General features: G+C 42.1%; 2 protein-coding genes across 5 annotated transcripts; both read right to left on the bottom strand.

The window, feature by feature from the left end:
• Nucleotides 1-24,848: 24,848 nt before the first annotated feature.
• Nucleotides 24,849-39,417, bottom strand: BCL9 (BCL9 transcription coactivator). 3 transcript variants are annotated; one of them, XM_074188610.1, is made up of 7 exons: nt 39,273-39,417; nt 38,222-38,538; nt 37,066-37,255; nt 36,566-36,665; nt 31,323-33,564; nt 29,868-30,128; nt 24,849-27,319 (listed from the first exon to the last, which is right to left on the bottom strand). In XM_074188610.1, exons 1-7 carry the CDS (start codon nt 39,323-39,325, stop codon nt 26,202-26,204), a joined length of 4,281 nt encoding a protein of 1,426 aa, XP_074044711.1. In that variant the 5' UTR covers nt 39,326-39,417; the 3' UTR covers nt 24,849-26,201. The 3 variants fall into 3 exon arrangements, with proteins under 3 accessions (XP_074044711.1, XP_074044713.1, XP_074044712.1); XM_074188612.1 differs by having other exon boundaries at nt 38,444-38,538; XM_074188611.1 differs by having other exon boundaries at nt 38,222-38,535.
• Nucleotides 39,418-39,428: 11 nt separating this feature from the next.
• Nucleotides 39,429-54,029, bottom strand: LOC141488504 (uncharacterized). Of its 2 annotated transcripts, none has more exons than XM_074188613.1 (4): nt 53,988-54,029; nt 51,083-51,224; nt 45,300-45,379; nt 39,429-39,568 (listed from the first exon to the last, which is right to left on the bottom strand). In XM_074188613.1, the coding sequence occupies exon 4, from the start codon at nt 39,554-39,556 to the stop codon at nt 39,446-39,448; it is 111 nt and encodes a 36-aa protein (XP_074044714.1). In that variant the 5' UTR covers nt 39,557-39,568; nt 45,300-45,379; nt 51,083-51,224; nt 53,988-54,029; the 3' UTR covers nt 39,429-39,445. The 2 variants fall into 2 exon arrangements, with proteins under 2 accessions (XP_074044714.1, XP_074044715.1); XM_074188614.1 differs by lacking the exon at nt 53,988-54,029 and adding an exon at nt 53,475-53,569.
• Between the last annotated feature and the right edge of the window lie 18,060 nt (nt 54,030-72,089).

Raw genomic sequence — 72,089 nt, 5'->3', positions numbered from 1 at the left:
CTAGGTAATTATTAAGTGTCTGAGGCCAAATTTGAACTCACGTACTCCTGACTCCACTGCGCCTACTAGCCACCCCTGGACACTGCTTTGTTAAGATGATATGGGAACTCTTGTTTTGTTTTGTTTATTAGATTTTTTCAAGGTAATGGGGTTAAGTGGCTTGCCCAAGGCCACACAGCTAGGTAATTATTAAGTGTCTGAGATCCAGATTTGAACTCAGGTACTCCTGACTCCAGGGCGGGTGCTCTATCCATTGCACCACCTAGCTGCCCCTGATATGGGAACTCTTGATTGGTCACCAGGGATGAAGGTTGTGTCAAAGATGATGGACCACAGACTTCTAGTGAAGAAGGGAGGGGATCTCTCCCTTCTTTCATCCTTCGCCATGGTGATGGCTGCTACAAGTACATTGCAGTGAGAAAACAAACTTGCCCAGACAAATCTGAATCCTTAGTCATTCTTTGTTTTCTTTCCTGAGCACAAGCCAGTAATCAGTGGTCCTGAAAAGTGGACAGCCTTGGTGGTGAACTTCCTGAGTGTGAGAGGTCAAGAGACAGTAACTGATCACAGATCAAACTCCCCCCTGGCATGCCTCACAATCATTATACCCAAGTTTGTCACCATTCTTCCCACAGAATCTATTTGTGCCACAGTGTACACCACGTTTATGGGGCAAAAATGTTTTGAACCTGTCATTCTAAGGCATTTTAGTGAATGCCTTTATTTTGAGCTAGCTGTGGCTACCAACTATTGATGAGAAGCACATTATGAACTATTGCTTTAGAAGGGTGCCCTCCCAAAGGGTACCCCCCCTTTGAACCTCGAGGTGGTTGGCATCTTCTTGAGAACTCAGACAGCTCCACAGCTCAGAGGATAGAGCACGGAAACAGGAGTCAGAAAGACTCAAGTTCAACTTTGACTAATACCCTCTGACATTTACCCACTATGAAATCCTGGGAAAGTCTCAATCTCTAACTGCCTCAGTTTCCTGTAAAATAGAAAATACAAGAGCATCTAACTCAGAGTTGTGGTGAGGATCAGATGAAATCATTGTAAAGTGCCTGCCACCTAGTAAACACTGGAGCCATGATTGTTCTTATTAGGAAAAGAAAATGAGATTTGCAAACATAAAGCACTCTATAAAGGTTAGGGATTGTTCTTCGGGTCCAACCTGTGGGTAAACACAAATTGAAAGAGCAGCACAGTGAGCGCTACAAAGATAATTGGATTTTTGTCATTATGCTCAATTATCATTGCCTAACCCTGAAATGAGAGTCCAGCCTCTGCCGCGATCTTTCTACCTCCTTTAATTCCCATACATTCCATTGAAACGGACTTCTAATGCCCTCCCTGCCTAACCCCATTGGAGTAATGTTTGCACTTATTTCTGACTTAATTTATGTCAAGAAAGTAAGTTCTTGAGAACATTCTTCCTTCTTTCCTTCCTTCTTCCCTCCCTCCCTCCCTCCCTCCCTCCCTCCCTCCCTCCCTCCCTTCCTTCCTTCCTTCCTTCCTTCCTTCCTTCCTTCCTTCCTTCCTTCCTTCCTTCCTTCCTTCCTTCCTTCCTTCTTTTCATCCTTCCTCCCTCCCTCTCTCCCTTTCTTCCTTCCTTCTTCCCTCCCTCCCTCCTTTCCTTTCTCCCTTCCTCCCTCCCTCTCTCCCTCCCTCTCTCCCTCCCTCCCTCCCTCCCTTTTTTCCTTCTACCATCCTTCCTCCCTCCCTCCCTCCCTGTTTTCCTTCCTTCCTGCCTCCCTCCCTCCTTACTTACTTACTTCCTCCCTCACTTCCCTCCTTCCTTCCTTCCTTCCTTCCTTCCTTCTTTCCTTCCTCCCTCCCTCCCTCCTTTCTCCCTCCCTCCCTCCCTCCCTCCTTCCTTCCTTCCTCCCTCTCTCCCTTTCTTCCTTCCTTCTTCCCTCCCTCCCTCCTTTCCTTTCTCCCTTCCTCCCTCCCTCCCTCCCTCCCTCCCTTTTTACCTTCTACCATCCTTCCTCCCTCCCTCCCTGTTTTCCTTCCTTCCTGCCTCCCTCCCTCCTTACTTACTTACTTCCTCCCTCACTTCCCTCCTTCCTTCCTTCCTTCCTTCCTTCCTTCTTTCCTTCCTCCCTCCCTCCCTCCCTCCCTCCCTCCTTCCTTCCTTCCTTCCTTCCTCCCTCCCTCCCTCCCTTCCCTCCTTCCTTCCTTCCTTCTTTCCTTCCTTCCTTCCTTCCTTCCTTCCTTCCTTCCTTCCTTCCTTCCTTCCTCCCTCCCTTCCTCCCTCCCTCCCTTCCCTCCATCCTCCCTCCCTGCCTTCCATCATTGTATCCTGGCATAGTGTCTTGCCCATGATAGGAACTTAATCAATTCGTGTTGACTTGACTGAAAGCTCAGACTGGCTATTAAAGCTCCCGAATTGAACTTGTCGGCTAAGGACTCTGAAGTGTGTTAGTGTTCCAAAGAGTGTTGGTCTCGGCAGTTGAGATGACTGGGATCTAACCTCAGATGTGGGACATGGGGCGCATTTCTTTCCTCTGAATCTCAGATTCACCATAAGGTCCATATTCTCTACCATGTCACCTTCTAGCTCTCGCCGCTGCTGTTGTTCAGTCGTGTCTGACTCCATCACCCCTGGGTTATTCTTGTCAAAGATCCTGGCATTCATTTACCATTTCCTTCTCCAGCTCCTTTTACAGATAAGGAAACTAAGGCTGTTTTCAGTCATGTCCAACTCTTCATGATCCCCATCTGGGGTTTCCCTGGCAAAGATATTGGAGTGGTTTATCATTTCCTTCTTCCAGCTCATTTTACAGATGAGGAAATAGTGTGAAGTCACCTGCCTACAGTCACACGACCTGTAAGTGTCTGAGGCTGGATTTGAATTCAAGACCTTCCTGACTTCAGGTCTGATTCTCTCTGCACTATGCCACCTACCTGCCCCCTCTAGCCCTGGTATTCGATAGTAAAATTAACTGACTATTTCTAACATTCACATGTACCCATCTTGCTTTTGCTCTGCGTCGTGCCCCTCCCTTTGCTTATTTAGACCTGTCGCTGGCTTATTAAGATTCCAGGACCACTTGAGCAGAAGAACTGGTGCTCGGCAACTTACTCTCCACATTCAAGTGGCAGCTTAATGAGTGAATGAACGAATGAGTAACTTGTTTGGTTAGCCCTGTGGATACTCAAAGAAAACTTGGACCCCTCTTGCTTGGACTGGGCTTTCCCCAGAGGTCAGCCTAGTTTCAAAAGAGATGTGAAGTCTTAAAGGTGAGGGAATAATGTGTGAAATCAATCTGCAGTGAATCACTGCCACAGGACAAGATTCATCAGAGGATTCATTTGGAAGGAAATAGAGTATGAAATAGCAGCGGGCCTATGCAATCTAGCCTGAAAATCCCAGCAAGGGCTTCTGTGGGCCACGGCAAAGACTTGGAGTCTCCCCCTGGCAGAGGAGCCCAGGGGGAGCTGGGAACTACAAATTGCTGAGCTTAGGAGGAACTGATTGAGTGTGTAATTAAAGGGAGGGTTGTATAACAGTTGGGTAAGTATAACTTGATGGGGTCAAACTAGCAGGGCTTCTGTGAAGAAACTGTGGTCCCGGGGGCTTTGAGTGACTGAAATGAATAGAAATCAGGAGCCAGGTGGACTCCACTCACCCATCCTTGGTGGAGACATGGAGAGAAGAGCTCGAAAAGGCTCAGATTGAGATTCAGACAGGTTGTTTCATGTCATAGTGCTGCCATCACTGGGGAAGCAGTATGGCGTCAATGGAAAAAGCATCGGGAAGGAAACTAAGTCAAACTGGAATCTGATCTCTGGGTGACTTTGACTAATTCATTTCCCTTCTTTGGATCTCTGTTTCTTCATATGTAGACCTGGAGTTACTTGGAACATTTCATTTCCCTTCTTTGGATCTATTTCTTGACATGTAGACCTTCTGCTTTTCCTCTGGGTGACTTTGACTAATTCATTTCCCTTCTTTGGATCTCTATTGCGTGGCCTGTAGACCTGGAGTGACTTGGAACAATTCATTTCTCTTCTTTGAATCCTTAATTCTTGACATGCAGATCAAGGAGGCTGGAGTGACTGAGCTCTGAGGTTTCTTCTAGTTCTGATGTGCTATGATAAATTTAAACATTCCTTAAATACCTACTGTGTGCTAGGCACAGTGGGGCTACAAAAGCAGCAGATATGCTCCTTGCTTCTGAGGATTTTGCCTTCACATTGAAGGGAGAAAATAAAAAATAGTTGGGGAATATAAGCAATTTCCACTCAGACACTGGCTATGTGAACCATAAGGAGCAGGGGCTCTTACTCGTTTCTATATCATGGATAGCTTTGGCAGCCTGGTGAAGTCTATAGACCCCTTCTCAGAATAATGTTTTTAAATGTATACAACAAAATACACAGGATTAAAAGGAAACCAAGTACTGATGAAAATAAAGCTATAATTCCTTCCCCGACCTCCAATATTTTCATCCTTTTTTGTTGTAATTCAACTAGAAACAGTCTCATTATTCTGCTATTTTTTTTAAATCAGTGATCTGTGTCCTTTTGTGGGTTAGATAAAAATAGCCACTTTTTATAGTTTATCAAAAGAATTAGGATGCAGACTTAGCCTCTGCAGACTCAGGGAAAGCACTGGCTACAACTCCAAACAGACAGGTCAACAGGGAATGGTCTGCACCTCCTCTTTTTCCCATATGATTCTGATTGCCCTGGCTAAGTTTAGTGTTTTGAGAGTTCCTCATTACATGTATTTTGGAGATTATAAGCCTCTGTAATGGAGACAACTGTTAAAAACATGGTTTTTATGTTTTTATGCTCCAATGACATGTCCCAAACACTGAGGCATCTCTAGTTAGGTCTGTGAGAATGACTTGGTACTAGGACAGTTTATTTGTGGAGTTCCCCAGAAGACTGACATTGTCTGAGGAGTCATTGTAACATGGATGGCATTCTATGAATGCATCAATATTATGGTGCTTTGGGCTAACTTGTTCAATAATTACCAAATTGATATGAAATTGCTTTTCATATTTCTGGGAATTTGTGGCACATATTTTTTGCTTCTTAGCCAATATATGTTTTCTTGTAGTGTGAATAGATTTCTTTTATTGAGACAAGCTATGAATGCTGTATAAAATAACTAATTGCTTAATTTGTAATTGGCCAATTCATAGGAATTTTATCACCCTGGCTAGCATTCTAACCTAATCAGTATTAACTTCAGAACCCATTGTCCAGGATTTGAGAGTTACTATAGTAGCACTGGCTCGAAAAGGAAATTGTGTAGTGTTCTCTCCTCATCCATAGAGAACAATGCCCCACACCTGCATGAAGGGCAAGTTGGAGTATGAGAAAGGCCAGAGCTATGGGATCTTTTAGCTTCAGAGACAGAGAGACAGGAAGAAGAGAGATACAGAGATACAGGTTCTTTTAGCTTTTGGAAAGGCAGGAGAGGAGAGGAGAGAGAGAGAGAGAGAGAGAGAGAGAGAGAGAGAGAGAGAGAGAGAGAGAGAGAGAGAGAGGAGACAGAGAGAGGAGACAGAGAGAGACAGAGAGAGAGAGAGAGAGAGAGAGAGAGAGAGAGAGAGAGGAGACAGAGAGAGAGGAGACAGAGAGAGAGAGAGAGAGAGAGAGAGAGAGAGAGAGAGAGAGAGAGAGAGATTTGCAATGTAACCTCTCTTCAGGTCAGTGAAAGGAGAATGACTCTGTGGAAAGATGCCCACATGTAAGCAACTGACAGTTTCTATCATGTCCCTATCCTAAGCTTTCTATACTAGCAACTTGGGGAAATTTTCCCCTTGGGTGAGATCCAAGCCTTTCTCTTGATTGAACTGAGCTATCTCACTCCCAGGAGCATAGGCCCTTCTGTCTGTATTGTCTATATTTTCTCATATATACTTTCTCTGATTTCTATTTTGCTACCAACTTGGATAAATCAATTTATTTGCTATTTTCTATGTGTATTTGGTATTTGGTGGAAAGAGAATCAAACTTGGTTATAAATCTTTGGACCTCCTTTTTCCTATTAATAAATAGTCATCAAGTGTTTAAGCTGAACCTTGAAGTTATTTCTCCTAGATTAACAATATTGAAGAGAGCAGATAGATATAATTCTAACCTGGTACTGCCCACCCCCCCAGGGAAGCAGAATATCAAATCTCTGGCCCCAACCTCCTACTATTTCTCCTAGAAGAAATTAAAAGCTCCCTCAGAGGAAAGATTCTAGAGATGCTTGTACTATACTATTATTGTTTGTTATTGTTATTATTAATATTAATATTAACATATCATTTCCTACTCTTTCCTATATGGAGAGATTCTTGGAATAGTTGTCTCAGGTTCAAATAGCTCTGTAGCAGGAATGGGGAACCTTTTGTTCTGCCAAGGACCAAAACTTAAAAATTAGCCTACTATATTTGGTCAAATATTTAACTCATTCGCTCTTAAAAGACTCCTAGATTTATTGAATTTCAAGCCCCTCCTGCAGTTGCCTTGGCAGGGTTAGACCACATGATTTCTCTTTAAAAAAAAGCAGTTTCCACAGTCCCACTGATGTCCTTGCTTTCTCCCTAATTGAACACAATTAGTTTAAATCAATTAATTAATAAGCACTTATTAGATACCTACTAAGCATTGGGGATACCAAAGGAAGCAAAAGACCGTCCTTGCCCTCAAAGAGAACACAGTCTGAGGACTTCAGGCAAAGGTATTTGACAGAACAGATTTGCAATAGACTATTTCCTTCAAAATGTAGAGCACACTCTTCCACAAATCAATATACTATCAGATGAGAGAGGGGGCTTGCACAGAGATCTTGCAAGGGGAACCTATCTCTGGGAATTTCATGTGGGGAGTACAACTCATACCTCCAGTTCTCAAAGATCATTGGACATATTAGGTTATGGGTTTGTTTGTTCATTTTAATCATGATTGCCGATTGTTTTTCAGAATGGTTGAACCAGTTCATAGCACCATTAATAGTACCTTTGTACCTATGTCTTTAAAGTCAATTACATTAATTGTATAGAATTCCTATATCCTTCTAATATTGTCTTTTGTTTTTCTTTAACCAAATTTTCTTCCATTGAGCATTTCTGCGTACTGAATCTATTATTTTATCAGAACTTTTCCCTTTTTTGGAGAGTTTCCCCTCTATGTGTTCATTAAAAAATTCTACTATTTGTATTTTTAAAATTCTGCTAAGAGAGCTCTTATTTCTGATCCAATTTCATTTATCAGACTTTATTTTAACCATTTTATTTCTCATCTGAATCATTCAAGAATTTTTTGCTGTTGTCTCTAGGATTGTCTTTTTTCGGCAAGGAAACTTAGTTCATTTTTTCTTCATGATATAATACTTATTTATGATGTCCTGTCTTCTCTTTGAGGTTTTTGTCATTCTTTCTACTTTCTATATTATTCTCTCTATTGTTTCATCTGCATATAAACAAGGGTTTTTTCAGGTTTTCTTTCATGAATTTTTGATTCATTCAACCAGTAACTTTTCCAAGTTTTTCCTCCTCCCTCTCCTTTCTTCCTTACCCCAGGCTGGGCAGAACCACCCAAGGCTGTTCATCCTCTGCTTCCTCTTGGAGCTGGTCTGGCTCCCTGCCCAGAGTTTGCTGTGGGCAATGAGTCCTGGCTCCTATTGAGTTTCCAGTTCCCTAACTTTGGGCGGGAGGCACAGATTGGCCTGCAGCTCTGTCTTCTGTCCATTGATCCCACTTCATCATTTCTTTTGCCTTGTATGACTGAGTAGAATCAATGTCTGCTATCAGTTATGAGGGTGGTGGTGCATGGAAGGGGTTTAGGCTGAGTTTAATGTGGGGTGACTCAACAATCTGACTGAATCCAACAATCTGATTGAATCAAAAATCTTCAAGGTTGTTGGACTGGTTGTGTCTGGCCTCCTAAGTGAGATGGGGAGGGGTGAGAGTACTGGGTAGAAACTTTCAGAGAAATATAGCCATAGGGTCATAGACCTAGACCTAATGCATTTGTTTGAAATAATTTCATGTTTGTTTGTTTTTTTACCTTGTGTGGTTTTTTTTTTGATTTCTCTATTGAGTTTGTTTTTGGTCTCTCTATTTATAACAATTCCATTTTTCTGAAAATAAGACCACTTCTGGATTCACTCTCCTAACTTCCAGCCCCCAGAAGGTAGGAGACTGGTGCTCTCCTCATTATTGAAGGGGTAACCTTGGCATTTCTAGTACTGTTACTTATGGGCCCCTAAATAGAGATTCCTCCCATTGGTTATACAGTAAACAGTCAAAATTAGTTAGCTTTTAGAAAGGTCATTTATTGAGCTAATATATTGAGAACAATCAGTACAAAAAGCACCTCTCCCAAAGCTTGGAACATACCCTTCTCTTTCACAGAGGGTCTGTGGGGAGAGTTGGTTCAATATAGAAGTCACATAGAAGGTATACCTATTGACATCTAATGGTAGCCTTCTCTAGAGAGGGGGAGAGAAAAAGAGAAATTTCCAGGATAGCTTTGTTGTATACTTAGAAGAAATAGCATGTTGTACATGTAGCTTTGAAGTTTCATGTGCAATCATCTTTTTTTATTACAGTTATAGAAATGAATTAATTGAAAAAATAACATGTGACTCCTGATTACTGGGAGTTTTTTCTCCCTTTGTGGAGTTCGCATGAAGTTCCCTTTATGTGTATGGAGGTCCTTGGATGTTTAGACAATCTTCTATTCCTGAAGCAGTTACTGGCATCAATCTTTGCTGTTCTAGAAATAACTATACCCTCTATAATTCTGCATTCCTGCCCTGTCCTTTAGCACTCATCTTCCAGAGAGAATACCCCATATCAGGTATTTTCAATATTGGGGTCCATGAACTTGTTTTTTAAAAAATATTTTGATATTTGTATTTTCATAAAATTGGTTTTCTATGTATTTTGTTTTGTGTATTTTTACAGACATTGTTCTGAAAAGGAATAGATTTCCCCAGACTCTCAGTGGGGTTCATAGCCCCCAAAAGATTTAGAGCTATTTGAGATGATAATTGAAATCTCCTCCCAGCAGGTTCTATTATTGTGGAAATGCTGCCCATTTCACTAAACCAGGCCCAAAGCCATATTGAAAGGTCAACCTTAATCATCATTATCATTATATGACACAAGTCTTTCCTTCTAGGGTCTTATTTTCTAGTTTGGGAAACAGGCTACATCCAAGAATAAAGAAATGAGGATTAATGACTAGAATATTTGATCCTATAAAATTAGAAGTAATTTCTAGACGGAGTTTAGAGGAAGATGACAATGGGGGCAGGGGGAAGAGGAGCAGATGGAAGTAGTTTCGTAGAGGAAGTGAGATCTAAAAGGAGATTTAAAAGACAAAGAGAAGGTGAGGAGGGCTTTTGATTACAACTGGAGGAATTTGAATAGAGGGAAGAACATGAAAGGCAATTTTGAGGAAAAGTAAGGGGACCAGGCAGACTGGAGCCAAGGTTTACACAGGCCAGGGTAAAGGGCAAGTGAGACAGGGGAAGGGGGGGGGGGAGTGGGTAGGAAGGTTGGGGATAATGGAGGGAGTTCAGAGTTTATGTTGAATTAGGATTAGCTGAAGAAAATGGTGATGTTTAGTCTGAAAAATGGATTTATCAGGGACTTGAAGAGTATCTATCATAAGGCTGTTAAATGAATTAGACAAATATTATCATTTTAATCTCACACCAACCCTGGGAGGTAGAGGCTGTTATTAACATCATCACCATGTTACAAATAAGGAAACTAAGGCAGAGAGAACTTAAATGATTTGCCCAAAGTCTCCAGTTCTTAGGCAATAGAGTGTGGGGAGAAAGCACTGTATTGGAGAGCAGAAGATGTGACTCTGATCTTGCCTTTCCCACCTACTTTGCATTCCCTGGCAATGTTCTTTTCCAGAAACCCTTGTTTCTTTCAAAACTCTTTTTAAATAAAACTTTCAACATGAAGTTTTTCCTGACCCCCATCCCAGCTTAGTACTTCCCTCCTAAATTTATTACTTCAATTTGCTGTATTATATATGTATTGACATATGTGTTGTCTCCTTCAATAGCGTGTAACTTAACCTAAGAGGTAAACAGGTACCACAGTGAATAATCTGCTGGACCTGGAGTCAGGAAAACTTGAATTTAACCCAATCTCAAATACTCACTAGCTGTGTGACCTTAAGCAAGCTATTTATTTCTTATCTGCTTCACTTTTTACATCTGAAAAATGGATATCACATTAGTTACTTACCTCTCAGGGTTGTTAGGAGATTAAAAAATGAGGCACTATTTTTGCAAACATTAGAGAACAATATAAATGTTATTTTCAACTTCTTTCCTATTCAAGCTTTTATGAAACAAGTCCAATGTATAATGTATAGAGATGGGGAGTTAGGAAGACCTGAGTTCAGATCTTGCTTCTTATGCACTTACCTATATGACTGTAGAAAAGTCATTGTAGCCCTTTCTGAGGCTTATCTACTAAGTCCCAGATAGACCAGTGTAAAGAATTATAATACAGTAGTTTTCTATGCTGACAAAATCATTGATCCTTCAGTATTGGTCTATGTGCAAGACACTACTCTCTTCACCTTTTCTCACCTGCAATATGGAACATGGAAAAGGGGGGAGGGGGAATTATACTTTCTCTCTTTCAGAGAAGATCCATTGACCTATGTAAATATTCTTGTAATTTCTTGCAAATGTCAACTAGCTTTATATGTGTTTTTCCTTAAAAAATAGTAACCACGATCATAATGCCACTTTAGCACAATATGAAAATGCTTTAGCATTCCACAGGCAAAAAAATAATTATATTAATAATAGCTAGCATTTAACTTGCATTTTTAATATTTGTAAAATTGCCCATAAATATTATCACTTTAATCTCACACCAACCCTGGGAAATAGAGTCTGCTATTATCATCATTACCATTTTACAGTTGAGGAAACTAAGGCAGATAGAACTTAAGTGATTTGACCAGGTTCCCAGTCTTAGGTAGGATTTGAACTGAATTCAGTTCTAGTAGTCCACTTATCTGCCTATAAAATGAAATTTGATAGGGATAAACATAAATCTTATAATTGACTTCAAAATTATCTACTATACAAATATGTGATGGGAGAGTCATAGCTGGACAGCAGGATCCTGGGAAGAAAATAGGGCTCACCAAAGGGAGACAAATTTGACTGAATTATTTATGAACTCCTCTTGTAGGCTTTGTGTCTTATATGATCTATGGATGAAATAAAAATATATTTTGTATCATATGTGTATGTGTATTTTGCTTGAGTGCTTACAAAAGAACAGAGAATCCTTTTATACACACCTGGATCATAGAGACCTGGACATGAGCAAAATATTCTCTTATTCCCAGGAGAAATCTGGGTTTGAGGAAAAAAAAAGAAATTCTGAGATTTGGGAAACCCTTGGGATATGAATCAAAAGGAAAGCTTTTTGAAAATCTCTGAAGATTTAACCCACACAGGGTTAAATGTCAGCTGTTTGGGCTCTGGAGCACATCTACCTTTAATGAAATTAGGCAACAATTTATGTGGAAAAATCTGGGCATGGGCAGCTTTAGGGCTTACACCTGAATGTGGCTTATCAGATTCTACAGTAATGTCTTTTCCATGGTGGGGAACGAATAGGTAGAATTTTCAGTCAGATTATCCTGGAACAAACCAAGAGACAAGAAGTAGAAACAAAGTATAAGAAAATAGAAGAACGAAGATCTTTCCAGAAACTGGAAAGATCAGATAGTAGGGGTATATGGAGAAATCTCAAAATGAAGAGAATAACAAAGTCCAGGAAGAAGCAATAGGAAGAAGGTGGGGTTCACTCTTAGTTGACCAATATAACCTGATGATCTAGACAAGGAAAATTCCATGTTTTCTCACTCAATGATCTAGGAGCAAATAGCAAAAAGCCTTGTACAAAAATATTCATAGCAGCCCTATTGCAATGAATTGGAAATTAAGTGAATGTCCTTCAATTGGGGAATGGCTTAGCAAACTGTGGTATATGTATGTCCTGGAACACTATTGTTCTATTAGAAACCAGGAAGGATGGGAATTCAGGGAAGCCTGGTGAACTGATGCTGAGCAAGATGAGCAAAATCAGAGAAACATTGTGCACCCTAACAGCAACGTGGGGGCAATGATCAACCTTGATGGATTTGCTCATTCCATCAGTGCAGCAATCAGGGACATTTTGGGCTATCTGCAATGGAGAATACCATCTGCATCCAGAAAAAAAACATTATCTTATTATGTAATTTTGCTATCTCTTATACTTTACATTTCTTCCTTAAGGAAATGATTTCTCTCTCATCACATTCAACTTAGATCAATATATACCATGGAAGCAATGTAAAACCTAAGACTTGCTTTCTGTGGGGGGTGGGGGAGGGAAGCAAGATTAGGGAGAAAATTGTAAAACTCAAAATAAATAAAATCTTTCTTTTATTTAAAAAAATGCAAGTTTGAATTAAAAAACAAAACAAAAATGAAATAATCCTACCCCTTCGGCAACTTTTATATTTTTATTTTATTATTTTGTTTTTATTTTTTATTTTTACCAATTACATTCAAAGACAGTTTTCAGCATTCATCCTTTTGCATGCTTTAGGTGCATATTTTTCTACCACCCTCCCTTCCTTCCCCTCTCTCCATGGCAATGAGTAATCCAGCAGTTTATATTTTACAGGGATAATACCAAATGTAAGTTAGTAGATGTCAGAGCTCTCACCAGAAATCCTGATACTTAGGGAAAATTCAGAGTGGGCTGGGGATGGATAAGGGACCCCAGTGCACATAGGTGCCAGGAGAGGGAGGGAACAACCTATCCCATCACAATAAATGGCTTTGCTGTCCTTGTCTCCAGTCTCATAGAAGAGTTTTATCATAACTAATTAAAAACTAATTATCATCAAGGATCTACATTCACAAAGTACAATAAATATGAAACTAAGTAAGTCATGAAGAGCCCCAAAATGACTGAATCTTAACTCTGTATTGAAAGGTTCTAAAATACAGACAGATTTCAAATGTGAAGATTCATCTTTTACAGCTCAGTGATGATTGTCAACAGACCGAGAGAACCTGATGAAAGTGTGGGAGACCCTTTTTGGAGCAAACAGCCATGATCCATGATTCCCTGTAACCAAATGGACTTTGTTCAATCTGGCCAAGCATAACAGTTGTGAGTCATCCTCTAGCTAGGATACTGGGAATCGGCCCCATCTGCTTCTGAATGGAGCAAGCTGAGAATCACTCCTTAAAGGATAGCTGAAAATCGGAGCCTAGATTGTGGACCCCATATAAGCAAGGGACTGTATAGGATAAGGGGGACTCATGAAGAATGAAAGCAGGAGTGGGAGATATGTAGGCTTTGGCTGGGAAGACCTTGAACTGAGAAATCTTACTAAGGAGCAGTAGAGGAAAATGGCATTAGGCCAGATTATAGAGGGACTCAAAAACCAGGTTGGTGGAAGGAAAATTGGGAGGCATCTGGAAAGAAATAAGGTAGTAAAAGTGAATCTATATTACAAATATTATGCTTCTATTCTACTCCTATTGCTGTTCACTGATATCATTCAGATCATACGTTGTATCCGCAAAGACAATGTCAACTCTTTGGGGTTTCGTTTTGATCCCCTAGTGACCCATATATAGTAGGTCCTTAATAAATATTAGTTGAACAACTTATTGAATGACGAAATGAATGAATGGGAATGGTCTAAAGTAATGTTTGACCAATTTTTTTTTAAATCTCTTCTATAAAATAGGTACAAAGAACTTATTTTTTTTATTCAGCTCTTTCCCTTTCATCCTATCCTCTACCATAGTCCTGCAAATTATTTTTTTAATTCCCTTTCAAAACTTCAATGTCATTTCAAGAGAACAATACTTACTTCTCAGGGTTTGGGGAAAAAATGTTGCCATATGCTCCTAGCTGATCTATGAGGAGATGGTCCCACCACCTACTGAGTGACTAGGATGGTGAAGGGCCCTGAAGACTCATTAGATTAGGATATTTAACCTGGAGAAACAAAGATGGAGGGGGAGACAAGACAGCTTTCTTCAAATGGCTGAAGGGCAGTCATAGCAAAGATAACTTGGATTAATGCCATGTAACTCCAAAAGGCAGAACTACAAATGAGGTGGAAGTTACAGAAGCAGATTTCTGAATGTTATGAAGGAAAACTTCCTAAAAATTAGAATGGCCCCAAAAGGAAATGGGTTGCCTTATGAGATAGTGAGTTTCCCAGCACCATAGGTATTCAAGCAGAAACCCTAATGACCACTTGCTGAAGGTGTTGGAAAGGAAATATGTACTTTAGGTATGGGTGGAATGATAGAATCTTAACTGTCTTCTTATTCAAAAATTGTGTTTCTTCACTTCTGATTGTGTTTGTTACCTGGACAAGTCACTTCTGTCCTTGAGCCTCTATATACTTGAAGATAAGCCTCTTATAAGTTGTTTCATTTGATTCAACTCACCTCTACTTCAAGGCAATGCTACAAGCATTTACTTATTAAGTGACCACTCTGTTCAAAGTCACTGGCAAGCCTCTGAGAATCCAAAGATCTAACACAAAACAATCTCTTCTGCCAATTAGTTTTCATTTTATTGGAGGACATTGACTGTGTTCTATAAATAAATGAGGTGTGTGTGTGTGTGTGTGTGTGTGTGTGTGTGTGTGTGTGTGTGTGTGTGTGTGTGTGCGCTTGTGCAAGCTAAGTTGAGGAAGTATCAAGCCAAGGATCAGGGAAGGCTTCCCAAAGAAGGTGGCGCGTAGGCTGAAGGAAGCTTAGGGTTCTAAGAGCAGAAGGGAAGAGGGTGTACAGAACAGGAATGGGATGTCAAATGTGGGGAACAGCAAGACAGAAAGTTTATCAGAGGCAAGAATATGGAAAGGGCTTTGAAGGCTAGGGACTGGCCATCAACTGTGATATGGGGGAGTCACAATGGTTAACTTAGACCTACACATAGACTCTCAAATTCCCAGACTTGGAAGGGACCCTAGAGGCTATGAAAGTCCAAACAGGACTTGAACAAGAATCCTTTCTTAGTGGCCCTCACTTAAAGACCTCCAGTTGGGAGGGATGCACAGTCTACCAATGCAGCTTATTCCATGATTCCACTTATGGATGCCTTCAAGTTTTCCTGCATCACACCCAAATTTGTACCTGCATTGCTTCCATCCACTGCTTCTACCTCTGCCCTCTGGGTTTCCTCCTTCCCCAACCCAAAGAACAAACGTAATTTACTTTTCTCATAATACAGGTTTTTGCAGACTGAAAGATAGCTATCATGTCCCTACTTTTCTGTCTGTTAAAGGTCCCTGGTTCCTTCCAGCTATTGTTGTATATATAGCCTGTGATTGAGACCCTTCACCAAGCTGGTTTACTTCAACTTGCATGCTCTCTGATTTGATGTCCTTACTAAAATATGATGCCCACAACTGAAAACAGTAATCCAAAGGAGGTTTGACCTAGGCAGAGTGGACATTAGGTCTATCAATTATCTGCCCAAGTCTTAGTCACTATTCCTCTCTTGATGTAGCCTCAGGTCTTGGCTTCAATAATTGATTTCTAGTTAATTCGTTTTGAACTTTTAGTTCACTAAGACCCCCAGGGACTTTTTAGACAAACTGCTATTAACAATGCCCCCCTATTTTCTAATTGTGAAGTTGATTTTTTTAAACTGAATGTAAGACTACACATATGTCATCTTGTTAGATCTGGCCCAATGCTCTAACTAACCTATTAACCTGAATTTCAAGTCTGAGGGACTTGGAAGATGGTGGTATTCTTAATAATAGGGAAGTTTCGAAGAGGGGAGGGCTTGAGATGAAAGATAATGTGTCCTATTACGAACATTTTGAATTAAAATATCTGTGGAAAGGTAGAAGAGACCACATTATGAAACACCTTACAATGACAAGTAAAGATGGTTAAATATGATCCTGGAGATAAGCAGGAACCAGTGGAGTGACAGGATGGGACCTATGCTTTGGCAGAGGAATGGAGGATAGATGGAAAAGAAGAGAGATTTGAGACACCAGTTAGAATGCTGTTGTGGTAGTCCAGGCATGAATTAAGGGTTGAACTAGGGTTGTGACTATAAATGTGAAGCAAAGGGTCTGTGTGGGGTGGTTAGGTGGCACAGTGGATAGAGCACTGGCCCTGGAGTCAGGAGGACCTGAGTTCAGATGTGACCTCAGACACCTAGCTATGTGACCTTGGGCAAGTCACTTAATCCCATTGCCTTGCAAAAACTAAAAAAAAAAAGAAGAAAAGGGTATGTGCATGAGAAATACTGTAAAGTAGAAATGATAAGATTTGGCAATTGATGGGATATGTGTAACAAGTAATAGGGGTTGGGAACCTGGATGACTAAGCTCATGGTGGTGGTGCACTAGACAGTAATAGAGAAATTCAGTGAAGGTTTGGGGGGAAAGATAGAGAGTTCTTTTTTGGACATGTCTAGTTTGCTAAGTTTATGGAACACATCTAATTTGAGATGTCTAAAAAGCAGTTGGTGATGTGTGATTACCTCAGGAGAGGGGCTAAGGCTAGATAAATAGGTCTGAGAATCCTCAGCATCATTTGAATCCAGGGGATAGCGATGATGAGAATAATAAGGAAAGACTGGAAACATATAATGTGGAATTCACAGAACTTAGAAACTGGATATGAAAGGTGAAAATGTAAAGAATAAAAAATAAGGGTAAAGAATCATAAATAAAAAAATAATCTCAATACTTGGGAAAAGGTGGGTACCATTGACAGAAATTGTGAAGTCAGAGGGAGAAGGTTTAAGGTGTTAAATAAAAAGCTCCATTTTGAAGAAGTTGAATTTGAAATGCTATCAGAATATCCATGAAGAGATGACCTATGGACCTGTCGAGAGCTCAGACGACAGGGAAGAGCAGGAGGTGTAGCTCTAAGAATCGGTTGCCTAGAAGTAACGGTTGCAACTATGAAAGTGAAAGAGAATGTCGAGGATGAGAGTGAAAAGAATGAAAGAAAAAAAAATTCAAGCATTTATTAAGTATATCAGGAACTGTGCCAAGTACTTTACACATGTTATTTCATTTGATTCTCCTGACAGCCCTATGGCTTGGAGTTATTCTTCATTTTACAGTTGAGAAAACTGAGGCAGACAGAGTTAAGTGACTTTCCTGGGGACCCATGGTTAGTAAGTAGCTGTATTTAAATCTAGGTCCTCTTGACTCCAGACCCAGGACAAGGTCCTAGCTGAGTACTTCCAGGGTTAGGAGAACTAAGTATAGAAATTAGTATATATTTGAAGCTAGGGGAAGAGAAAATATCTAGTAAGAAGTAGTTGTCCCACTGTCAAATGCTGCAAAGAGTTCAAGAGGTTTAAGACCTAAAGGAAAAAGAAATCCATCATGTTTACTGATAGATTAGCATTGATGAGACAACTGTGGAGTCAGACACCCAATGCAAAGGATTAGAAAGAAAGTGTGTGTGGTGAAAAATGGAAAGTTAGCAATAAATATGAAAGGCAGGAAGTAGATGAATGGGGTGGAAAATAGAAGAGAAATAGGTGTTTATTTTTTTCAAATTGAATTTTTTTTATTTTTTGCTTTTTTAAAAGATTTTATTTAGTTTGAATTTTACAATTTCCCCCCTAATCTTGCTTCCCTCCCCCCACCCCCCACAGAAGGCAGTGTGTCAGTCTTTACATTGTTTCCATGGTATACAATGATTTCAGTTGAATGTGATGACAGAGAAATCATATCCTTAAGGAAGAAAAACAAAGTATAAGAGATAGCAAAATTACATAATAAGATAATTTTTTAAAATTAAAGCTAATAGTCTTTGGTCTTTGTTCAAACTCCACATCTCTTTCTCTGGATACAGATGGTATTCTCCATCGCAGATAGCCCAAAATTGTCCCTGGTTGTTGCACTGATGGAATGAGTGAGTCCATAAAGTTTGATCATCACCCCATGTTTCTGTTAGGGTGTGCAATGTTTTTCTGGTTCTGCTCATCTCACTCAGCATCAGTTCATGCAAATACCTTCAGGCTTCCCTGAATTCCCACCTCTCATGGTTTCCAATAGAAAAGTAGTGTTCCATGACATCCATATACCACAGTTTGTAAAGCCATTCCCCAATTGAAGGACATTCATTTGATTTACAATTGGGGGAAAAATTCACAATGCTGTGAATATTTTTGTCCAAGTGATATTTTTACTCTTTTTCATAATCTCTTCAGGGTATAGACCCAGTAGTGGTATTGCTGGAACAAGGAGTATGTACATTGTTGTTGCCCTTTGGGCATCATTCCAAATTGCTCTCCAGGAGGTGTTTTAAAAAATTCTCTAGGATAGGACCAGGGAAGCTAGGCCATGACTGCAGGAAAATAAGAAGAGGATCTTAGGATTCTTCAAAGACAAACCAAACTTTCTATTTTGCTCCCAGAGATTTCTTCCATGACTGTAGGGATAGGAAGGTGGTTGTGCCATCATAGAACCATGTTAATCTCAAGTGTATTTAGATTATTTAAATTATTGTAAAATTTAATCTAAGTAATCTGTTGCCTTGTTTGAATTAATTTTCAGGATTGCTGGGTGGCTCAAATGAAATAATATCTGAAAAATATTTACCATACAGTGGCATTTAATAAATTTATTTCTTTCCTTCCTTTCAATAATTTTAAATATTTTTAAATAATTATAAATGTTTTATTTTATATTTATATTGTGATTTGAATTCTTTTGAGTGTAGTAATTCTGAAGTCAGAGGACCTGGGTTCACACCCCTCCACCAATGCTTACTATAAATGGACATTAAGCTAGTTCCTTAGCTTCTCTTGGACCTCAATTTCCTTATCTGTTAAATGAAGGGGGTTAATTATATGGTCTCTGGGGTCTCTTCCCATTTAAGATCTATGACTCTAAAATCCTATGGGCTCTACATGAAATACAACCTAATTTCCAAATCTCATAATTTTATAACTCGGAGGAATTTAGTCCAGAAGATTCATTTACGTTTGATGTCACCTCTGGGTACAATACTTTTCTCACTAAACCACATTTTTTTCAGTTAATTTAAAAGGACTTAAATATTATCATGTTATTGACTATTATTGTCATATACTAATAGGAGAACTAGGGAGGCACAACTTTGTGGCAGGATTGATTCCTTCTCATTTAATTACTTTCTCAGATGGTGGAAACTGTTTTGAGAATTCAACCCAAGTTGGTTGCACTGCTGGGAGTAGTCAGCAGGTGGCTTCCAGACCAGTAGCACCCCATTGAATGGGTCTCTCCCCAGGTGTGTGATGAATACTGCTCACTCTGCGGTTCACAGATCTGCTCTATGGCAGTTCTTCACCCAGTCATCTCCTATTGCTAATGTTGTCTCTGACTATAAATGTAGAGTGAACACCTCAGCAGGGTCCTCACCACTTCTTTCAAGTTCCAATCTTGGAACCACCACTCTTTTTTTCAAAGAAATTTTTGTTTATTTTGAATTTTACAATTTCCCCCCTAATCTTGCTTCCCTCCCCCCCCCCCCCACTCCCCACAGAAGGCAGTCTGTTAGTCTTTACATTGTTTCCATGGTATACACTGATCTAAGGTGAATGTGATGAGAGAGAAATCATATCCTTAAGGAAAAAAAAAGTATAAGATAGCAAAATTACATAATAAGATAATGGGTTTTTTTTAATTAAAGGTAATAGTCTTTGGTCTTTGTTCAAACTCCACAATTTTTTCTCTGGATGCAGATGGTATTCTCCATCGCAGATAGTCCCAAATTGTCCCTGATTGTTGGCACTGATGGAATGAGCAAGTCCATTAAGGTTGATCATCACCCCTATGTTGCTGTTAGGGCGTACAAGGGAACCACCACTCTTAACTGCATTATGATACTTGAAATACAAGTCTTGAAACTTTTAATAGCAAAAGGGCTTCACAAATCTCAAAGTACTATATAAACAGTTATGCTTTTTACTGTGGATGAATGAAGAGGAATCTCTGTTCTTTAATAGGTTAATTCTTTAATCGATTTCTACTAGTCCTAGCCTCTGTGCAGACTGAGGAATTGCTACCCAATCCTTAGGTACTGCTAAAGCTAAAAAGTCACTGGAGATTATCAGGGATGGAGGAAGAAGGGTGAGGAGGAGTAGACAACTTAAAACCACTCTTCCCCCAAAGTAAATTTTTTCAAAAAGGTATGAAAAAGCTTTCCACAAGAGCTCCCTTTACTTAGTCCCTGAGTACTTAAAGTAACCCTTTCTGGGACCAAGATGGTTCCAATAGCTTGATTTGTAATTAAAATAAGAGAATTTATGAGAAGATACCTATGCATTTACATTTTTACAAATTTTTCAACTGACTTCTCCAGCTTAGATTGCTAAATCCATTAATGAATAGGTATGTGGGGACCAACCTACTCCATCAAAAATGTCTATAAAGATGCCCACACTGAAATAAACATAAATAGGGATGGCTAGGTGGCATAGTGGATAAAGCACCAGCCCTAGAGTCAGGAGTACCTGGGTTCAAATCCGATCTCAGACACTTAATAATTACCTAGCTGTGTGGCCTTGGGCAAGCCACTTAACCCTGTTTGCCTTGCAAAAACCTAAAAAAAAACTGCACTAGGATACAGAGGTGCTCTTTGTAATGAAATAAACATAAATAATGCTCAGTATATATGAACTTCCATTTGCCTCAGATTCCTCATCTATAAAATGAGGATAATAATAGCATCTACCTCCTGCTGTGAGACTCAAATGAGATATTTGCAACACACTTAGCATTGTGCCTGATCCATAATAGTACTATATAAACGTTAGTTATTATTTCTTGGCATGGCATAAGCACCAATGGAGCACATGAACTGTCTATTGACCGTCTCAAGGGATGAGACTCCAGAAGGGGTTCAGAATGTGAGCTCAAGCTGCCTCAAAGGAATCTCCTTATTCTTCCTCAGCTACTAGAGACTCAGAACTCCAAGAGATCTGGACCCTCTGGGACTCAGGACTCATACTGACTTCATGCTAGGTGAACATAGGACCCTTTAATGTAGGTGTTCCCTATCAATTGGACTTTCTCTAGTCTATAGCAGGCAAACCCCCCAGTTTCCATTTCCTTTATCTTTGTGCTTCAGAGTCAATGTCTGTTGAGATGAAATATTTCCTTCTCTCCCCTGTACCTTAGCTAGATACCTCTATAAGTCATTGTTCTCTGCTTTCTTCCAGAGCTCCAGCTGCAAAGTCACTTCAATCCCAGATTCTTTGACTTTATGCTCCTTCCATCCTTCTGTTTTTTTTCTAGATGATGCCACACCCCTAGCCATCCTCTCAAGTCATCAAAGCACTGGGTCAAGAAGAGAAGTTGGCACTCTTCACTTCCACTTTTGGATCATCCCTTTACCATCAATGCTCAGTCATTTCCCTTCCTTTTGATTTAACTCCCTCTTCGTTATCCAACATAACTCTTCATTGGCAGTCATCTACTCCTCTAAATAATTTTTTTGCATTTCTTAAAAAAATTTTGGTATGCAAAATTAATTTTTTCTTCCTCCCTTATTTTTTGGAAAAAAATAAAATTCTTGTAAAACTATGAAGTCAAGGAAAACAAATTCCTACATCGGGCATTCATAAAATAACTTATTTTGTATCAACTCCTGTCAAAAGGTGGGTACAATGTGTCATCATCATCCCTCTGCAATTATGACAGATCAGTGCATTGATCTGAGTTCTGAAGGTTTTCAACCATTTGTTTTTAGTTGTTGTTATATACTTTTCCTTTGTTGTACTCCCTTTACTTTGCATCAGTTCATATAAATCTTCCCAGGTTCCACTGAAACCATCCCTTCCATAATTTCCTGTTATACCAGGATCCCATTATATTTATATACTTATAATTTGTTCAGTGGTATTGTTGTTTTCTTGCTTCTCCGCCTCCTCTGATTCTTCCTTCTCAACTTTCCTCATGGGAAATCCTTCTGCTCTTGGTCATTAGGTTTGGGAACTGCCTAAGATGCTCTCCTGGGTCCCATTCTTTTCTCTTTAATCTTCCCTTTGGTGACTCCACAATCTTCCCTAGCTCTATCAACTCCATGCAGATGACTCCCCAGTCTACACATCCAAGCCTAATTATCCTAGTGAGCCCAAGTCCTGCATCATCATCTAACTGCATGCTTGACATCTCCATCTGGATGCTTTAAAGGCATCTAAAACTCATTATGTTGCATTCAAAATGGAAAGTGTATTTCCTCTAAACTTCTTCATCTCTATTGATGGCACCATCCTCCTTCCAGTCACACAAGTTCAAAATCCTGGAGGAGTCCTTGACTCTTTTTTTTCTCCTTGAAACTCCATGTACAATCAGTTGCCAAATCTTGTTGATCTGCCTCAGCAACATCCATTTCTTTCCTTGCTCGCACAGCTTCTATCACAGTTCAGGTACTATTTTATTCCACCTATTGCAGTAATTTTCAAATTGGGATTCTGCTTCTGTTATCTCTCTTCTGCAATCATCCTCCATAAAGCTGTCAAGATTGATATTCCTAAATCAGATCTGAACACATCATCACCCCCCTCTCCCATTCAAAAATCTCCAATGACTTCCTATTGCCTCAAGGATAAAATTCAAGGACCTCAGCCTTACTTTTAAAGTCCTCCACAAGCTTCCATGTTATTCCCCCTTTCCCTCTTCCATTCAGCTGCTTTCTTACCTAGTTGTTCCCTCCCTACCACATTCCACCTCACCATGGTGGCACATGTCTGGATCACACTCCATCCTTTAGAGCTCTGCCTTATAGAATGCTTCCTTCAAAAGTTGTCACCTTCTACATGATAGCTTTCCTGATCCTCTTCTCTTCCCCAACTCCCCTCAGCACTCTTTAAAAGGACTATTAATTCATACTTACTTGTCTATGTTTTCTGTCGATGGAATGGCAGGTTTGACGTTTTTTCTTTGCATCCCTAAAGCTTGGCACACATTGTTCTTTGTACATAAGCACTTAACTAATTATTTATCGGATTTTGTTACTGAGTATCTTATTTTATCAATTTTTTTTGAGTGAATAGCTTGCACAAAGAGATCAGGTGAGAACTCTTAAAATTGCACAACTTCTTATATTTTTCTATCTGACTTGCTAATGATTTTGGCCTTTATTTTTCACAAGATAATGGTCTGATGGTATAGACAATGGATTTGGAAATGGTTCCCCCATCAGATGGCAATCAAGTTGCTTATTTCTATTAAAGCACGATCAGCTTCATTATATGGATGTTTGCTATGCTCAATGTTCCCCAGTGTTCTTATTGGAGAAAATATTTATGTGATGAAGTAGGAAATAACATCCACTCAATCAAATATATCGAGAGCCTAGAATAGGCAGCAGGTCTTTAAAGCAAAAGCTAGGTGATCCCTTGTTAGGTATATCATAGAGGAGATAAGTTTGTCCAACTATGGGTTGAACTGAATATTCTAAGGTTTCTTTCTATGATTCTATGTTGTATTGGGGTGAGGCTTCTATTTTCACAGCTTCTGATTTAATTTCTTACTTCTGAGTAACATTTTTCCAACATATTTTTCACTGTTTTCTATGTCTACTTTGACATTGAATCCACGCAAAATTAAAGCATTTGTGACTTCGAGGATATTATTAAATTTTAAACATAAATCCAGTTCCTCTTTGTTCTCTAAAACAGATGTTTGTAGGAAAGATGTAATTATTTTCATGGCGATCCTTGTAACAAATGCTCATTAGCACTCTAAGATAACCAAGCATCCCATTAAATGTTGCTTCTTGTTGCCTTTGAGTACAAAAAACCAATTCCACCAACTTTTATTTTTCTTCTCTAAGGCAGACCTGGAAACTTCCATTTAGCTTCTACCTTGTCCTTTCACTTACACTATTGATATTATATGACTCATTTTCTCCAGTAGTAATAATCATTGGTCACTAGATGACAATGTTTATATAGTCAAAGATATTATATAAAAAGTTTTCATACAGCTTTCATTTTTTGCCCCCTGCATTTAATAAATTTTGTCATTCACTGTCTAGAGCTACAGGATAGTTTCAAACATGCTGTAGGAACACCCTATGAAGGATTTATAGAACATGGACCAGATTAAAATAAAGGTGAAAAAGCCTGGATAGGTTTCCATCTTTATCAATATCAGATAAATCTACCCAAGTAGTATAGATTTATAACTTCTGGGATGGTTTGCCCAAAGGTAAGCCAAACAGAACTCTCCATGAGAATAAACAGGGAGGTAGGGCTATATATGGCCACAGTCATGTGTCTAAAGATTCAAACTTTCAGTAGAAAGTGGACAGATAGGTAAAGATGTTTTACTTGGTATTTTAGAGAATAGGAAGGTAGAAATGGGTAGGAAAGAGGTAGTACTCATCATAACAAATGGCCTGTGGGAGGAACAAAACTATGAAGCCATAACTTTTGGCCTATAGTTAACATACAATGGAAATAAATTTAAAATTTCACAAACTATTCAAATGATCATTAGATTAGAACGCATGTAGTCCATTTTTATATGCTTGAAGAAAATCCCAGGGCAGAATTTAGGGGAATAGGCCTTGGGTGACTCCGTGATGTAGAAATACACCTGGATAGTTCAGGAACCTGAGGTTTTGCTCCCAGTTCTAGGATATGGTGTAAATCTCTCTCTCTTCAGTCACCTCATTTACAACACAAGGTAGTGAGGGGCCCTGGATCCCCATGGTCCCAATTTGGGAGGATAAGCCAAGCTACCTGGAACATTTCACTAGAGAAGATGCTTCCTGGAGCTAGTGGCACTCCACATAGCAACCAACCTGCCTCTACACTCTAGGCTTCTTTGCTGAAGCAGAGACATCAAAGTGGGCAAAAAAGACAGTTCAGCTTTGTAAGAAACAATATATTTTATTTTTCTGACACCACAGCCCTGGCGAGTGGTTTTGTACCAAATTTAATGGAGGTTACACAGAACGTTTTACGCTTGGGAGGGGGTAGGAAAGGGAAGGAACCACAAATTAAAAAAAAAAACCAACCCAAAAACAAAACAAAAAACCCCACACACAAATAAAAATCCTGGATAGCTTTTAGCATCTTTCCACTCCCATATTAATAAAAATCACTTGGGGAATTCCTAATCAAAGAACAGAAAAAATAATGGGGAGGGGGGAGAAGGGAAATGGAAGGATGGGAAAGAGAGGCAGAGAAGAGAATAGAGAAGACTGTAAAACACCAGAGCATCCCAAGGACAAGTCTTTCCCTCCTGACACCAAGAGAATTCTAGGCATGGAAGAAAAGGTAAGGCTCTGCTAGATTATTTTTTTCCCCCAAAATAACACCAAGTATTGCAGCTGCCAAAGAGAAAAGGAGGGCAGGAAGGCAGAAGACAATGAGAAGGGAATAAATTTACAGAGGGTGGGCAAGGAAGAGAGGATGACATGACCATGATTGTGTGTAGGGAAGAGGCAGAAGGTGCCAACAAGCACCCAAGCTGAAAAGAAAAATAAATGTCCTAAACTTTATTACTTTAAAAGAAAGCCCCATTCCCACCCAACCCCCCGCCCGCCCCCTGCTGAACTTAGTTCCTTTTTTGTGCTTTTCATTAATACTCTGCTCTGAGGTCGTAGTTTGGTTTTTCTATACAATGGAGTTGAAAGAAAACAGTCCAAAGGTCTGCCGATGGGTTCTCCACCTAAAGTAAACAGCCCGGCATTCATTCCCATTCTCCTCTCACCCCAAAGACTAAAGTCTCTGCTAAATTCCCTTTTACAATATAGTACAGTACACAAAAAAATAAAACCCCAAATAAAACAAACAAACAGAAAAAATAAAACAAGAGTCCTGGGAGAAGCCAGTCCGAAGGACGTAAACATACAGAGAATGGTGCAACTCATGACCAATGGCAATTCTCAAAGTACAGCTACGGAGTCTCAAAAGTAGGTGCCATCATGGAATACCCAAGTCCACAAAAATAATTTTTAAAAAATAAATCTTAAAAAAAACACACCTGTTGATTAAATGAATAATTTGTTTTCAGGTAAATTCATACATTCGAGTTTTTTGTGTTTGTTTTCCCCCAAAGCAGCCCTCGGGTCTCTGTTCTCCTATTGCGTGACCAACTCTACTTCCTGGAGCTCCCTCCAAGCAGCTCTCAGGACCTGGAATCTCATCTTGACAAGGATCTGCACATCAAGTCTTAGCAGCTTAGAACATCATGTTCCCTGGGTTCCCGGGTCCTTGGCTAAATCCGCCCATGCCTACGTCAGCGGCCATGCCCCGAGGCCTCATCTGTGGGGGAATCATGATGTTCTGTTGGGGTCCCATCATGCCCTGCATTGACATCATCATGCCTGGAGAGCCCACAGGCCCTGGGTGGCTGTAGAGTCCAGCAGGGGCCCGATCCTTGCCCGGAAGCATGCCCACAGCAGCTGCTGGGTTGCTCATCAGGGTGGGCTGGCCAGGCATTGCAGATTGTGCTGGTGACATCATGCGATGGTGAGGTCCCATCATGCCTTGCTGCAGAAAGGCAGGTGGTCTCATTGGGTTATGTCCTGGCATGGATGGAGCTGTACCAAGGGGGATATCTGGAGTTCCCACTGGACCTGGGCCCCCCATGCCAGGTAATGCTAGTCCCATTCTTGGGGCCTGTTCTCCCATCATCCCCTGCATATGTGAGAACCCAGGCCCAGGACCCTGGGGCTGTTTACGGCCGGGGACTTCCCCTCGAGGAAAATACTGCAGCGTCTGGCTGGGTTTCTCTGATGGGATAATTCGGGACAGATCAAACTCGGGTATTCCAGTGGCCCCTGGTCGGATCACTTCCTGCAGGTCTGGATCAGTGAAAACTGAAGGCATGTTGTTTCCCAGGACGGTGAAGGAGTCAGGACCCCCTGGGCCTCCAGGCTTACAAAGTGCTGGATCTGTGGAACTTTGGGGCAGGTTGCTAGGACGGCCCAGGGGTCCTTCCCCAGGGAAACCCATGCCTCCTGGAAAGTTGCCTTGACCTCCACTGGGGCCATTGTGGGGAAATGGCACCTGTTGTGGAGGAGACTGTACTGGAGGGAACCCCTGTGGGAACCCCATTCGTCCTTGAGGTACCATGGGAGGCTCTTGGGACCCGTGCCCCATCATCGGATTATGTGACATCAGACCGGGCCCCACGGGAACCCCATGAGGAGGTATACTGGGTCCCATAGCATTTGGAGAGGGCATCTGGTTGGAGTGAGAGAGTGGCTGGGTCATTCCCATCGGGCTAAGGGTTGGCATTGGGACCCCAGGGTTTGGGCCTGAAATTCGAGGATTCTGAGGATTAATGCCCATTCCTAGGAAAGAAAGAGAGGAATAAAATGAGACCACAGTGAAAGAATTAAGTTGATTTTTTTTTCTCTGGGTGTTGGTGCTTGCGAGAGGGAATAGTATGAGAAGCACCCTTACCCTGCTCTTAAAGGAATTTGTATCCCAGCCAGGGGACTGGCCTTGTCTCCCAGGAATAGCAGTAAACTATTTAAGAAAAATCTGACAATTATTTATTAAGCATCCTTCATGTGGAGAGCACTGTTCAAGGAGGCTGCGTGGAGGGATGAAGGAGATATAGTTGTTCAAAGCCATAGTACCCACCTTTCTGCAGTTTACAGTCTAGTAGGTAAGATGCAGAACAAAATAAATATAATACACAAAATTATCAAAAAATCCATTAGAGAATCACAAAACAAAGTAGTTTATGAAGTTTAGGAGAAAGGTGGATGATGACGGTTGTCCTTCACTCTCAAAGATCGTGTCATCAGGGAGATGATATCATGACAGGTAGTACATGAACTGGATTTGAGTGAGGGGGAGGCCATACTAAGTCACCAGCCTCCCCTTCTCCTCTGAAGCTGTGTGGATCCAGTGGCCAGAGACAAATCAAGTTGGCCCTGGAGGTGAGGCAATCATGGTTAAGTGACTTGCCCAAGGTCATACAAGAATTGTCAAGTGTCTGAGGCTGGATTTGAACTCGGGTCTTCCTGACTCCAAAGTCAGTGCTCTATCCACTCAGGGGAAAAGGCTTCTGATTTTATCCTTCCTATAAAGAGATCATAGAAAACTCTTTAAAGAAAGGCTAGAAAGTCATCAGGACAAAGAAGGGGAGGATAAGCATTTTAATTTTTTTTTCAAGGCAATGGGATTAAGTGGCTTGCCCAAGGCCACATTAAGTGTCTGAGACCAGATTTGAACTCAGGTACTCCTGACTCCAGGACGGGTGCTCTATCCACTGCGCCACCTAGCCGCCCCGAGGATGAGCATTTTGGACATGGAAACTAGCACCAACTAGCACCAGCAAAGGCCCAGAAGCAGTAGCTCTACTCCAGTACTGGCGTTACTGGATAGAAAGCTGGGGAGTGGGTGGGAGGAGCAGGTTCAGGCAGATGATGAGCTTGGTTGGGGCCATGCCGTTTTTGAAGCGTTGGCAGGATATGCAGGTAGAGTCACTCTAGAGGTGGTTGAAGATGTAGAGGCCTGACACTGGGGAGAGAAGTCATGAATGTGTGTATGTGTATGGTTTTTTTATCTATGCGTGTGTATACATTTTATGTGTGTACACCTCATCTACCCAGAGGTGGTAGCTGAAGCATTAGGAGAGGAAACTTGGCAGCTGAGATTTTAGTGAGAGTTAAGAGGGCTGAAAACCTGGCTAAACTAAGTTATTCATTATGAACTACTATAGAAATTCAAAGAAACACAGCAAAGTAAGACTTTTTTACTCTCGCTGTATGTAACCAAAAATTAGAGAATTTTTGGTCTGGAAAGCTTGAATAATAGGATAGAAACCAATATCCCTAGAATGAGTTACATATGGAGGTAAAGGAGCAGACCAGATGATTAACTCTGGGATCCAATGAATGAATGAATGATTAATTTTAAACACAATTTGATTGTTTTCAATGGGCACATTTAGAATTGGCTTATTCTCACCCTGAGTCTGGAGCTTTAAAAGCATTTTTTTTTAAAGAAAGCAGTAATATTAGCAAATCTTCTCTCCACAGATAACTGTAAATATAGACTTCTGCAGTTTCCGGATCACTTACATTTTTTGTTTTTTCTACCGAGGGTGCCCTTGAAGTGAAATCTGTCCCAATGGCGAGGTTTCCTATGTTCACATGGCATGTCTTACCTAACATGTTTATGCTGATCTCTAAATAAACGTCATGACTAACAACTGGAATGCAAGTAGATGTTGACTTCAGTCTTGGCTTTTCTGGACTTAAATGGTAAAAATCTTACCTAACACAAGCCAGTACATTTCCTCTTATAAATGGTTTCATTCGTTTTTAGAGGAGTGAAGGTAGTATTAGAGAGTGGGAATGTAGATTGTTTCTTGGTAGTTTTTCTGATGATTTCAGTAATTTTTGAAGAATAAATGTCCAGATAAGGTAACAAGAAGAAAATCTAACTATACCACACAGCTGCCTAGTGGGATTTTGGGTCATTTTCTTTGTTCATATAAGAAATAAGGCCCATCCACTGCCTGAAATTGTGACTGCCTTTCAAGAGAAATACTACAAAACTCAATATGGTCAATAAGGAACTATTTTACATGTTTCCTACTTAAGTCAAATCCTCAAACAGACCAACTAATGAATACCAATTTCATAGTCTGAATTTAGAAAAGAAACTTCACTTCCTTCAGTCAAGACATTTTAATTCTTATTTGATGTCAGTTAAGGAGACCATTCTGAGGGCACGTTTCAGTATCTCCCTGTTTAGAGAGCTAACGTAGACCTATTAATTTTTCACTTTTTAACGACTTCAGTTACCAAGACAATACTCCCAGAAGCCTCTTTCTTAAGCTGGGACCATACCTACAGTTTTTCTTCCTCCCTGCTTTCTTACCTGGCATGTTATTCATTGATGGCAAGTTGGGGGATCGAGCTGGAGGGGAGTCGTCGTCCGAACTGGCCACAGTCTTGATGGCATCATGGTAAAGTGGGGTGGAACTAGGCATTGCAAACTTGGACATTCGAGACATCATGATGGAGAGAGGATTCTGGGAAAGGGTTGGTTCTGGAGGCATTGTGTAAGGGGTGCTAGAGGGAAGACTTCCGGGAAGATTCACAGAAGCAGACTGGCCAGCAGTAGGAGGTGGTGGACCACCTGGGAGAAGAGAAAACAACACAAAAAAGATTGAAAATTACACCCCTCATGACAAAAAGGGTGCTTTTCTTTCTAGGATATATGGAATATGAGGATCAAGAATGAGCTAGTTTCCAACAAAGAATCCTGGGCATACATAAAGAGGGAAGAGGGAATTAAAGAGGAATTTGGAGGGGCATGAATCAAATGGGAAGATAAACACACAAGATAGTCTTCCATGTTAGAAATGTTAGTCAAAGTGTAGTCTGAAGGACAGTTTATGGAAAACCCATATATTTCTTCTTCAAATTAGTTTAAAATTTGTCTTGTTTTGTGGGTGTGAAGAGAGCTTAGGCTGAAATTTCATCTTAGGCACTAATTTCTCTCCATGATCTTTTCCTTAATTCCTGAAATAAAAAAGATTACTAGATGGACAGGATGCCGTCCTCATGAGATGCTACCTACTTGTAAGAGACAAACTTTAACTTGGAGGGAAGAATATGCTATGTTGTTTTGATTTGAATCTTTCTCAAATGGAGACAGCATAGATCTAGTAAGTACATTATTAATTGTCCTTTTCTACTAACCAGCTCTGGTCCCAAACACAAAACTAACTTCACTGGTGATAGCCAGTGCTTCCAAAAAATTAGCAATAAATTCAATCTTTCACATGAAGATAACAGGCTACTAAGAAGTTAGAGGCAGCAGGTCTTGTGACCAACCTTTACCAAACGACACAATCAGCCCAGCTCCTTTGATCTGCACTGAGTCCAGGTTGGGTTCTTGCTTCTCTCAGTGTCAATTTTCAGTGAGAGACTAGTATCTTAAAACCATTGGAGTCTTAAAGAAGCCACATTTAATCACAGTTGAATAACATTTTGGCATAAATGGATATTGTCTTAAATATAACCCAACTCATTTCCATATAGTTCCCCTGATGTATATAAATTACTTTGTGAACAGACATACTCCTCCCTCTCCTCTCTTGTAACCCTGGTAATGAGCTCCTAAAAGAAAGGACTGTGCCACTATACAAATTGTCTTTAAAAGGGGAAGGAGGAGCACCGATTCTATACATCATTGATATGAACAAGCATTGTGGGGCCCTCCACCTATCAAAATCCAAACTGTACAACATTTCCTTTTGATCACAGAGGGTTTTTTGGCCTGGCTAAAGAAACAACATTAACCTTCCCTTTCCAGTTGTGTACTGACCTGACTCTACGTTTCCCATCATGGCCGGGGAAGCCATTGTGAGAGACGTTTTGTGGTTAGGAGGGATCCCGGGGCTCTGTAGTGGAGGTTTAGGAGAGGAGGTCCATCCAGGTGAAGGGGCAGGAAGTGATGGAGACTTGAGGTGAACAGGTGAAGCAGCAGCAGACCCCAAGACAGGAGGGGACTTAATGGAAGCAGCAGCAGCTGGACCTGCCAGCATGCCCGCCAGCTGTGATGGAGTCTGGGGTGACTTGAGATTCCCCGAGGGTGAGCCCAGCATGGGAGACTGGACCTGGCGCATGGTGGGAGACTTCAGAGGATTAATGCCTGGAGAATGCACCTGGCTGGCGGCAACAGAAATATCCAAAGGCTTACGTCCCAGACTGCGCTGAACAGGGGGAGCGGTGTTGAGGCTGGCAGGGTTACTGGACGGGTTGAGAGGTAGTGGTGGCATGTGACTAAGCCGACTGTTAGTCCTTTGGTCAGGCCCAACTGGGTCTCTGAGATTCCGAAGACCACCGTTGCCGCCCGGACCCTGAGACATGGGCAGGAAAGGCCTGGGGCCCATGCCGTACTCCTGCTGAGGGTGGTCACCAAATGGCAGGGGCACCATCTTTTGTTGGGAAGGGAGCATCTCGGAGCCACCTGGCCGCAGTTTCATCATCTCCTCAGGACTCACCGCAGCCTCCCTCATTTTCTGAGGTATCATCTGTGGGTTTGAACCCATAGTGACGTTCAGACTGACATCCCCCTTCATGCCACTGGGAACCATCCCAAACTCAAGCTCCCGGCCAGGGCCAAGCTGTGGTGGCATTCCCTTTGGGAAGTCAGCCCTGGACGGGCTGAGGGGCCCCTCTACTGGTATGCGAGGGAAAAGGGGATTACTGCCAGGCTCCATGTGTCGCTGAGACCCAGGGATCATCCTGTTCATCTCAATGTTGGGCCTGATTCCTTCTATGCTCATCCCAGGGGGGAGGCCCAACTGCTTCTCAGCCAGCTGTTGTGGGAACATCTCATCGGACAGACTTGGAGGATTTGGGAAGCGTTCCCCTCGGCCAGGGCCACTGAAGACCCCCTGGCCTGGAGGGAAACTGCGGCCATCTGGAATTTTTGGCACATCATCTGGCCAACTAACTCCAGAAAGGCCTGGTCTGGATGCAGGGTTAGGGACATTTGGCCCCTCCATTTCAGAGTTTATCATTCCTGCAAATCCAGGAAGACGCATCTGACTTCCTGGCATGTTGGGGGGAGGAGCCACGCCCCTCGGGGGCAGGGAATGAGGCATGTTTATACCATCGGCAAAAGGCTCTGGCCCCGCAGGCCCCCAGCCTTCACTGGAGGCCATCTGGTAGGGCGGGGGAGGGCCCCGGACCACTCCTCGGGGCCCGTGCTGATGGACCATCATGTCCTGCAGGGAGCACTGCTGCACAGCCACCTGCTCCTGCTTTCTCCTCTTCTCCTCATAAAACTCCTGCTGCAGCTTCAGCCAGGCCATCTGCTCAGGAGTCATGTGATCCAGATGGTCAGGGCCCATGGGCCCTGGCTGGGAGTTCATGGGGGGTGGCACCATCTCCTCGGGTGAAAAGGGTACCTCTCGGTGTCCTTGAGGGCCAAAGGGGGCTCCCACATCAGTCCTGGGCCCGGGCCCTTTGCCGAGGCTCTGGGACTGGGCCATCATGGCCTGGATGGGCCCCTCGGGCTTCTTCTGTGGGCCATCGAGCACGCCAGTGCTCTGCGGGGGGCCCCCACTCTGGGCCCCAGAGAACTCTTTCTCGTCAGGGAAGAGCATGCGCTGGATGTCTCTGAGCGTCTGCAGTGAGCGCTCCCGATGCTCCAGCTGCTCCTGGGACAGCCCATCAGGGTTCTCGCCCAGGCTGGGCGGCTCTCCACCAGAGACCGGGGGAGGCAGGGCACCTTTGGGATCTGTGGCAGAGCTGCTACTGCCCTGGGAAACAGGAGTGAGGGCTCGGTTGTTGGGGGTTGAGTTTGGCCCAGGACCTTCTGCGGGCAGTGGCGTGGAATTGGCTGGGCTCCCTGCAGAAGGAAGAAGTTTATTTTCCACTCCGGGACTGTCCTGATCCAGGGGACAGGGAGGAGCGGTGGACTTGGGCGCTGGTGCCGGAATGGGTGGAGTTAGTTGTAATTTGGTATTCTGGGAAGAATTCTGGTCCTGGTTGGCTGAAGCTGGAGGTTGCTGGGGAAGTGACTTGGGATCATTCCGAAGAGTAGAGATCTGGGTGCTCTGGGGAGGAGAGTTTTAAAGATCATTAATCATGTTAAAGATCATTAATCAATCAAATAACAAGGCAATTAGGAGAGCAAGTGGAGTTGGGAGCTGGTGATCACTTCCAAGACTCAACAAATGCGGAGTGTCTAACCTACAGGGGACCCAGTGACCCTTGATTTTCCTTAGCTCTCCCCGTCAAAGGCAATGGCACTTTACCCTGTGTTAAAGCAGCAGCTTCAGTAACCTCACTGGCATGCTGCTAGATTGGATGATGTCTAAAGTTCTGCCAGAGCAAATACATTGGAGTATCTATTTCGAGGAACAGGTTTGATATCGCATGTCCTTATTTCCCACTACTGTGTTTCCGACTCAGGGAAGGATTAGTTTCCCAGGACGTGGGAGGTTGATTCTAACACCTTCGCTTCTCTCAAAGTTACAGCTAGGTGTTTAGACCGCCACTTGTCAATCAAAAGTCAATCATATTTCTAACAAAATGAGAAGACAGACTTTGTGGTGTGCAGAGCTTGCAAAGCAGGGGGGCAGTGGCCAAGCCAGACCTCTCAGTTTCGATTTCTCCTCAGTCATGTTGACTACTAAATGTTCCTCCTTGAGTTTCCAGGGGGCCTTCTAGCTCCTGGTTTCTGTTTTCAGTTTGTGATCACTGATTCCATATTTGATAAGGATTTTTGCATCCACTGCAGTAAACTAATCTGTCAGTAGGAAGCTTCCATGGAGAAAGTCGCAGCCAGAGCTCTGGCTTGTGGTGTCTGTCGATCTGTTCTTTCCAATGAGCAGGAGCAGACTAGTTCTTACACACTGGCCTGCTGCCTCATTATCACTTAATAAACATTGAAACTGGATTAGGCCATGAACAGAGGTAAGAGATCCTGCAATCTATAGAAATGACTAGAATACTTTATTTTCTTTAAAAGGCTGTGGATTCAGGTATGTTGTTAATCTAAAGCCCAAGTCTAGAGAAAATTAAAATGAGGCTGCAAGTGCAAAAAGAGAGCATGTTTAACGACTTCTCTCAGATAGTCACTAGATCCGGTTACTTTGTGGATGGACATTTATCCTCCCCACTACTCATCTATTTTCCAATTTTTGCCAATCCATTTAAGCTATACAGCCTTTCTTCTTTGTTCATCTCCTCATCTAATCTTTTGAGTTTTTAATGTGACAACGCTTTCACATCAACGATTACAGGTATGAATTGTTTCCTGAATTTAGACATACATACACACACATAGACACACACAGAGACCAGGTGAACATGTATACATCTTTGAATGTTTCTCTTCAGTATGTGTTCTGGAGGGCAGGACCAGAACACAAACAAGATTTTTTAAAGCAAGAATACTGGGTGAATCACAATGTAACTGAATAGGCATGAATATAAAATTCCATACTTAGGGGGAAGTGTGGCTAGATTAAATTATATCTGAAAAAGATTTGGGCAAGCTAATTGGGTCAGGAGGGTGATATGTCAGTCGAAACAACTAAGGCAATCTCAGACCAAATTCAGAGAGGCAGAAAGTCTGGAACAAGAAGCTAAGAGTCCCACTGTAGTTTGTCTTAATTAGACAATATGTGAAATGCTGTTATCAGTTAGAGCTGCCAAATTATAGCAAAGAAACTGGTAAGGAGCCAGCGTGCAGAGGAAGGCAACAAAGTTGGTGAAGGTCCTCAAAACTGTGTCACATGAGAACCAATTGAAGGAACTGGAGAGTCTTGATACAGAGAAGAGAAGACTTAGGGATGAGAGGCTCTATGGAAGTTCTTTTTTCTGCTAGGCCTTAGAGCAAAAGGTAGAAACTTCAGAAAGGCAGATGAAGGGAAAACTGATCTTAGAGGTCAGACCTGAAACTTCACCTGGAAGTGATTTAACTGGGCTGCCCCAGTAAGTAGTGGGTGCCCCATCATCAGGGTTTTCAAGAAGAGACTAGATGACTACTTTTCATGGCTTGAGTCAAAGGAATTCTGGCCCAGACTAGCTGGCCTTAGATCCCTTCCAACTCTGAGATTGTGCAATACTACTACCCTTTATCTAAATCAGTATGTGTGTGTTTATGTGATTATTCCTTTTCTAAGGCTAGAAAAAAAAATGAACCAGTTTAGGTTTGCCCAATGAACAATGTCCAACACTATTTATTTTTAATACAAATGTTAATTGTGGTATTGCTTGTCCCAAGCTCTCCTGTTGCTACTTCATTTATGTATTATTATTGATTTTTTTCCAATGTCCTGTCCCTCCAACTGGATTATAAATTTCTTGGGGCAAGGCACCAGCATGGTGCTCCATAGAAGCCCCAGACACTAGAGGTGTGGCTCAGGGAAGGTATAAACCTTCAAGTGCTATACAAAAGCTAGTGATGACAACAAGGAGGAGGAAAAGGAAGAGGAGGCTGAGCAGTTTTTTGCTGTGACTTTTTTTCCTGATCCTTCAATTGACATGAGATTGCACTATGCTCAGCAGATAACTTGAGATTTACCTTGGTGTGCTTCAAGCACAATCTAAAGAAGAAAACAGTGGCAAACTGTACTCCCCAAACTCTGTTCCCTGATATTCAGGTGCTATGATGAGCACTATTTACAAATTTTATTTAATTCGTCCTAGCCACAACTCTGGGAGGGAGATACTGTTATTATCCCCATTTTTCAGATGAGTCAGAGAGGTTAAGTGACTTGTTCAGTGAAGTGGAATTGGATGTGAACCCAGGTCTTCCTAAGGTCAGGACTGTGCTCTATCTGCTGTGTCCTTGGTGGGAGAAGGGAGCTCAGGCATATGATAAACCATCAAAATCCCCCTTAGAACCAGAATCAAATTAGAGACAGAAGTCAGATATCTCCCAATTTACAGAGAAGAGAGTGAAAACCAGAAAGAGATGAAGTCCCTGGCCCGAAGTCACACGGGCAGTCAGGAGATGGATTGACATTGGACCACAAATGACCAGGACTGGTGCCTTTTTCTCTACCACTCTTCCCAAGTGCTCTTGACGCCCCCCAATGTCCATACCAGAGGGACAGCACTTCTTTCTGTCTTGCTATTTGAGATGTTCTGGATGTGGAAGGAGACGATGGTGTCCGCTTGGCCCTTCAGCACAGCTTCAGCAGCCCTGGAACGATGGAGGGGAACCGTCAGGCTTTGGGTGTGTGACACACTCCTCCTCTGCCCTCCCTAGCACAGTGGCATCAGTGGCAGCATAAGCCCCACTCACAGGGGAAAGATTCAGTTTTCCTTTTTTGTCATCCCATTCCTATGTGTCAGCTGGGGTGGAAAAGCTGCCATTCTGGTCTGAAGAGGGTTCTCTTCCCAGGCTCCCTTCCCTACCACCATGGTGGAAGGGGCTCCACAAGGTTCCTCGCCTTTCCAGGTTCCCCCCATTCATACTCCCCCCACCCTGGGCCAGGTGCTGCCCCCAACTATTGCCCTGAGACTGATGAGCTGGAGAGCTCCAAGCCTGGATGGAAATGAGAATCCCGAACTGCGGCCAGGGGCCCAGGACAACAACTCACTTATTGGCCATCTCAGTAGAGAATACATAAACCACTTTGGATGGCGTCTTCTGAGCAGCAGTTGGCTCCGGCGCGGTGGTCTGGCCGTGGGAGGGGGTGGAAGACCTCGGGGCTGAAGCACTGGCAGGAGTCATGGAGTGCGCGGGGTGCTGGGAATCCTGGGGCTTTAGATGATCTGCAGAATTACACTCTAAAAGAAAGAAGAGATGCCTGCATGTTTCAAGAAGCAGCAGGAAGGGGAAAGAGAAAAAGAAAAAACTCTTTCTCCCCTCCCCATTCCCAGAATTTATGACTTTGTAGCCCAAACCAACTCTAAGCATTTCCAGAAATGACTTGCTAAGATAAAGCAATTTCACTCTTATGGAAATATTCAATCATCCTCATGGTTAAATTGCTCATTCCGGCTTACATAGATGGGGCCTGATTTTATAGGGAAAGGTCACACTTGTGCCCTGAAACCTGAGCTTTACATTTTGGCAAGTCATTCCTTTAGTTGGCACGGGTCAAGCACCAGAATAAAGGAGCTAATTGGCTTGGGTGCTATCATATTAGGGGAGGGGCAAAGAATACAAACAAGAACCTCAGCCTCCCCCTCTCCTCCTGACTCACTCCACCGGGGTTGCCTGCCAATCCTCTGTCACACATAGCCGTTCATTCCTACCACTTAGAAATCGGCTGCAACTCGCCCGGACTCATGCCAGGGCCATTAAAGGCTTCCTCTTGTGCCTACAAGTCTGACAAAGTGGCAACCAGAGGGCACAAAACATGAGTCTTGGAAGATTAATCTGATGGTGAAGAGGAGGGTGCGTCAGAGTAACTACTCCAACGTGGGCTATTTGCATCCACAAACTGGAACTACTGGCTTTCCTGCGGTTGTACCAGCAAGAAGGCATGCCAGGAAAACCCAAGGAGAACATCGGAAGGAGAAGGAAACTCCAAGAGCATGCTACTCCTTTCCAGAAATTCCAGAACAAACTTGACACCTCAAGCTGCTTGTAAAGGAAAACAAGAATTCTTTCTATGACAAACGATGAGGAACATCTATTTATTTTCTCCAAGATTCACCCAAGCAGCCGGGGAAGGCTAGCTGGCCTTCACAGGTGACTACAGGGCCTTCCCCGATTCCGTAGGACTCTGGATGTTCTGGCCCACATACCTTTGATTTCAGAGTCATCATTTGGCGTCCCAGCGTCCCTCTGATCAAACGAGTCCGCTGAAATACTTCTCTCCCTTCTCCCCTTTCCCTTGGCACCATTTCCAGCCCCGTTCTTCAGCCCCATGCTCCCACCTGGGCCAGGGAGTGCTTTGGGGGGGTGGCCCCCACTCTTGGAGTCACAGGGGGATGGCTGGGACTGGCTGGCTGAGCCCCCCTGTTTACCCGGATTGGAGAATTTGGAATCCAGCTGGGGGTTTCCAGATGGGGACATCACTGTGGGGGGACGGACCATCACCTCCTGCTTAGATTTGGGGCTACTGAAACAAAGACATAGCAGAAGGAGATCAGATTCCTGATGCCACTTGTCAGCACAAGACAGGAAGACAAGAGTTTCTGTTGTGGGATCCAAGAGACCTGGGAAAGGATAAATCACATTTCCCACATTTCACATCACCTCCCCGCTCCCCCCTCCCCCAAATTGGTGCTATTAAGAGTGAGGAGTGAGCAGTATGACCCACTGGGTCCCAGAAATTGCAGTCCCCTGAGGCCCCATCTCTAGGGCTTCTGTCAATAAAGGACAAGCGGTTTCTATGTACATAAAGAAGTGTCTCACACCAGAGAGGCTCAAGGTAAACAAACAAGTCATCACAAAGATCACCATGCTGCCCAAGGCCAGGCTGAGGACACAGTTCAGCTGGGAAGAGAGTCTGCATTCCCTCCAGGAAGCTAGCCCAAGGAAAACCCCACAATAAAAGATAGGGTAGGGAAATGCCCCTGGATTTTAATCTCTTCCCAAACATGCTAGAGGAGATAAGGAGGGGGCTGCTACCTGTCAGCAAAGGAGACTAAGTTTTTGAGGAAGGAAGGCTGAGTCTCTGCCCTCTAGGCCTAAATGTGTGGGAGGTGAAGGACCAAAGCCTTGAGAAGGACAGGAGAGAGCAGCAGGTGAAAAAGACCTGAGTTCCAACCTCCTGAAGCCCAACTTCCCTCTAGTGTGTGTCCCTCCCCTTCTTCCCTTAGCCCACTTCTCGCTGGGAGTCATCACTCTTACCTCTGTGTGTTTCCTGATGGAGAGTTCCTCACTTTAGGGTTACTGGAATGCATTGATTGAAATCCTGAGCTTGGAGTCACAAACGGGGACTGGCTCGCCAAGCTCCTCTGGGGGGAGGGGGGAGGGAGGGTGGCAGGTGCAGCTGCGGGGGGGCCCCTCAGTGCTGTCGGTCCCTAGGCCTTTTTCCTTTTTGCTTTTCTCTGCTGTGGTAGTGGGCCCTTTCTCCCTGCAGCTCCAGCATTCTCTAGGTGTGTGCTTCCTGCTGCCAAGGAAAGATCTCGCATCTCCAGGGCCCACTGTGGAGAAAGTCACCCAGAAGACACAAAACATCTTTAGGAGAGATATTAAGACAGCACAGGTTTAAAAGCACAGGTCAAATAAAGGAAGGGGGGGGGGGGAAGAGACTACAGACATCAAAACCTTTAGGATATTGTACTCCAGAGGGAACTCTATCAAAATATAGTCCTCTTGAAGCAGCTAGATGTCATGGAGTCCTGGAGTCAGGAGGACCTGAGTTCAAATCCAGCCTCAGACACTTTGCTGGGTGACCTTGGGTAAGTCAATTACCCCATTACTTGCAAAAAAAAAAAGCCCTTTTCTCTCCCCACCCAAATTCACTTGGGTGTCTGGAATCTAAGGAAGAATTGTGCCTCAGAAGGTCACTTGTCTAAAATTTTTCTGCTCTTATATACTAGCCCCACTCAGTGGCAATCATAATTCCTTTCAATGGGCAAGTTAAATTCTTTATCTCTGGTGACTTACTACATACTCACAAAAGGAGCAAACTTGGCTCTGATAACTTCCCTCACTTCAAGTTATCATGATAAATTTTAACCCTTCCCACACAGTTAGTCCATGAAATTGGGGGGGGGGAATAAAAATCAGTTGAAGCTAAAAAAATCAAGAGTTGGATCAATATAAAATTGAATGAGTTATACCTCTAATTTCCATGACCCTTATTAAATTTTAATGGGAATTTGTCTTAGAAGGAATGCTAAGTATGGGGTATATATTCTCTTATCCAAAGAGAGGAAGAGGGAACACAATACTGCATGGATGAGCAAACAGATCCATTATTTTTGCAGGCAAAAGAACATTTCAGAAGGCTAAAACATTTCCTGAGCTTATCTGCAAGGCTAATTCAAAATATAAAGGTCAAAACAATAGGAGTGCAAGGAATGAACTCTTGATGTGTTAGCAAGGAAGTCTGGACATCTCATTTAGAAAGCCAAGATCCAGTTTTCAAGGCACAGCTGAAGTCCAGGCTGGGTCTACCTCGCTTCTTTATGTCTAACTGATTGGGCAACTAAGGAGGAGGTAGTGAAAACAGCAGCTACAGGAACAGGAGCCAGAAAGAGTGAGGGCCACCACCTGTCTGCTCTTGTCTTGCTACAAAACAGAACTAGAAACAGGAAAATTTCTTCTAGTCGAAGTCAATGAGAACTTATTGTGTGGTTGTAAGTCACTGAGATGTCTATTTCTATTTATTTCTCCATTCAGAAAATCACAATCCTTCTCATGTAGGATTTCATGTAGGATTTATAAACAAAGGGTATGGAACATCTGTCAATAAAAATCCCCCCAGTTTTCTCTTTCTTTCCTAGGACAAATTTAAGTAGCATTCTGGAGACAGGTGAAGGAATTAGACTAATAAATTAATTATAAGTTTTGTCTCAGCAACCATAGGATACTGACTATATTTTGGCCTTGATTACATTTAATTTTTATTTTCATTTTCTTGCTATCACCACTAATTTTGCATGTTTAAACTTCAAAGGTGAAGTGGCAAACAGAACATGAGGCTTAAAATCAAATGATTTGAGTTTCAACACCAGTGCTGTCTCTAAACTTTGGGTAAATCACTGTTTCTCCCTGCACCTCAGTTTCCTTATCTGTAATATTAAATAATCGCTAAGGTCACAGAAAATTTCATAACTACCAATTTCAGTTATTTTCACACTAACAGGAGTACTTGATAAAAACAGAAGCGGTCAAAGAATTTGTTATGGATCAATCCACTGAAAAGGATGGTCAAAAAATGTTATCGGCTAAATAGCGGAAGAAACAGTTGGCATAGTGAAAAGGCCACTATCTTTGGAATCTGGAGAAAATGAGAAAAATAATGCTTGTTCTACCAACAACAACAAACACCTATTAGGTACCTTCTCTGTGTATAAATCCTCTTTGGAGGATTTCTGGGTTTATGGGCTAGGTACTGGGGATACAAGGAAAAAAGTGACTGTCCTGGCCCCCAAGTTGCTGAGGACTCTGGAAACTTTTCCCTGTTCTACATACCTGAGTTGTTGGCCATCCCCTCTCTTGGCTCTATTATAGCACTTGGGGTTAGTATCACACACCTAAGTCTATTATTACCTTCTGATCAGTTTCGATGCCATGGATCTATGCTTTGTCTCTCTAATGAGACTCTGGACTCTTTTCTATCCCCTATTGAGATTAAACAATGTTTGACACATGGCAGAGGCTCCATGAATATAACTTATGTAAGAGTATCTGCAACATATAAAGAAGTAGTTGGCATTTGGGTTACATTTTTTTTTCTTTTATGAAAACTTAAAAGCAGTTTATAGAAATCACCACATTAATTTGCCCAAATTTTCTGATTACCACTATTAATTGCCACTAATATAGTGTGCTTGACTTTCATGTTCTGTTGCTTAGTTTTAAAATATGCCTTCTATTAATGTCCCCAGTGGCAGGTATCGGCAGAGGGAGAAATTCAGCAAGAAGAGGTTGAATCATTAAAGTTGCCTCAGGTGACACAATCAATGATCTGAAGACACTTCTCTTCCTACTAAGATATTCCAGAATCCCAGAGCTAGAAGGGATTTTACCCTACCTCCCAGTGAACAAGTATGCCTTCTACCACTCCTACTTTGTCTTGAGGCCTGCATCAACCCCTCTGCCTGGTTCTTGATTTCTTTCTTCTGTTCTTAATTCTTTTATATTCACAAAGGGAGAAGTAGTAGGAAGTACAATGGATTTGGAGTCAGAGGAATGGGATACAAATTTTAGTCTACTTGCATACATTAGTATAAAAACTCCTCATTTCTCTGAGTCTTAGTTCCCCATTTGTAATAGGAAAAGACTAGACTAAGTGACATCTAAGGTCTTTTTGGTTCCAAATCCTAAGACTCTAATGAAAAAAATAAAGAGAAGTCTGTCCCATTTTGGTCTTTTCTCTCTTCTCTAGAGCATTTCTCCCTAGTACTTCCAACTATCCCAGCTGAGTTTCTAGTCTTCTTGCTATCCTTGTTCTTATGGAGGGCTTCAAGTTTTTCAATGCCATTAAAAAAAAATATTGCATCCTAAGCTAAATACAAGCTTGCAGGCAAAAAACAAAACAAAACAGAAGTATCCTTCTTTCTAGATATGTTACTCTTAATTTAAACGAACTATTTGCACACTACTCATTCCTACTGACCCTACAGTTCACTCCAAAGTCTGGATCTTTTTCAAAATGTCAAAGGTACACCCTCCCAATACTTATACTGTTCGTTTTGTAGTTTTCTGAATCCAAAGCCTTTACATTTATTCTAATTATATTTCATATTATTAGAACTAGTCTCCCAATCTAACCTGCACAAAGTTTTTTAGATCCTGGTTCTGTCATTAAATACATGTTATATATTTCAGTTCTAGATCCTAAGATTCTAATGAAAAAACATTAAGAAAAATATGCCCCATTCTTGTCTTCTCTAGACTACATTTCCCTAGTTCTTCCAACCATTCCTCATCAAGCAGAATTTCTAGACTCCAGTTTTAGGAAATCTGACTCTTGATTAAGTGCACCTATGTGGTTCTCTAAGTCAGAGCTATCCAAAATGCAGCCTGCAGGCTCCCTGTGTAAATGCTTTAGTAAACAAAGGTGAGCTACTACAGAACTCTCACTAAAATGGCAAATCAAAATATATTGTCTACTGTTTCAATAAAAACTTTTAAAAGGTTGGACAGACCTGTTCTAAGTCAATGATAAAAATGCTGAACATAACAGAGGTAGTATTCCACTTGAAACTTCTGTCAATATTGACAACAGTTCATTAACCATTTATTCCTTGAATCAAGTCACTGGACCAGCTAAGAATCCATTCAACTATAATACCATGTACTTTCCTCACAAGGATATCATGAAATACTTTGCATATGTCTTGATGTAATTCAAGTGTGTTACATCCATGACAGGCCTCTATTAGTCCAATAATTTAAAGATGGAGATCCAAGTCCAATATGGTGAAATAATTTTTACAAGGTTATACAAAGATAAAAATTGAGAATATATATTTTTTTATGTACCCATCTTAAGTCAATAGCAAACAAAGGGCACCCTAGATTTCTGGTCCAAATTGGTTATTTTTATGTTTATGTTCCTTAACACATCCTTTGGATGTATCCATCTAAAGAGCATAGCAATGAGACTCTTCGGATCTTCAAAATCCTCAAGAAGCTTGAGTCTGAAGGATGTGTGCAGGATGATGCTCAAGTCTGTTTCACTAGCAAACACCTGCCTCAGTGAGATAGTTAGGGCTGTTATGTGTTATTGTAATGTTTTCCCAGAGGACAGTACTAGACCAGGATAGAACAGGTTTTAAGATAATGTGTTACAGATTTTGGTCCTAACCTGCCATTTCATTATTGTAGAAAGCTCCTGGGGAGTGAGCTCCTTTTAACAATGTTGATCTCTAACTGTTCTTCAACTTAGTCTTAGAGACAGGATTTAGTCAGGATCATGGGCCAGCATATCAGAGGCAGGATCTGAAACCAGGTCTTTCAGGTTTGAAAGCCAGTTCTTTATTCCTTATGTCACACTGTCCTTTATTCATTGGAGCCTATTAATATAAGGCTCTGCTTTTTACTACTTCTACCACAAATGTGTAAATTAAAAATTTAAAGTTTCCAACTGTGTTTTAACTCCTTTAAATGGCAAAGATCATCTTCCAGTCAACCAGTGAAGCTGCAGCTGTCACACTCTAGCAGATTGTCTTCCATCACCCCTAATCTCTCACTGATCTCCAATTGCTCCTTTTCTTCAGGGTGCTCCTATACTGGCTACAAAAATGCTCAGAACACTTTCACCGTCTTTGCCTACCCCAAATCTCTCCTCTCTTTTGGGTTAAACTTCTTGAGAGCCAATGCCTACGTACAATAGGTACCTTCATGTCTTTCTATTCCCTCTTTTCTTAACTCTTTGCAGAATGGCTTTTGACTCTACCATTCAATCAAAATGCTACCTCTTGAGTTACTAATAATCTTTTAATTGCCAAATCCACTGGCCTTTTGGGAATACTCATCCTTCTTGACTTTTCCTTTATTAAACTGCTCTCTCCTGGTTCTCATCCTACCTGTGACTCCTCTTTCTGTTTCCTTTGCTACATCTTCATCAACATCATCAAGAGGGGAGGGTTCCCTAAGACTCCTCTATACTATTAAAATTGGTGATCTCATTAGTTCTCATGGTTTCAATGATTAGTATGCTGATGACTCTTGGATCTGACTGTCCAGCCCTAACCTCTCTTCTGACACCCAGTCTCAGTTAATAAATCTTTCTAAGGGCACTCTAACCCTATAATCTTATCCTTCCCCATTCAATCATGCCCACTGGCCTAACCTGGTCACATGCCTTTAACACCTCATCTCCTGATTTCAGTCAATTTCTCTGGCTGTCCCCATGCCTGGAATTCTTTCCCTTCTCATTTCTGCCTTCTCACTTCCCTGGCTTTATTCAAATCTCAGTTAAATTCTTACATTATGCAAGTAGCCTTTCCCAGTTCTTCTTCATCTTAGTCCCTCCCCTTACACACACAGGAGGCAATTAATAAATGCTAGCTGACTTGACTTTTTCCTATTTCTTAGGTCTTTGGATAATTTTTTAAAACAATAAAAAAACAGTAACTGGACTCTGCCAATGTTTGGAATTGAGTGACAAATCCAATCAAATTCCTTTCGGCCATACTTGTTATAAAACAAGGTGACCTTCCATTTGAATGGCCATCTTTCTTTTAGACAACTCACCCAAACCCTTGGGGTCACGATACAGCAGTGTTCATCCTGGTCATGAGAGCAGAACTTCTTTCCTCAAAAGATGCTCATACCTAGAAGAGAAAGGATGAGAAGGAAAATCACAAATGGAAAACAAAACTATTTACAACACCATTGTTGTAACTGAACATTTCCAGAGAAAATAAATCATATTGATTTTGAGACAGAGATTGAAGAAGATTGTCCCTATTATTGGAGAGTTGATCTACTCTGTGGATTAGTCACATCCCTTGCCACTTGTCTGCTCCATCCTCTTCCTCCCTGGAATGTTTTCAGTTACTGAAGGAAACCTTCAGCATCTGGGGACTGGGAGTGGAGAAAGTCTTCCACACAACCCTATTATGCCACGGTGGATGCTCAATAAATACTTGTTAAAAGATAAAACTAATGCTCAAGCTGCTTCAATGCCTCAACATCTTGATTTTCTAACTTCTCAGCTTCACTTCAGTTCTACTTGTTTTTTCACTATCATCTGGACCTTTCAAAGTTACTTTTCAAATTAGGACTTTCTGCTCTCCCCCTTCTCTCATTCTCTTGCTCCCACTATACATACTATTTTCTTCTGGCTAATTCTGAATTCTGAGTAACATTTACTGTTTTCTTCCTTCCTCTTGCACTCAAGCTACTCAGTTATGGTCAAATGCCCTCAGGGTTTCCCCTCTCCTAAAAGTCCTTTCCTATACCTTGATACCCTTTAACTACCTTCTCTTTTCTTTCATGGTCCTACTTCTGTAGAGAATATTTGACAGCCACTCCCTCTACTCTCTTACCACCCATTCTACTCAACCTCTTGCAATCTGGCTTTCTCTCCTAACACTCTAAACTGCTATCTCAAAGATCAATGACTTCCCAATGCTAAAATAAATGGTCTTTCTTTGGTTTTCATTTTTCTTGACTTTTCAGCATGTTAAACTGTTGAGAACTCTCTTTCAGTTGACTTCAGAGTTGAAAAATTTCTTAAGGGAGACTTTCCTGAGCTCTCCTAATTCTTCTCTCTCAGGGCGGTATGAGGCATTCTTACAAATCACAGAGTAGGACCTTCAAGAGTGTTTGTTTTCTTTCCCTTTGTTTCCCTTCCCTGCTCCCTCTTGGCATCATGATGATTGTTCTTCTTCACAATGCTTAAATGAAATCCTCTCCAAGATTTGGCCCTTGCCCTCATTTCTTTCCTTCTATACTCTCAACCATCTCAGGTCCTGTATCCCATCAATATCATTCACTTCTGTTCAATGGACCCAAATCTGTATTTCTTGGTGTCTACTCCACTTCTTCATCTGTAAGTCTTCTCGGCACCTCAGATTCAAACAAGTGTCTAACTGAATTTGTTGCTTGGCAGAAGATTGAATTGAGAGTCAAGAGGATCTGGGTTCCAGGTCCATTTCTACCACCAACTAACTATGAGACCTTGACCAAGTCACTCTTAGTCCCAACACCTCAATTCATCTGTAAAACAAAGATAACACCTGATTCCTTAGCTTCAGTTAATGCTCAATGGGAAAATGTTTGCAAAGTCCTTTGCAAACCTGAAATTGCTATATAAATAAAAATAATTATCTTATCCTAAGGACTTTTTTGCTGTGGATTGATGGTACTTCTAACTATCCAATCACCCATAATAAAATCTTCAGATTATATTTTCAATCATGGGTAAAAAAGTCTGTGAACTCTAGTTCCCCCAACACTTTTCCATGAGGGAAGGCCCGAGACCTTACCTAAAAATTCTGGATCTCCATTACTGTTTAATAGCACAAGTCACAAATTAAGTTCTTAATATCCATGGGACTGAAATCTTTTTCAGATTCAAGTGTAAACTTCCACACATAATAAGTACTTAAAAGTTGACTGAATTTGGAGGGAATGGTGGAATGCTCCACACCATGATCTGTCAAGCAAGGATTGATTGAAGTGGTCCTCTTTGGGCTTCTATCTCAGCTATCTGACATAGGTTTAGTTTAATACTCTCCAGCAGTGTAGTGATTTGTACAAAATAAGTATTCCAATTTAATTTGTCTGGCTGACAAGACCATTCAGCACAACTTCTAAAAAAAGTCTATGGAGATGGGATTTTCTGACTGAATTCCTGCTGTCTCATGCAGCTCTGACTAGGGGAGAGTCCTTGAGGAACTCAAGAAGATATTTACTTGATTTACATCAGAAAACTTCTCAAGAACACTGAATCTCTAGTCACTTTAGTTCATACTCAGTTACTCGTCAGAATAGGTAGAAACCATCCACCTTTGACTTCAACAAAATACTACTGAGAACTATTTTTTAAAATCCTAGCAAATTGATTTGTTCTCAGCAGTAAAGATAAAGAGTTAGGGAAATATAGGTCATGTTGACTGTGATTGGATTATAGTCTGCATGGACCATCAAGTACAAGGGAGAGAGTAATGTAAGTTAGGGCTGGAAATAGATTCCAGGTTGAAGAGACTGGACATTATTCTAAGGCATTAGGGTTTTGACTGTAGAGTGAATCACCAGCTGAATAGTACTGTTGACAAAACAGTGAAATCAGAAAGATAAACAGATTTTTTTTCCCTGGGGAGGGGGATAAGTAGAGAAGGCCTGGGAAAAGTGAAGCAGCTGGGTTTCAGACAATTTAAGAAAACATCTATGGGCAGGCAGAAATGAGGGTATATGGCTCTGAAGCAAGGAAGACAGAGAGACTGAGGCACACATGTGCACAGAGGTAGTGGTTTAATCTATGAAAGTGAATGAAGATAGCAAAAAGAAGAGTAGTTAAGGGCAAAACCATGGGGAGTACCCAACCTAAGGGGCCAAGAAGAAACAGGGAGCCAGAAGAAGAAACAGGAGACTATAGTGTCTTTATAGCCTATCCAGGAAGTCATAATCAGCGGTGTCAAAGGACAGGGAAATCAAGGAAAATGAAAACTGAAACTTCAAGAAGCTTATAATTCAAAAGGGATGAACACAGGCCAACGTTCTACTAACTGGAATTTGTATGACAGACTAGATTTGCTCTTTTGGCTTAGGAAGACAAATCTGGAATCAAGAGGAGGGAATTATCAGTGGGTAAATTTTAGGTATCAAAAACTGAAAACAAATAACTAAACTTCTTCTAAAGATTAGAAACCTGGAGTGGGCTACCTGCTATGATGAATGAATTCCCCATCACTGGACTATTTTCAAATGGAGGGTCTCATCTACTTGTTAGAAATTTTGACTATGAGGATAATGGGGCGATGGAGTAGGATCCAACCCCAGTGAACATAGTCTACATTTCTCTCTTTGTCTTTACTGATGTGATGCTGTTCCCTCTAGTATTTTCTAACTGTATCTCCACCTGTTGATGATGCTTGTTCTTAGTCCTCAAAAAAGATCATGACATCAGGGAGATGGTGCCAAGATATGCACATGAATTGGATTTGAGTTCGTGTGTGTGTGTGTGGGGGGGGCGCTATGCTAGTCACCAACCTCACATTCTCCTCTAAAACTATCTGGATCCAGTGGCCAGGTATAGATCAACACAACTGGAGATGGTCCTGATGTGAGGCAATCAGGGTTAAGTGATTTGACCAAGGTCACACAGCTGGTACATGTCAAGTGTCTTGAGATCACATTTGAACTCAGGTCCTCCTGATGCCAGGGCTGCACTTCCTAGCTACCCCATAATTTTCTAATTAATATGTCCACTAGATATGAAGAAGGTAAAATTAAGATCAGTTGAAAATGAGATTACTACTGGCTCGGAGCAATAACAAGATTTTCTGGAGGAGGTAGTATTGGAGTTAGGCAGGATTCCAACAAGCTGTAACTGGACGAGGATTTGTAGGCACAGGACACAGCACAAAACCCAGAGAGTCCATCAAGCATGGGATGTATTCAGGACACAAGGGTCCAGTTTGGCCTGAGCACAATGGACCTGGAGGGAAGTGTTCTAGGACTAGAAAAGTAACCGGGTCAGGCAGAGCCTCCAGCTCCAGGACACAGAGTTCTGCCTTTGTACAGAAGGCAATGGAGAGCCTCTGGATGATTTCTGAGAATGGAAAGTTGGATCTGTAGGATGAATTAGAGGCTGAGAGATCAGTGAGGAGTCTATTCTATAGACAAGAGGTTGGGAGATCAGTTAGGAGTCTATTGTAAAAGTCTAGGGAAAAGAGAATGAAGGCCTATATTAATGTTGTGATCATGGGGATGTGACTATTCTGGGAATCCAAAAGATTTGGTAACTAATGGGATCTGGAGGGTAAAAAGGGGGCTTTGGTTTAGAGCAGGAGAGCCTAAAAGAACTGTGGTGCCCTTGTCAGGGAAATCCAGAAAGATCAACCTGGAGCTTAGAAGGTTCATCATTCCATATCTAAGTTTTACATATAGGACAACTGCTGAAATTAAATGCTTACTGAATGAAAGGGGCAGTTATCCCTGACAATGCTGCAGAGAAGTCAGAGGGGATGGAAGATAGCCATTTAATCTGGTTATTGGGAGGGGGTTGTCTTTGGCAACCTTGGAGAGAACAGTTTCAGTAGCATGATAGGGATGGGAGCCAGACTGCAAGGGATTGAAGGGAGCGTGGGTGATGAACAAGTGGAGCCATGCCCAGATCTCACAGGTTTGGGAAATGAGAATGGGAACAAAGTCTCAAGATTCGCTTAGGACCCAATTCTTGAATGTCCTTCTAATTTTCCAAATCACGGGCCTCTTAGAGCAAGGATAGTTCACTGAATCTTGTACCTTGTTCAACAAAGTAACCAATTCAGTAGGAACAATGTTCATACAACTGATCAAATGCAAAAGCAAGAAAATCAACATCTTTCACATGGTTTCTGTGTTCACATCCAACAATCTCTTCTTACAGGGTCAACTGCTCAGATAATCCACTCATCATCAACCCAACATGCCAAACTATTTTTAGTAAAAAGGTGAAGTTAACAAAGCCTAGAATGGGATGCCAGAATTTAGTCCTCAGGACCCCATTTCTATACCATTCTGAACTCCAATGGTTTTCCTCTCTTGAAGAGCACTTGGATGGAGTCAATCTTTATTCAACACTGGCATGCAAATACCAGGGAGGGAAATCAGTATCATACTTACGTACAGAAAACCTTATATATTAAATGAAATAAATATTCTATGCTCATGGGGGAGGGGGGGAAATGGGAGGTGAAATATTGATACTTTATGAGAAAACAGACTTAACATTTTAACTAAAATTTCAGGGCTCCACAGAACAAATTCTAACTATTATGGTTCAGTATAGAATTTAAAAAGTAAATTATACTGTTACATTTCCTCCTCACCTAGATGCAATTATACAAACTTAATTTGTTCTTCCTCTAGGAACCCATATATTCCTCCATCAATCTATGATAGCTACAATTCTTCTCTTACAGAGAACAGCAATGGAAAGAATGTTGGATGTAAGTCAGAGGGCCTGAGTTCAAATCCAACTTTTGTCCCATACTAGATGTGTGACCTTAGGCAAGTCACTAACCTCCTAGCCCGCAAGTTTCTTCCTCCATAAAATAAAAATGGACTAAGATCTCTTCCAGTTTCAGTCAAAGCTATGATTTTGGCTGCATGAAGGGTATAATGGCCATTCCTGTTGACATGTTTTTTACTTCAATATACTGCAGGCATTTTGCCTCCAGCAGTGTGTTCACTGTGGAGTGAACCAAACCAATTGACATCAGAAACTATAACGGAAAATTTTTTTTTAAATTAAAAACAACAACCACATCCACCACTTTCCCCACCTAAGCCCCAATTTGAAAGGTTCATCTCTGGTGCCTTACCTTCAATGGCTTCCAGGCTGCTTCTGGCTCCACATTGGAACACCAAAGATCTCAAGATGATCTCAGCCTCCTTCAAAGGAGGCCAGGCAAGTCAAATGAGAAACACACCAGCTAATCACACTTTAAAGTCAACAGGCCAGAACTACAGGGAACAAAAGAAGGCAAAATTTCAAATCCTAATCTGGGTTGGTAACACAGCCCTTCTTCCCATCACCTGACTACCCAATCAGTATTTGGCCAAGGGAACAAGAAACACGTTTGGATATATAAGTCAGTTGGATCATAAAAGACAAAGATTAAGAAACCACCTAAAATCAGGATTACTAAGGGATAGCAACACTGCAAGCTATCAATAACCACTTGGAAAATTTTTGCTACCTGAGAACAAATAGAATACAAAAACTAAAATATACAGATAATATATAAAAGCCTTTTCCAAAAATTCTAACTCCCCCTCAATATAGTTAGCAAAGTCAACATTCTTCTTTCCTTCTCTTATGTACTCCTGATGCTAATTAGCAGCAAAATGTACAGGAGGGAGGAAAATGGGTAGTCAGGTGCTTGAATAATTCAAACTAAAAAACAACCCATGAATAAGGAAGACCAGAATGTATTTATGTATCTCCTATCATCATGGGTTCACAAACATTCAAACAAGTGTGCTCTTCCACCATTATCACTTTAGAGGTAATGAATGAAATATAGGCATGAGGACAATACACACTGCTTCTAATTTACGGCAGAACCTGGAGCAGCATCTCTACAGTCACCTACGCTAGACATTGCCATTACCACAGAATGGGTAGAGGGAAATCAATATAGAAATGATATATAAATAAAAAAATAGAAAACCAAACACTGCTTCCACATGGCTTTATGGTCCTAAGGGGAATTATTCAAATCTCTTCACTGAACATGGTGTATACAGCATCATTCTTCTTCTTTGCCCCCATTTGCCATGGTAATCACTCCAAAGTTGAATCTGTTTTCCCCCTGAAGGGTAGGTGGGTTGGAAAGAATGCAGGGTTTGGAGTCTGGGGGACCCTGGCTCTAATCTTTGTTTCTAAAACTTATTAGCTGTGGAATAATCATTTAATCTTTCTAACCTTCCTTTTCCTCATCTGTAAAATGGGGGCAAGAAAGAGCCACTTCCACCATGATCCCATCAATTGTCATATAAAAAATTACTTTTCAACTATTTTTTACTCATCTGTATATGGAGACGAAGGATTTCTTTTGTCTTTATATCCTTTGGACCAAGCAAAAAACAGCTTCATAAGAAAGTTTTTGGAACTGAATCCTAACTTCCTTACCCAGGCATCAAGGGACTCAAATGGAATTATCTGTATAAAGAGCTACAAAATTTTCAGCTATCGTTATTATTTATATTATTATTAATTATTATTACTATGCTTAACTCTGCTAGGTGTTTAGTGTCACGATTGATATTTACTATTATTAATGGTGAGAAAAAGATTAGGCCATCTTAATTCTTACTCAAAGAAGATGTAAGATTTCAGATCATTTGCCCACTATTGAGACACGTAGAGGGGAAGGCAAATTGGTGTTACATTTCAAAAATAGAAAACTGGGCAATGAAGTAATTTATTGGTTACGAACGACACAGCTGATATCCTGATCCTAAGTCCAAAGCTCTATAACCCACACTGAGTGGCTTGCAGTAAAAAAACAACAGTCCAACAAATGGAAAACAAATTTGCCTTTACATTCAATTTCACTGGAATCGCCATTTCCACGGGAGCCAGGGGAAAAAAAATTCCTCAAATAAAGCAAATGTTATTTTATATGGGGATCTTATTTTCACCATTTTCAGCTGAGACTCCGTGGTTTGTAAAAAAGAAAAAAATAACAAGTGAATATATTCTGTATTCTCCGTTTTTCCACCCTCCCCCATTTATTTTTGAATAAGAAGGATCAAACTTTGCACCTAGCAGCCCTCAACAGGCTTCATAAAGAACCTGATTAAAAAGTAATTGGGCAAAAGTTAACAAAATAAATAAAACTACAACAGAACATAGAGAATGTCAGTTTGTGGTTTTCTGAGCCACTCTGTGGCCCACAAGGCGCCGTTCCTAGGAGGCTGACCAGCACCTCAGATCGCCTATCACTGGGTCCGAGGGCCCTGGTGGCCTCCACTGGACCGAGCACGCACCCCAAACCCTCCAAGCACTCTTCTTGCACCTGACAACGCAGCCCCTGGAGTCCGGTTTCTGTCTTTGCAAGTCTGCCTTTAACAAAAGCCTAAGGGCCCGGGTTCCCTGACGCTCCCCCGGGGCTCAGCCCCGGACCCCCTCTCGCACCAAGCCCCCAAGGCCACTCGGCCCACCCTCGGCGGCCCCGCACCCGCCGCCCCTTTGTCTCCATCACCGACCCGGCTTCGGAGCCCGGCCCGGGCCGTCTGCCGCCGGGCCGGGGCATGCAACAGTTGGTGCCCGGCTTCCCAGGCCAGACCCCGGCGCCTCCCCGGCTCGGCAGCGCGGACCCCGCGGACCCTCCGGGCCCCCCGGCCGCGGCGCCCCCCGCGGGCTCGGTGCCCGGTGCCCGGGGCCCGGGCGGGGGCCGCGCTCCCCGGGCCGCGGCGTGTGCGGGCCGCGCCGTCCAGGCCCGCCGGGCCGGGCCGCTCCCGCCGCCTCCCCCGCCGCCCCGAGGCCGGGCCCCCACGCGCCGCTCGGCGGAGCCCCCGGGGAGGCCCGCCCCCGGCCCTCCCCCCACGCGCCGCATTCCGGAGCCCCCGCCCCGCCCCCGCCCGGCTCCGGCCGCGGCGTCGGGGCCCCCCAGCGCCCGCCCGGCAGTGCCCCCGCCCGGCTCCGCTCCGGCTCCCACACGCGGACCTCCCCCGCCCGGGCCCGGCCCCTGCCCGCCCCTCCCCCGGCCCAGCACTTACCCCGGCGCCGGGGGGGAGGGGCGGGGGGCGGCGGGCGGCGGCCGCTCTCAGCCCCGGGGGGCCGGGGCCCGGGCCGGCGGCGGCGGCGGCGGCGCAGCGTCTCCCCCCGGCGGCGGCGGCGCCGTCCCACTCCCGCAGGCACACATAGACTCCATTGTCCGCCGGCGCCTCCCCCTTTCCGGCTCCCCCGCGTGCGGGCCCGCCCCTTCCCCCTCCCCCGCGCCCTCCCCCGGCCCCTCCTCCCCGCGCCCCGCCCAAGACGGAGGAGGGGGCGCCGGGGGGCAGGAGGGGGGGCGCCGGGGGCAGGAGGGGCTCCGCGTCTACCCCCTCCGCCCCCGCCGGCCGAAGGGAAGAGGGGGCCCTCCCGCCCTGCCGCGCCCCGCGCCCCGCCGGCTTGTCGGCCCCGCAGCCCGGGGGGCGGCCCCAGGCCCGCTCCCCCCCCCCCCGCCCCGCAGTGGTACGGCCCCCCCGCCCCCCGCTCCCGCCCCTTCACCTAGTGCCCGCCCCCGCCTGGCCCCGCCCCGCCTCCCCTCCCCCTCCCCGCCACCATTTTACTATAGGACCGCCCATCAGCGTCATCCCCTTCATTTGCATAACCCCGCCCAGCGGATCCCCTCCCCAGTTCGTCACCCCAATCAGGGTGAAACCCACTCCCCCCCAGCCTCCCGCTCCGGCCCGGTCCCCCACTGGGGTGGGGGGCTCCGTCTGGGCGGAGGTCCCTCTCCTCCCCACCCCCACTCCTTCCCCGCAGGCACTTGACCGTGGGGCCTGAGAAGTGAGAAGTGGTGTGGGAGCCGCGGGGAGGGGGCGGGCAGGAGCGGGGAATCGGGTCATCTTCGGCGGAAAGGGGCTCCCCCGGCCCCCCTCCACTCAGCCCCGCACCCCGTGCCCCCCCCCCCCCGCAGGGACGGCCAGCTCCCGGGGCTGCGCCCTCCGGGAACCTCCCCCTCCGTCAGGTAGTTGTGGAGGTGCCCCCCCCCCCGCAGGTAGGCGGTGGGCCCCCCTGCAGGAGCCGCCACAGGGCGCCCCCAGGGTCCTGGCCGCGCCGGGCCGGCGGTCACGGGGGTGTTGGTGCCCCGGGCTGCCCGGCGGGCGGGCCGGCCCCCTGCGGCCCCCCCCCGGCCCCCCCCCCCCCCGCCCCCCCCGGCCCCCCCGGTCCCCCTCGGCCCCCTCGGCCCCCTGCGGCCTTGGCCTTCCCCTAAATGGAGGGAGGAAGGCAGCACGGCCACAACGGGCGGCGGAGACTCATGCGAGTCGGGGTTTGAGAGAGAGACAGAGACATGAGAGACAGACAGATGAGAAACAGAGACAGAGACAGTGAGAGAGACAGAGAGAGAGACAGTGAGAGACAGATGAGAGACAGTGAGAGAGAAAGACAGATGAGAGAGAGACAGTGAGAGACAGATGAGAGTGAGAGAGACAGATGAGAGAGAGAGTGAGACAGATGAGAGACAGACAAACAGTGAGAAAGACAGATGAGAGACAGAGAGAGACAGTGAGAGAGAAACAGAGAGAGACAGATGAGAGAGAGACAGTGAGATAAAGAAACAGATGAGAAAGACAGACAGTGAGAGAGACAGATGAGAGAGACAGTGAGAGAGAAACAGAGAGACAGTGAAACAGAGACAGATGAGAGACAGACAGATGAGAAAGTGAGAGAAACAGAGAGAGACAAACAGATGAGAAAGAGACAGACAGAGAGAGACAGTGAGAGACAGATGAGAGAGACAGTGAGAGATAAAGAAACAGATGAGAGACAGTGAGAGACAGATGAGAGAGACAGACAGATGAGAGAGAGACAGTGAGAGAGAAACAGACAGAGAGAGAGACAGTGAGAGAGAGAGAAACAGAGACAGTGAAACAGATGAGAGACAGACAGATGAGAGACAGTGAGAGAGACAGTGAGAGAGACAGATGAGAGACAGTGAGAGAGAGTGAGAGAGACAGATGAGAGAGACAGACAGATGAAAGAGAGACAGTGAGAGAGAAACAGAGACAGAGAGAGAGACAGTGAGAGAGAAACAGAGACAGTGAAACAGACAGATGAGAGACAGACAGATGAGAGACAGTGAGAGAGACAGTGAGAGAGACAGATGAGAGACAGTGAGAGAGACAGTGAGAGAGACAGATGAGAGAGACAGACAGATGAAAGAGAGACAGTGAGAGAGAAACAGAGACAGAGAGAGAGACAGTGAGAGAGAGAGAAACAGAGACAGTGAAACAGACAGATGAGAGACAGACAGATGAGAGAGATACAGTGAGAGAGAGAAACAGAGAGACAGACAGACAGATGAGAAAGAGACAGAGAGACAGACAGATGAGAGACAGAGACAGACAGATGAGAAACAGAGAGAGACAGAGAGACAGATGAGAGACAGAGAGAGATGAGAGACAGACAGAGGCAGTGAGAGAGACAGAGAGACAGTGAGAGAGAAACAGACAGAGAGAGACAGAGAGACAGTGAAACAGAAACAGAGATGAGAGACAGACAGACAGATGAGAGAGACAGAGAGAGAAACAGAGAGAGAAACAGAGAGAGACAGTGAGAGAGAAACAGACAGAGAGAGAGACAGTGAGAGAGAGAAACAGAGACAGTGAAACAGACAGATGAGAGACAGACAGATGAGACAGTGAGAGAGACAGTGAGAGAGACAGATGAAAGACAGTGAGAGAGACAGATGAGAGAGACAGACAGATGAGAGAGAGACAGTGAGAGAGAAACAGAGACAGAGAGAGAGACAGTGAGAGAGAGAGAAACAGAGACAGTGAAACAGACAGATGAGAGACAGACAGATGAGAGAGATAGAGACAGTGAGAGAGAGAAACAGAGAGACAGAGACAGACAGATGAGAAAGAGACAGACAGAGAGAGACAGACAGATGAGAGACAGAGACAGACAGATGAGAAACAGAGAGAGACAGAGAGACAGAGAGACAGAGAGAGATGAGAGACAGACAGAGGCAGTGAGAGAGACAGAGAGAGACAGTGAGAGAGAAACAGACAGAGAGAGAGACAGAGAGACAGTGAAACAGAAACAGAGATGAGAGACAGACAGATGAGAGAGACAGAGAGAGAAACAGAGAGAGAAACAGAGAGAGACAGTGAGAGACAATGAGAGACAAGACAGATGAGAGACAGACAGACAGACAGTGAGAGACAAATGAGAGACAGAGACAGACAGAGAGACAGAGACAGAGAGAGACAGTGAGACAGAGACAGAAAGAGAGACTGACAGAGAAACAGACAGTAAGAGAGAGACAGAGACAGACAGACAGACGAGAGACAGAGAGAAAGAGAGACAGACAGTGAGAGAGACAGAGACAGTGAGAGAGAGACAGAGAGAGAGACAGTGAGAGAGACAGAGAAACAGAGAAAGACAGTGAGAGAGACAGACAGATGAGAGAGAGACAGAGACAGTGAGAGAGACAGAGAGAGAGACAGGGAGAGAGAGATGAGAGACAGAGACAGAGAGAAAGAGAGACAGACAGAGAGAGACAGAGACAGAGAGACAGAGAGAGAAACAGAGACAGTGAGAGAGACAGACAGTGAGAGAGAGACAGACAGATGAGACACAGTGAGAGACAGATGAGAGAGAGACAGAGACAGATGAGAGACAGAGACAGACAGATGAGAGAGAGATAGGCAGATGAGAGAGACAGAGACAGATGAGAGAAAGATGAGAGACAGACAGATGAGAGAGAGATAGGCAGATGAGAGACAGAGACAGACAGATGAGAGAGAGATAGGCAGATGAGAGACAGAGACAGATGAGAGAAAGATGAGAGACAGACAGATGAGAGAGACAGTGAGACAGAGACAGAGAAAGAGAGTGGGGGAGAGACCCAGAAAGAGAGAAAAAATGAGAGATGGAGAGACAGGGAGAAATGGAAAGAAACAGATGGAGAGAGATGAAGAGAAAGAGACAGAGACAAAGAGACAGAAGATGGGGAGATGGAGGGATAGAGAGAAAGAGAAATAGAGGGACCCAGAGAGAGAGATGGAGAAACAGAAAGAGTGAGACATGGAAAGACAGAGATGGAGAAAAGGGGAAACAGAGAGAGAGATGGAGTGATAGAGGGAGTAAAGCAGACTTGAGAATTGTTTTTTTCCCTAAGGTCTTCCTTAAGGTCCACCCATCCTTGAGTCCAGACCCCCTTCTGAATATAAGATTAATTCATTCCTGCTATGAAGATAGGATGGAGAGGGAAATCCCTAGCAGCTACATTGCTATATCATTTTAACTTACATTTTCATTTGAGCCTCACACTACCTTTCTAGGGTGTAGAGTGCAAATATTTTTTGACAGTCGAATTGTAATAATAGCATGTTTAAATCGGTTTCAAAAGTGCTTTACAAATATTAACTCATTTTATCCTCCTGGGAGGGAGGGTGAAGCTATTATCAGCTCCATTTTTTGGAGAAAAAAAATGGAGGCTAACAGATACGTTCATAGTCTAAATGATTATTGGAGTTTGCTATAAACCCAGGTCTTCCTGATTCCCAAGTTCAGTACTCTATATGCCAGGCCTTGGGTGAGTTCCCTTAACCCTGATCACCTCGCATCCAGGGCCATCTCCAATCATCCTGACTCCTATCTGGTCACTGGACCCAGATGACTAGAAGAGAAAGTGAGGCTGGGGGCTTAGCACAGCCCCCCCCCTCAAATTCAGTTCATATGCTTGTCATGACATCACCTCCCTGATGTGGTCTTGGAGAAGGAAGGACAAACATCATCAATTAGACTTGTCCAAGTTCAAATAGCTAAAACGTAGCAAGGCCTGACCTAGTGTCAGATCTTCCTAATTTGTATCTCCTATTGTATACTTTCCTCTAACACTAGATCATCTACAACAGCCACACAAAATGGAATGCTCTAACTCATTCACTGGGACATAGCCTGATCTGCTTGGAGAATGAAGTGGCCAACCTGAAATTAGAGAGACCTGTGTTCCTAAGCCCCTCTCACCCACTTAAATAGCCACCTCTCCCCAGGGTGAGCCTCTGTTAGCCTCAGTTTCCTCATCTGTAAAATGGGGGTTTTAATATGTGCCATTTCTATCTCAAAGCCAAATAAGATGAGAATTAACAAATATACATACCCACAAATATATATATATATGTATATATATACATACATATATATCCACACCCTAACATAAGAGACTATCATAATAATTCTAATTAGATTACTATTACAATCATTAAATTATAAGCTCCTTGAGGGAAGAGACTGTTTTTCTTTTTCTTATTTGTATCCCCAGTACAATGTTTAAATACATGTTTACTTAATTGAATTGAATTTTTATTATTCTCTTTATGGAGATAATGAGGGTGCAAGATGACCAAAAAAAAACCTAAAGAAACCTTATGTCGTCTCTGACTTTATTCACTTGTGCTTTGGGGCATATTTTTTAGCAATTCCAAATATTATTTTCCTTATATGCAAATTAGAAAAATCATGCTTAACTATCTTATATCAGTACATTAAAGAATGACTGCAGACTATTTAAAAAACCTGTAGAAATAAAGAATGCTAAATGATAAAGCTGATTCATTGCTCTGGAAATCCATTTAAAACTAGTCATATAAATTTCTAGACCATGTCTTCCCCCATTTTGATTCTATGACAAATGGTACTACATCTTTTGTACTTAACAAAATAAGATTTCATTCTTCTTGGCTCATTTTATTACTATGGTTATATGAGGGCTAGAGAGGAAAAGGGGGTGGAGTTTACAAACAGCATTAAATGAATGAGTGTCAAAGGAAATATTCTAAATTGTAAACAAGAATAGAAATAAGTAAAATGAAAGGTTTTTGTTCAATTGAATTATAGTATAACCAAGGACCTCTGTAACCAAGGAGAAGCCGTCAAGTAGCAGCAGCAGAAAAGACAACCAAATCTAAGACTGGGCAATAAAAATTCTGGATTGCCATTTCAGGTAGAGGGAAGGGAATATAAATTGAATTCATAATAAATGGTCAGTGCCAAAACAGGTTCCAGGCAGCAGTGGGCCTCGGGTGTTCTAACACACTCCTCTCTGCACCACATGCCAAAAAACAAACTCATGATAATAATAACCATAACATATATGTAAACATATAGCTATGTAAAATATCTTGATGCTCTCCCTAGTTGTAACCTAACATTAAGCTCTATTCAACCAAATGAGTCAAAGTTCAGCATTATTTACTAAACCAGAAAGAAAACTTAAATGAATATTAAGTATATGACACCATGGTAAGAGGAACAATAATATTGAAAATTTAAGCATGGAAAAAGACCAGGAAATGTAAAGGTTAAAGTTCCCATAGCAATGCTAATTTATCTGCATGGCACATGGAACAGATGTGGCATTTTGAATGATAATATTCTCTATTAAATGGCCTTGCTATTTTCATTAGCTTCTCATCTCTGGATTGTTACATTTCTATGTCCTCAGTCAAACTGGAGGGTCTGTACTCTAGGCAGCTAGCTCGTGCAGGGGATAGAGCACTGGCCTTGGACTCTGGAGGACAGGAGTTCGAATCTGGCTGCATGATCTTGGGCAAGTCACTTAATTTTGACTGCCTCCCATGCAGGGTCATCTCCAATCATCCTGATTCATATCTGGAGATGGCTCTGGAGAAGAAAGTGAGGCTGGTGACTTAGCACAGTTATTCCCCTCTCTGAAATCCAATTCACATGCTTGTGACATCTCCCTGATGTCATGGACTTTGAAAATGAAGGCCAAAATATTATCTGTTTTCTAGTATATAGTGCCTAGAACATGTGAACATAAAAACATTAAATCATAAAAAACAACACTGAACTCACTAAAAATATATTAAGAAAGACCTGACTGTCAAGTAGTTTCTACATATATAGTATATATATATATATATATACATATATATATATATATATATAAAGATAAGAATATTAGTCTTAAAATAATACTATTTGTCTTTCATTTTCTTTTCAAATTTTATTTATTTAAGAAGACAATAGGGTTGAGTTACTTGCCCAAGGTCACATAGCTAGTAGATTCAGAGGCTGGATTCAAACTCCGGTCCTCCTGATTCCAAGGCCAGTGCTCTATCCACTGTGCCATCAACTTGAGAGGCAGCAGATCTAGACAATGTAGTCAGCAGACAGTAGAACATTAGGCCTTTCTTCCTAGGCCTTTCTGGGGTGTCTCTTATATGATTCTAAAGCATCATCAGGAGACTGATTCCTCCAGTTTTCAAATCACACCCAAAAGTGTTCATTCCCTCATTTAACTTTGGAATAAGAGTGTCAGGCCGGGAGTCAGGAAGATCTGAATTCAAATTCAGCCTAAGACACGTGCTGAGTGACCTTGGGAAAGTCCCTTAACCCTGTTTGCCTCAGTTTCTTCCTCTATATAATGAACTGGAGAAGGACATGGCAAACCACTTTATTATCTCTTAAAAAAAAAAAACCGAAACAAACCTAAATGGTATGCTGTTAAATAGTACTTTAAAATAATCAATACACATTTATTAAGCTCTTCCTCTACTAAGCAATGAGGATGAAAATACACATTCTAAAAAAGAGTTTTGCCCTCAAGGAGCTTACAATCTAATAAGGGAAGACAACACACAAAAAGAAACTGAAAGGGGGTAATAGGTCTTTTATTTTAGGAGGTGGATGTTTGAGTATTATTTCCCCAAATTTGTTCATCATAATAGTATGGGCTGAGAGTGATGATGCATGGATAACAGAAACTCAATTTCTTCAAAATTTTTATTATTATTATTATTATTATTATTATTATTATTATAATGTTTCTTGCCCAGGAAGTCAGGGGATTACTGAAGTTCATGCCTGTAGAAACTTCTTTACTCTTTAAAAACTCTGTATGACTACCTTCTAATATGATTAGGTGAGTTGCAAACTTTAAAGCACCATATAAATTTGGAATAGGATTGTTATAAACTACCATCTCCACTTCTCCAAGATTGCCCTGTCCCCTCAATTCTTGAAAATACTTATCTAACCTAGAGCCTAAAAATTTAAGTCAGAGTCAGAAAAAAACTCTTTAAAAATCATCCAAATCCCCCCCCCCCAAAACCCATCATTAACAAGTAATCTTAATGTCTCGGAACTCACTTATTACCCTATGACAGAGTCATGCTTAGCAATTTTGGCAACTAGATTTCTGGGCAGAGAAGCAAAAACCAGAAAGGAAATCACATGGGATGTGAGGGTGTTGTTGGACAACTTCCTATTTTAACTAATGAATCTTGGTAACTAGCTACTAACCCCTGCTGTTTCTAGGAGGCTGACGTTTGGTCAGGTGTTTGCCAGGATGCCCTTTAAATCCGGAAGCTTCACCTATTCCAGTTTTGGATGTTCTAATTATTAAGATGTTTTCCTTTCTATCGAGCTGCCTCTCGAAAACTTCCACCTACTGTTCCCTAAGTCTAATCAAACTAATCATCAAGACATCCCTTCAAACATCTGATGACTAGGGTTGTGATGGCACTCCTACCCCAACCCCGTGCCAGTCTCCTCATCTTGGCTCCTTCAACCAGAATTCAGAAGGCAGGCCCTGAGTCTCTCCTGGATGTCTTCTAAATGAGTTCCAGCTTTTCAATATCCTTTCTAAAATGTGGAGCCCAGACCCCAATCCAACGCCTCTAACAGGAAAGAGTACAGCACAATTATTACTTTCATTGTTCTGAATACTCTGCTTCTGTGAACACACTGGGGGCTTGGGGCTGCCATATCACACTGTTGACTCATATTGAGCTTGCACTGCACTAAAACTCTGGGGTATTTTTCTCATACAAATTGTTGTCACATTCCTCTCAGACTCTACTTATGGAGCTGTTTTTTTTTAACTCATGTGGAAGACTTTATATTTATTCCTATTACATTGCATCTTATTAGATTTGGCTTTTATTGGATTCTAGCTTGTTGAAATTGTTTTGAATACCAACTTGGCATCCAACTTATTAGCTTTCCTCCTAGCTTTGTGATAAACACAAATTTGGTAAGCATATGTCTCTTAGTTCTCTTCCTCTCTAATTGCACCTTCTATGCTAGGTCATCATTCATTACCATATCCCTTAATTGAAGGTGGATGTTCTTGCTCTGTCCTGGGCCCATGTCACATTTTTCTCTATCCTCTCTCACTAAACACACCTCATCAACTAAATGATCATCTTAATTCAGTGAACTCCAAGATAACTCGTGTGTACATATGTGATGTTTATCTGTGTATATGTATATCTAGACACAGACTCTCTACTGAACTCCATCAGCAATTGTCCTAAGATATTATAAAGTGGACAACCTTTGTCATCTCAAACTTAACACGTTCAAAAAAGGAAGTTAATATCTCTCTCAAAAAACAAAACACCCAACCTAGTCCCAAATGTCTCTTTCTATTGAGGGCATCACCAGCCTTCCTATCACCCAATTTGCAACCTTGAGGTGATCCTTTGGGCCTGAACTTTTCCATTTCTTCCCATATCAAATTAGGAGCCAAATCTCGTTCTGCAATGTCAATATCCATACATATGTATATGTGTGTGTGCGTTGTTATTCAGTTGTTTCAATCATATTTTATTCTTTGTGATCCGATCTGATGTTTTCTTGGCAAAGATGTCAGAGTGGTTCACCATTTCCTTCTCCAATATGTCATATACACACATATAATCCCATCTTTCCACCTACAAATTAGCCATCCTAATGCAGACCTACCCCTCAACCAGAATACTGAAATAACCTCCTTAATGGCTTTCTTTCTTCAAATCTATCCCTACCCCAATCCAAACACCACAGAGCCACCAAAAGGATTTTTCTAAAGCACAGTTCTGTGTCCTGGTCCTACTGCATGGACTACAACAGCTCTCTATTTATTTCTATCATCTGTTTGGCATTTAAATCTCTTCACAATCTAACCCCAGCCTTCCATATCATTCTTTTCCATAAGTCTTTGGTCTAGCCACACTAACCTTCTTGCTTTTCTGTTTCCCATCAATGAACCTTTATATTAGCTGTACTACATACATTCAACTCTGGAATCTTTGTTTTCCTTCAAATTTCAGCTCAAGAATCCCCTTCTGCATGAAGTCTTTCCTGCCCCCTCCCTGGTCCTTTTTGCTTTATATGTATATGTACCTTGTTCTCTCCTGTTGTCTCCCCAATTAGAATGTAAGCTCCTTGGGAGCAGCTTGGGGTCACAGTGGATGGAGCACCTGCCCTGGAGTTAGAAGGACCTGAGCTCAAATCCAGTCTGTGTGACGTTGGGCAAGTCGCCTAAACCCCACTGTCTTGCAAAAACCAAAAAAGAGAAAAAAAAATGTGAACTCCTTGAGAGCATTTCATTTTTATCTCTGGATTCCCAGTGCCTATCTATTTGTCTTGTATATGTTTTAAAGTATACAAATGTATGTATATATACATACATTTGTATATATATGTATATATATATATACACATAAAAATGGAGAAAGTGTGTGTGTGTGTGTGTGTGTGTGTGTGTGTGTGTGTGAGAGAGAGAGAGAGAGAGAGAGAGAGAGAGAGAGAGAGGTGGGGGGGAGGGGGAATCACTCTCCTGTGATAAACTGGACTATTTTATTTTTTACTTGGAACACTCCATATTCTCTTCAATTCTCCCTCTATACAACTTCACTTGTTGACATCATCAGTTCCCATGGATTTAATTACTATCTTTGATTCTCAGATTTACTTTTCCTGCCCCAGTCTCTCTGCTAACCTTCAATCTCACATCTCCAGCTCCCTTTTAGACATCTCAAATTAGATGTCCAAAAGATAGTTTAAACTCAGTTTATCCAAAATGGAATTTATTATGGTAATGTTCAATCGTATCTGACTGTTTGTGACCTCATTTAGGATTTTCTTGGCAGAGAGACTGGAGTAGTTTGCTATTTCTTTCTCCACCTCATTTTACAGATGAGAAAACTGAGGCAAACAGGGTTAAGTGACTTGCCCAGGGTCACACAGCTGATAAGGATCTGAAGTCACATTTGAACTCAGGAGGATGAGTTTTCCTTCACTCCAGACCTGGTACTTTATCTTTTTTACCACCTCCACTAAAACCTTCTCCCTCTCACCTTACCTTCCACGTCCAAATGGACAGTACTCTCATCTTCTCAGTTGCTTGAGTTCAGAGCCTCAATTTCTCACCATTTCTCACCTTTCATATTTAATTTGTTGCCAAGACCTATCAATTTCATCTTTACATCTGTCCAATTTGTCCCCTTCTCTCCTTTGACAAGGCCACCTCTCTAGTTAAGGCCACCTGTCAATCAAACAATTGATTTTATTTCAAGTTTTAAATACATAATATTACTTAAGGTATTATGTTTCTAAATTTTTATTGTGTAATTTGGCAAACAATTGTATCAGATATGTTAGAAAATCAGTTTCTCTTATAATTTAGATATGGTTGGATTAAATAAGTGAGTTGGGAAGCCATTCTGTCAATCCTGAAGACCTAAGTTGTAATACTTTGAAGTAACGTAAGAAATTATAAAATTCCAAGTTTCGCTTATATTTTAAAGGAAGTTCACTTAAAATTATTAACTATGCAGCAGCTAGATGGTGTAGTGGATAGAGCACCAGCCCTGGAGTCAGGAAGACCTGAGTTCAAATTCGACCTCAGATACTTAATTAATTGCCTAGATCTGTGACCTTGAGCAAGTCACTTAACCCCAATGCCTTGCAAAAAAAAAAATTATTTGGCTAACACTTTTGAAAATTATGAGATTGTTAATTGAGTTATTTGGAGCTACTGTTTTGATCAAGTATTTCTGTAGGCATTTTTTAAAAAAAAAGAATACTGGTAATTGTACAAAGACAAGACACTTTAAAAATCTCCTTTGTAAACCTACAAGATTCTTGGAACTATCTATTCTTAAATTTTTATCAACCTTGTGCAAGTGTTTTCTGTATTGTAGAATTCCTAATGAGTAAATGGGAATCCTTACCCAAAATGGAGGTGTGATTTTTCAACTGAATACATACATACATACATACATATATATATATATGAATATGAAGATATCTAATACATATATATATATATATACATATAAATCAAACTAGGAGGTCAAAATTTTCAGTTTCTCAGTGATTAAAGTAGGTAAGTAAGAAAGAAATATAGCAAAGAGTAGACTAGGTAAAAGTGGTCATTCTTTGCCTCTTCTCTTTCTTACCTAGCCTTAATCATTGAATGGGTGTTGTTTTAGTTAGACTAAGACCTGTTAAAGACCTTAGCTCAAAAAGACCAAGGTTGTCCACTGCATCCAGGGCCATCTCCAGTCTCCTAATCCATATCTGGCCACTGGACCCAGATGGCTCTGCAGAAGAAAGTGAAGCTGGGGATTTTGCAGAGCCCCCCCCCCCATTTAAATCTAATTCACTTTCATATCATCACCTCTCTGATGTCATACCTCCTCAAGAACAAAGGCCAAACAAGAACAAGTACAGTTCTGGTCAGCCCAGTCTGGATTATTAAAATAACCTGCTGGGGGTTCTGCTGCCCCAAGTCTCTCTCCAATCCCGTCCATCCTTTATTCAGTTCCCAAAGTGATATTCATAAAGCTCAGGTCTCAATATATCACCTCCCCCCATTCAATAAACTCCATTGGCTCTCTATCAATGCCAAATCAATTAAATACAAATTAGGTATTCAAAGTCCTCCATAATCTAACCTCTATTTACCTCTTACTCCCCAACACATACTCTGAACCAGTGTCAGGGTCTTCTGGCTGTTCCTCAAGACACTCCATCTCCTGACTCGAGTATTTTCAATGGCTGGAATGCTTTCCCTCCCTCATCTTTACTTCCTAGTTACCCTAGTTTCCTTCAAGTCTCAACTAAAGGCCCACTTCCTACATGAAACTTTTTCCAATCCCTCTTAATTCTAATTTATTCAATATATAGTTTGTCTCTACATATGTTTCCTTGTCTCTCCTATTATGTTAACTCCTTGAGGGCAGGTACTATGTTTGCCTCTTGTATCATCCGTATATAGTAGGCACTTATTAAATGTTTATTGATTGCTCAATAAGAATACAGAAGAGCTCAGTTTTAATCCTGGTCCTGCCACTAACCAGTAGTGTGATTGTGACCAGTGTCACATCTCCACTCTGGCCTTCAGTTTTTTCATCTTTAAAAATGAGATTGGACTATCTGATCTCAAAAATTCTATGACTACATCAAGTTGAGGAATAGAAAAAGATTACACGACTCTCCTTAGGTCACACAGGCAAGTTAGCTAGTGGCAAAGCTGAGGAAAAAAGCCAGATTTTCTAGTTCCTTGCCCTATTATTTTTTTCCTTCATCATATTTTTAACCCACCCAATAGAATGTGACATAGTTTTGCCATTTGCTATCTACCAAAAGAATGCGATATAGTTTTGCCATTCATAACTAAATAGTACTAAATAGTAAATTTTATTTTCCCTGCTTTATATATGAAGAAACTACATAACAAAATTTAAGTGATGAATTTAACCAAAGCTAGAGCCAGGAGGTTCCTGATAGTCTGGCACTCTATCCATTAGGTTCTACCATGCTTCATGTTAATTCATCTACTTTCCTATAGTCCAAAAGGAACCATTTCAACCCCAAAGGAATACCACCAAGAGAGTCATTAATGACTGAAGATAGGAGGTTAGACTGGAATGGCATCTCTCAGCTTTAACTATAGCACTGCTGGCCTGACACTGTAATAAAATAGCCAGGAAATTATTTCTTCTTTAGATTGCACGTGAAGGAGAAACAAATCTTCCTATCATAGCTCTCACCAGTCCATTAAAGTCAATGGGAGCCCCACAGCTCCATCCCTGCCGGGAAAATTAAGGGGTAATTGTCTCTTTTGTAAGGCAGAAATCAATATTTCCACGTCTTTCCCTTCAGTAGCTTCACCTGAGGTCACTGGCACTCAGAAGGGAATCTTGACCCGTAGGTCCTGCTACCACCATCTTCCTCCTACCACAATCTAGGAGTCATCCAGAAAGACCTGTTCTGGGTGGCATCAACCAAACCGTAATGTGACACTAAGATGGGGGCAGAGCAAATGTTCCTTGTTTCTTTGCCCATGCAAAGCCAGTTATATTGTACTAACCTCATGGCCTGACTTCTTCTCTTCAGTGTTCTGCCCTCTAAAAAACGCTACCATAAGACATGCTATTTTTTAAGAACCCCTGAATGCTGACCCTTCCTATTTATTCAGATTGCAAGCTAACCATGCTTGTAGGGGAGAAAGTGTGTTTTTGTGTGTGACCACTTGTATAGGTGTGTTATGGGGAAACTCTTTGGTTAACTGCTAACTAAGGATAGATGAGATTCTGACTCTGAAATTCCACGATTCTGCCCCAGAGGTTCTCACTGTATACCTCTTAAGTCTCATACCCTAAGTATTCTGGTTCTTCATAGACCTCCTTGTGTCTCCACCTTTCTTACCTTGCTTCTGTATACCTTTTTCTCCCCTTAAATAGATTTTATTTTTGTGTCTAGAAAGAAGTTTAGAATTTATCTAGGCCACAGCACTAAACAACTATAGAGAGAGGGATGGAACAGACCTCAGAGGACCAGGAGCTAGAGTCTCATTTGACCCCTTAATTCTCATTTTTGTTGTTGTTCACTCTTTCAGAAAACCCCTGGGAAGATATACTGGAGGGGTTGGTCTTTTTCTTCTCCAGCTCATTTGACAGATGAGGAAACTGAGGAAAGCAGGGTTAGGTGACTTGCTTAAGGCTACAAAGCTAATAAATGTCTGAAGCCAAATTTGAACTCAGGTCTCCTTGACTTCAGGCTAAGTACTCTCTCCACTACTGAGCTGCCCACCCTTAATTATACAGGTATAGAAAAAGGACCTCAAATGTAAATCAGCACATCCAAAGTGTCAAAGGGTTCAAATCAGGGTCCCTTTTCTCAGGGAATGGGTTCAAATCAGGGTCTTTTTTTTCTCCAAATCTAGTGTTCTTTTCATCATTCCAATGGTTTCAAAACTGTACATAGCAATGCCAATGATTTTTAAAAAGTCACAATAAAATTAAGATAAATTTAATTATTGAAAATTTCAAATGAGTATCATTATTGGATTATTTCAATTTTTAAAATATTTCAAAGTTGTTGGATTTTTTTTGGAGAGGGGGACCAACTTATTATCTTGCACTTCCCAAAGTAAATGGCATAGAGACCTTTAACATAGTATAATAGTACTTTTAACTCCCATTCAAAGACTAAATACTTTCAATTTGTATAGATCATGTCCCAATGCATTGAACAACATGATAGCCCAACTTCTTTGGGTCATGAGCCAGTTTGGACTGAAAATGATAGATCAGGCCCACATGGAAAATATATCAGCTCAAATGGGATGTCTTTTTACATATTGTACTAAATAATCAATGCTCATTTTTTGTTAATTTTGATTTAAATTTGTTTTATTGAAAAAATGGATTTATTTATATAGAAATGGCAATAGAACATATCCAACTATTTTGAACATTGCTTTGAACATTGCTCCTTCCACACTTTGGAATGGTCTGCACCGTATCTTACTGCCTCATTATCATTTTCTATTATTAAACTCTTCCTTACCAATCACCTTGGGTTCTACAATGCCTGACCCCCAGTAGGCGCTTAAAAAATGACAACTGACTAAATCTACTACTTCTTCTGTTTCTACTGTTTTTACTATCTCCTTTCTTGCTGCTGATATACACCTTCTCTGTATCTTTTCTGTTGCTTTCTCTGTGCCCCTCATCTATCCAACTTGAACACCTTGCTTAGTTGCATCAACACTAAATTCTCTAGCCCCCCAGACCCCCTCACCCCTTTGACTTAAAGGTTGCCCAGACAGATACTCTTGATCTTCTACTACCTTACCATTCCCATTTCCCCCAAATCTGTCAGTCACAGAAGTGATCTGTCTCAGTTCCTTTCATGATCTGCCAAGTATTACAGGATAAAATCACAAAATTATTCTGATAAGGGCTGACTCTTGCTATCTGACCTCTTCTGAGCCCTCACTATTGCTTGGCAGTACTTCATCATTCATTATTGACTCCCTAAATCATTTTCATGTTGATTATTTCAAATCTTTCCTTCATTTCTCAGACTTCCAAATTCACACCCCTCCTCCTTCCTAGCTTTCTACTTTAAGGGTGATGACCTTGGGCAAGTCATTTTAACCTTGATTGCCTCTGATCTAGGACCATTTCCAGTTGTCCTGATTCAAATCCGGCCACTGACCCCAGATGGTTTTGGAGGAGAAAGTAAGGCTGGTGACTTAGCACAGCCCCCCCCCCCCAATATTATGGTCTTCTTTGAGAATGAAAACAAACATCATCATCCCTTTAAGAAAAGGTCAAAGAACATCAAGGATGAGCTCCTCATTTCCCCTTCTCTTCTCCCACTCTTTACTATTCCACTCTCTTTCCTTCCTGCACAGTGGAAAGGTGGTCCTCCATTTCTAAAGCAAACCCTCCACCAGTGCTTCTGATGCTGTCCTTTTCCTTTCTCCTCTAGGATCTTGCTGCATCAATTATTCTCTTCTCTTTTAAATCTTCAATCTCTCTTTTACTGGGTTCTTATCCCTCTGCCTAAAAATGTTCGTTAAAAATCAACTCCAATATTAAAACATTCCTTAAACCCTACTGTCTTCACATTATTATTCTACTTCTCATCTTCTTTTCACCTTTAATATTTTTTACTCAATACTTTCAATTCCTCATCTCTCTCTCCCTTTCTAACTCCTTGTGGTTTGCTCTAGCTCCTACTGAAATTTCTCCAAGATTGTTAGTGATCTGATCTCCAATCCAATGGCTGTTTTCCTTGGTCCTCCTTTTCTTGTGCTGCTCTGAAGTTTTCAGTATAGCTAAACACCCAAGGCTTCTTGATTTCTTTCTTGTCTTCAATTTCATAATGTTCCACTGTTCTGCTTCTTGCTGTACCTTTTCACCCATATCTTGTTCCTCCATTCCTCTGTCCTCTTCTATCTCCTAAATGTGGACAATTCTGAGTTCAAGACTCAGTTCTTGGTCCCCCGCTCTTTTCTCAATATGATCTCTCTCTCTCTCTCTCTCTCTCTCTCTCTCTCTCTCTCTCTCTCTCTCTCTCTCTCTCTCTCTCTCTCCCTCCCTCCCTCTCTCTCTCTCTCTCTCTCTCTCTTCGGAGAATTAATCTTACTCTTGGGACTTTCCTTATTATCTCTACACAAACAATTCCCAAATCAACATTTCCATCCCTGGCCTCTCTGTTGAGGTTTTTAGTTCTGTATCTTTAGTTCTGCATTTCAATCTAGCTGTCTTGATATAAATCCAAATTCAACACATCTATGACTAAACTCAGTATCTTTTCCTCAAAATCAGTTTCTATTCCTGCCAATATTTGTCTCTGTCATCTTCCTAGGCACTGAATCTTAATCCTTACAATCATCCTTCATTGTTTCCTCTCCCTTTCTTCCCATGCCTATTTAACTCAACAAATGCTACTGATTTTTTCCTGGATTTCTCCCCTCCTTTCCATCCCACTTCCAGCACACTCCTCTTCTTGGATCTTCATCATCTCAAGGTTGCATTACTTCAGTTACCTCCTAATCAGATACCTGTCCGTCTTCAGTGGAGTATCTTATGTAGAATCAGATTCAATTCAGTCTTGTTGACCATTCCAAACATGGTGGCCATAAAGATGACTTTTTAAAATCATAACTTTGCATGTATCACATTTTCTCAAAGATACTACTTGCTATAAAATATAGCTTGTGCACTCTTACTTAGAATTTTGGGGCTCTGAGGGTCCTTAAATATACTCAAATACAACCTCCCTTCTTTCAGAAATAAAAAAACCAAGTACACAAGTGATTCAGTTGGCTGACCTGGGTCACACAGCTGGGAAGATACATGGACCAGAATGCAGGTCTTTAGTTTCCCAATATACTTTCCAGTATATTCCAGTGATCCTCCCAGTTCTTACTTGGATCCCTCCTCACATCCCTCCTCAGTTTCCAGTAAATTTTACCAGTTCTTCAGTAATTAATTCAGAATCCACCTTCCCCAACTGGCAGAGACCATAGGTATCTTTCATTATAGCAATCATTCTGGATACTACTC

Source organism: Macrotis lagotis, chromosome 5 (assembly GCF_037893015.1).
Source record: "Macrotis lagotis isolate mMagLag1 chromosome 5, bilby.v1.9.chrom.fasta, whole genome shotgun sequence".
Classification (NCBI taxonomy): Eukaryota; Metazoa; Chordata; class Mammalia; order Peramelemorphia; family Peramelidae; genus Macrotis; species Macrotis lagotis.
This window is presented reverse-complemented; position numbering and strand designations above follow the sequence as displayed.

Bases quoted from the DNA above. Each gene is read 5' to 3' on its own strand.
- LOC141488504 (XM_074188613.1), bottom strand. From the start codon at position 39,556: ATGCGAGATCTTTCCTTGGCAGCAGGAAGCACACACCTAGAGAATGCT.
- BCL9 (XM_074188610.1), bottom strand. From the start codon at position 39,325: ATGCATTCCAGTAACCCTAAAGTGAGGAACTCTCCATCAGGAAACACA. The intron at 38,539-39,272 runs GTAAGAGTGATG...TCTTTGTTTCAG, and splicing joins CCATCAGGAAACACACAGAG to TAGCCCCAAATCTAAGCAGG. The intron at 37,256-38,221 runs GTATGTGGGCCA...TCTTTCTTTTAG, and splicing joins TGATGACTCTGAAATCAAAG to AGTGTAATTCTGCAGATCAT.